The sequence below is a fragment of the Hemibagrus wyckioides genome, linkage group LG25 (assembly GCF_019097595.1).
Source record: "Hemibagrus wyckioides isolate EC202008001 linkage group LG25, SWU_Hwy_1.0, whole genome shotgun sequence".
Classification (NCBI taxonomy): domain Eukaryota; kingdom Metazoa; phylum Chordata; class Actinopteri; order Siluriformes; family Bagridae; genus Hemibagrus; species Hemibagrus wyckioides.
The window spans coordinates 17,833,392-17,889,727 of record NC_080734.1 but is presented as its reverse complement, the minus strand read 5'-3'; the positions used below and the strand labels follow the sequence as shown (position 1 = coordinate 17,889,727).

Genomic DNA, 56,336 nt, shown 5'->3' with positions numbered 1-56,336 from the left:
ACACACCCACATACACACACACACACACACACACGCACATACTCACTGTGAGTCTAAGCTAGTTTTTCCCAAGTTATCCAATCTGCTATTCTCTGCTTGGAGATTCCATGAACTAGTGATCACAAAGCTCTCCCCTGTTCTTCTTTTCCCAGGAAAGCTCGATTCTTCCTGGAGTAGGAGTTCAATTGTTCAATAATCGGTACCAGTGTTCAGATGGCTGTGTGTTTAGATACCAAGCCATTGTTGTTGTTACTAAACCTTACTGTTTTTGGTGCAGTATATTATCTTTAAATGATCTAAATATCGAAATCCATGATTTGTACTCAACATTGAACAATCTGTGTTAATAATTATTTTAATAAAATAATTCGTTTTACTGTGACTATGCATCATTATTTAGGAAATGGATATGACCACTGGCCATGATCATTCTAATAAAGAATAAATATTTACAGAACTCTGTGGGTTATCTATCTCTCTGGAAGGATAGAAATTACCATGAAACCACAGCGAGTAATGGAGGCAACAAAAAACTTCCTGCAACACCCTATGATTTGCATACATACACACACACACACACACACACACAAACCAAATGAGATCATATTTATAAATGGGGGCTGCAGCTAGGCTTTATTACTGAAGGGAGGCTACAAATCCCATTGAACTCATAAGAGTGTAGTGACGAGACTGATTAAAGCCCTGTGCTAATTGTTCTAACTCTCTGAGTAGAGCTGCAGATTATTTGGCAGCATAGCGTCTTTTATCTCATTCATTTCAAATGGAAATAACTGCTTTCTATAAAGCAGAATATATAGAAGTCGTACCATTTATATGGCGTATAATGATGTCTAGATATGAAGGTAACTGACTTTTACGACCATTACCACCTTTCAAGCATGTCAACTCTTGGGAATGAATTTAATGAGCGTTTTCTGATAAGAATAAAGTGCAAGGAGATTTGGTTTGGGACTCGCTCTGTTAAACATGCCCAGATCTGTAGATATTAAGATACATGCTGCATTTATATTTTTATGGTATTTGGCAGCCTCCACTGTCCAGAGAGACTCACAGGAGTGCTTTGAAATCACTATCAATGAATACATCAGTAATGTTTCACTAGAACTAAGATACTATCAGTATGGGAGGTTATATCTCAAGAAAAGCTACAGATTTTTTATAGTAAGAGTGATCACATATAAAGAGTGAGAAGGAGAGTAACAGGTTAATTCTCTTGGTGCATACAGAGGTTAGTTTAGTCAGGACTTAAAGTCAAGGGTGGACTTAACCAGTAAGCGAGGTAAGCAGCCGCTTAGGGCCCCGGGGAATTAGGGGGCCCTGACCAATACCAAGAAGCCTGTATAAATCATATAGTACTTATTACTTTTCTATTATATATTGTATGGTCTGTCTATAACCATTAAGATTTTAACGTCATTATTACATCTTGCGGGCCCACCCATGATTCATGAATAGTGGAACGTTCCTATCGTACTGCACATGCGCGAGATTCCCATACCTGGAATCGCTTAGGGCCCCTGCTTCTGAGCCTGGTTCCTCTCAAGGTTTCTTCCTCAAATCATCACAGGGAGTTTTTCCTCGCCACCATCACCTCAGGCTTCTCATAAGGGATAAAATTGGCAACTTTAAACTTTATCTGTACTTTTGTGAAGCTTCTTTGAGACAATGTCCATTGTTAAAAGCACTATACTAATAAATTGAATTGAATTGAATTGAATTGAAGACACATTAGCAACCTATTGATTTACTAAATAAATAATAGTGTAGATTAGATGTTCTAATCAAATACATTTTAATCAGGGGAAAGGATTGAAACCTATGGACTAAAAACAGTCAGTGTTTGCTCTAATTCTTCTGGCCATGATTGTCACTATGTGTGAGACAAGCACAGAGCAGGTAATATTACTAATTTACTGTCCTGTCTGTTGTCCCTCCCTATAGAGAGACCAGCACAGCTCAATGTAGTATGTTTTTTTTTAACCTTTATCCAACTGATTTAGTACTACAGCATATTCTGTGTGACTGTATTGTTATGTACTACAGCATATTCTGTGTGACTGTATTGTTATGTACTACAGCATATTCTGTGTGACTGTATTGTTATGTACTACAGCATATTCTGTGTGACTGTATTGTTATGTACTACAGCATATTCTGTGTGACTTTAGACCCAACCTCATCCTCCAATTCACACTTATACACTCCGTTTTACACAGAACTTTTCAATACACTGAGATTTGCACAGGACTCATAAACACGCAGTTTTTGCACATACCTGGTTTTTGCACATCACCTCACTAGGTCTGTACCTTTAAACTCTCGTTTTTTTGCACATTACTTATCTTATATTCCTTAAATCTCTGTATTTAGTATTTTTTGTTTAATTTTTTTGACTCTCTGTATGTAGTATTTTTGTTATATTTATTTTATTATAGGTTATTTGTCATATATTTCTTTTGTTATGTTTTGTTAAATTGTGTAGTATCTATCTATCTATCTATCTATCTATCTATCTATCTATCTATCTATCTATCTATCTATCCATCCATCCATCCATCCATCTATCTATCTATCTATCTATCTATCTATCTATCTATCTATCTATCTATCTATCTATCTATCTATCTATCTAATGATGTCAGAGAGAGAGAGAGAGAGAGAGAGAGAGAGAGAGAGAGAGAGAGAGAATGTTTTCACAATATTTTTCACTAGTGCAATAGTAGTGCAATATCTGCTCATAAAATGAAGAATTAAAACAGATTGGATTTACATGGATCTGTTTGGATATTTATTTTGCCGTGACTCAAAGTCTTGGAAGAAACACTGGCTTTTGTCAGGAAACAAAAACCAAAGTAAACAGTTTCAACACATTTTAACAAAAGATCTCAAGCCTCTCAGAGGAGCTCTGTCTAATCTCACTGTGACAGTCTCATCTCTCTGCGGTTAGAGTTCTCTGTATTTGTGAACCTCAGATCAGATTTACACCCGAGGACACTTTATTATTTATTCCTGCATGTACAGTAATTTGTGTTCAGGGCATGCATGTATAGTGTTTAAGCAATTAAAGATTTTGCCTGTGTATGGTATATGATGATAGGGGCAGATTTGCACTTCAGGTATATATATATATATATATATATATATATATATATATATATATATATATATATATATATATATAAAAAGTCTTTGAGTGGTTTTTCAGTTGTGTTTTTCAACTTTTATACCTTATATATGCAAATGATTCATGTCGTTTGTTACCAAGGAACTTTTACAGCTTTCTTCAGCTAAGAACACTTAAGCAACTGAATGAAATGAATAACTTTCTCCAAGGTACAGTGTTGATTATTATTTACTATAAACTTAAAGGCAGATTATATTCACTTTCTGTGCTGATGACTGCAAGATCACACAAGCATTAGACCCTTAAACACCTCAATGTTTCACTCCATGTCTTCCTGACTTTAAGCTTCTTAGAAGAAAAGCATCTGTAGTGTGAATCATACCACATTTCTGTGATAAAATTTTTGTAATGTAAACTGCTTACATTACACATATCACAAAGAATCATTATTCATATCTGTCATGTGCACTAGGTTCCTTGTTTTGGTGGCTGGAGCAGTTTTGTAGTGGACTGAAGCGCCTCCTGGTGCTCGCAGAGCCACGATTGAGCTTTGGATTAGATGTTTATGTGTGTCGTGTTTACGGCTTTTGTCGTTTTTTCATTTATAGACAAAGTCTACGAAATATCTAGAGTCTAGAAAGTCACGTTAAACTGAGAATGAACATTTACTTTACGCATAATGGGTAGAAGATGTGGTAAAAGATACAAATGAACAGAGAAGCTACATGAATATTGTGAGCATAAATTAAATTTAGTTTTCATTTAGGCAAGTAAGTATTACAATTATTGACAAATGTATGTATAATAATATAATGATAAACCTTGACATTATTCAGAATTGTTCAATTAATTAAATAAGCTTGTGATTAGCTGATAAATGTATGTAAAGTTTTTATTTTATTGGTTTGCATAAGTTTAGGTTCCTCAGTCAAAATCTTCCAATTCTAAGTTTGTAAGAAATAATATATTTTATTATAAACAATATTAATATATAGGGCTTCCTAGTTTTACAAATTAAAATAATTTTGCATGATAGTGGATTAAAAACATTCCTGGATATACAGAATTTAGTCATGTAGCTTTTCCCTTCAGGCTATTTCTTTTCACCTCAGAATGTCAGATCTCAGCTACAGAGCCTGGCATAAATCTTTTCCCATAGTTTGTAGTTACTATTTGGAACTAACACAGACTTAAATGGGCTTTGCGTTATGAATCTATACAGCGTAACCCATAATACTGTAGAAGGGTTGTTTCTTTTTTAAAAATAGGTTTTCAGAATTCAAAACAAATTTATTAATCTCCAGTAACTGCTTTATCCTGGTCAGGGTCACAGTAGATCCAGAGTCGACCCCAGAACCACCGGGCTCAGGATCAGCATACATTTACACATCCTCACACCCACTCACACCCAGGGGCCATGTAGAATAACTGGAAAGTGTAAGGAATCCCAGACGGAGACTTCACCGTCTCAAACCCGAGCTCAGGATTGAAGTGGTGACCCTGCAGTTGTGTGGAAGCAGCGTTATCCCCTGTGACACCATGCCACCGTTTATTCACAAATAAACAGCATAAAAAGGTGTGATACTTCTTCAGAACATTGCAGATCTTCATGATGCTGTTTGTGTACTGTGGCTTTCCAGGAAGAGGTGTATTTATATTGAGATAATATCACATTAACTGGACAAACATGGACTTCATAAAACTACATACATACATTTTTTTTTTACTTTTAATGGCAGCTTGTTGCACCAGAACTAATTTACAGGTTTCATAGCAACAGAGGTGAATTGTTATGCCTATAAATATATTATCATGTTTTTTCTTTTATGGGTCAATTTTTTATGGGTATTGTAAACTATATTTATTTTTATTTTATTTTATTTTATTTTATTTTTACATTTCATTTTGTTTTTATTTTTACCCTATTTTTTTATACCATGTATTGATTCAGTGCTACAGTGATTTATGTTACGACTACATTTCTAGTTTCTGCTTTATGCTTTTGTCTCTTGCCCAGGTATCTCTGTCTTACAGCACTTGACTTCTGCTGCTTTGTGGACTTCGACTCTGTTTCTCATTTTGTCTGCCATTGGAGAAATAAAGAAACTTAACCTAACACTAAACAAATACCTACCTACCTACCTACAAAAACCTGTGCATATTGTAGGTAAGTATTATATATAGAGCCTAAACTTTGCCTGGAAGGACATTTTATCACAAAAAAATGCCAAAGGCAGAGCAAAACACCCTGGTCGTAATATTCTGATCAGACTAAAACTACGTGAATTTCTAGTGATATATTAAGGATGTAATGATTCAGTGTGACACCTTCGCCTGCAGGCAGAAATTCATAAGATACTCATATGATAAGTATGTCTTGTTCCCAAAAACATGATTCTGTTATATGAGAAATATGTAATGTTCAGATGCTGAGATATCTGGTATTTCTGTCAGTTTCACCCTCAGGACATTTACTGTGAAAAATTCTCTTCACGTTTCTCGGAGCCTGAGGTTCCCAGTGATCTAAAGTTCATCATTAACACCAGCTAGGACAACAGAACTTTCCTAAAAATCTGCTCGATGATTGAACTGTAAGTGTTAATATATCTCTTTTCAGGACAATTCCTTTCAACTCAATAGTCTTCATGACCCTTTGTAGGCATTAAAACATCTTTGTAGCCTCATGATGGTGCTAGTGATCTCCAAACTGAACTCCTGAACGATCTCTGAACTTTTACACTCAAGTTTCCTTTCATCGCTTAAAACAAAATAGACTCCATGTTACTGAAGTGACGCAGAAAGGAAATGATTAATAATCTGGGTGATATCTACCCAGATAAAGATGGCTTCCCTTTTGAGTATGGTTCCTCTCAAGGTCTTTTTCCTCACCACCATCCATCACCTCTGACTTACACAATGGGGATAAATTAAAATCTATATCACTGAATTCAGGCGGCATGGTGGCTTTGCACATTCGCCTCCAGCGTCCTGGGTTCGAGTCTCACTGTGTGTGTGGAGTTTGCATGTTCTCCCCATGCTTGGTGGGTTTGCTCCGGTTTCCTCCCACAGTCCAAAGACGTGCTTCTAGGCTGACTGGAGTCTCTAAATTGCCCATAGTGTATGTGATTGAATAAGTGTGAGTGTGCCCTGTGATGGGTTGGCACTCTGTCCAGGGTGTATCCTGCCTTGATGCCCAGTGATGCCTGAGATCCTGAGGCCCCCTGCGACCTGAGGATAGATCAGATAAGCGGTACAGACAATGAAATGAAAGATCACTGAATTGATATTTGTTCTGTATTGTGATATTGTGTACAGAGTGTTTATTGTGTAAAAACATTGTAATGGCTGATTTGTGGTGCGATTCATTCATCACACCAGTCTCTCTCTGAGCAACAGGAAACAGCAGCAGCGTGTAAACCACAGCCCTGCTCCTGAACAATGTAGTTTTCATGAGAAGTCCACTGCTTTTTTAATATATGATGTAAGATCCAGTATGCTGTCATTCCAGCATGCGATTTATAATCTCTCACATTGTGTTCTCTCTGGAGCTGAAAGTTCAACACATGTTTCATTTCGAATCTGTCTGAACAAACCGTGCATGTATTTGATTCGCAGAATTCAACTCATTTGATTAATACATCCAACAACTTATGGGAAATTAGATATACGTACAATTCGTACACATCGACACTAACTACTGAAGAAGTGAATTTCATTAATAATTTGTTTCTAAATCTATAAATATAAGCAAACCAACATTCTTAAATGATTAGTACAGTTTAGAGCTGTAACAATGGCCCAAAGCAGGGCTAACAAATTAATTTATTAATTAATTAATTTATTTATTTATTTTATTTATTTAATTTTTTGTATAAAAATGAGATGAAGCACAACAAAATGTTTATTTATTTATTTATTTATTTATTTATATTAGGTTTATATTTTTTCTCTTTTTGTTGCCAGAGAAAAATACTGCTCGAAGAAGAAGAAGAAGAAGAAGAACTTACACTGAAAATGACTTCCTCTTCACTAACTCTTTACTAACGTTATCACTAAACTACAAATTGCTAGTTATGTAAATACCTGAATAAATAAATATATAAATAAATGCAGTTTAGCAATAAACAGAATCAAGAAAGACTGATTATTTGATTTATAGAGACCAGATAATCATATTGAACCATGTTAATAAGGAATATCCACTATTTAAGAGAGCGGATATAACGCAGCTGTGTGTGTGTGTGTGTGTGTGTGTGTGTGTGAAAGTCTATATTTATCCCGGAAAACAGTGTGATTTAGGAAACAAATCTATTTTAACTTGCAGCTATTTCCTCTTCTGCACAAAAATGAAGCTTCATTGTGACCTTGATTGAAGAAAAACTGCCAGATCTTCAGCAGACAGACAGACAGACAGACAGACAGACGGACACTTTCCAAATTTAGTTTCAGTTTCCAGTGAAGACTGATGTCAGAATAACAGAAAAGCTGTTGACTCAAGACTTACAGATGTCAGACTTGGCAAAGTAGACCATGTTAATTGTATTTAAATAGTTAAATAGGCCCAAATGATTTTATATTGAAATGCCAAAATTGCACAATGTATTGTAATGTAAAAGACTCCTCTTTTATTTCTGCTTTGTAAATGAATGAAAAAATGTTAATATTGTCACCAAACTGTACTACAGGTTCAACTTCAAAAATGCATCTGATCGAATAAACAAAAGCTCAAACCCGGAGAAAATAAACACTTAAAACTTAACAAGCTCCGACACATTTCAACCAGACATAGAGCTCCAAAGTAGCTTAAACTGGTCCTGTAACCTGTGGTCCTCTCCTTGCACTGGACCACACTCCTTCAGATCTACTAGCACTGATCGACTGGTCCACCATCTCTCAGGGTAAGAGGTAGGTATACATCAAGACTCTTCTCTGTTCTAGCACCGAGGTGGTGGAATGAACTTTCCCTAGATGTCTTTAAATGATGCGATCTCATCCTGAAATACCTAAAGTGGCACTTTGTCCCTGTTCATTTATATATATTTTTTTTAAAAAAAGAACTGTGCTTCATTTCCTTCCAAAGAAGTTTTAGACTCATGGAATGCTTAGTCTGTGACCTAATGAACCAGAATGGACGTCAAAGTACAAAGTCGCTCTGGAGAAGGGCGTGGGCCAATAAATGTAAATGTATACAACATGACTTATGTGGATAATATTGATCCAGAGATAATCTGGTCCAGTTCTGTTTGTTGTGATGTTATTTTAGATTAATTATAAGGTGCATATTTAGTAGAAGGCTGATGCTCACAATGCACAATTTAGTTACAGTCCAAAAGCTTTCTATGAACACATCCAGGTCACCATTACACCATGTAGACTTTTACTTTAATAGAATGCAGCAAATGCATCATTAAGGGGGCAGTTAACCAGATTTCGAGTTTATTCAAGATTACTTAAGCATAATGAAAAGTATACTGGCTCATAGAAATGTTTAGATCCCATATAATGCACCATTTAAAGACCCTCAGGAAAATTAACTCTGCTGTAGAAGTTGAGTCACAAATACAGAAAGGTCCAAGCTGGAGTAAAGAATCAGGATCATGATAGATTGTGGATTTTGGCAATGCCCAGTTTACTATAGCTGTCTGTTGTAGACTGACTTTGACTTTTTAAACTGCTTTGATTGTTTAGAGACGATCTTTAGTGAAAGGTGGAGTGCCCTACTCATGTAGTAGTGAGTCGAAAAATCCTCCTTTTATTTAATGCCAGTACACTGATATTAAATTGGCAACCCCTGTATATCTGTCCTCGGCTATTCTGGGTAGACATATTGAGCTGTGTACTTCTAAGAAAAAGTTCAAGGATGGAAGGATGTTATTTCCTACACACAGCCATACACATATCCACAGAAACAATGAAACAATGAGATGCACAAACCGCTGGTCTTATTTTCTCACACCCACCCAATACCATACACACATACACAGATATAGTTTATATTTTTATTATTGATTTCAACACACACACACACACACACACACACACTTTAGAAATTACTTTGAACACATTGTCTCCTCAAGGTTATAACAAAACAGATACAGGAAGAGAGGGGTCTCACATCCAGGATCACACTCCCACCCACTCATATTCACACACACACACACACACACACAATCACTGCAGATGACATTCAATGACACACAAATTCTGACAACTACAATTAGGTAGAAATATTTTTAATAAAAGTTTATTTTAGAAAACTAGTTATGTTTAGAAAAAGTTTCATAAAATATATTCTTCTTCTTGCGTGACCTACGTTAAGGTCTTCACTTAACAACCTGTACATTCAGGAAAAAAGAAAAGAAAAGAAAAGCAGAATGTAAAGAAGAACAAGAAGTAAGGAAAAAGAACATGCCTAAAAAAAAAAGTGGGTGTGTCTTTCTTTTTACAGGAAGTGGCAGTGGTCCCAATGAGCAGCTACTCTTGCTCTGCAGTCTGTGTAAACAACGAACAGGAATATATTTTCGGATGAAGCTGTTCGTTGTTTACACAGCACACCCTTTTATAAAAGGGTGTCCTTTTAATGAATTCGAGCACATTTACAGCAAAGCAAACACATACAGCTTATCCGCACCCACAGAATATATTACTTTTTTTTTTGTTATTTTGTTGTTGTTTTTTTTTATTCCAAAAAAGGAAGGAAAGAAAACAGGCATGCTTTTGATAAATTAGAACCCTGAATGCTTCAAATGCAAGATAAATAGAAACGAATTGTAGGTTTCAGATCAGATAAGGCACAGTGAATGTTATATACTGTTGATTGCTATATGTGTTTTATATTATACTCAGTGATATAATCTGAAATCTCGACATAGAGGCACGCAGCACTTTAATTTTAAGGAGACTTTAATAAATGTACCTGACTAAAATCATATTAAATAAACATTACAGAGAACCTTATAGCCATCGATCACCAGAATGTCAGGTTGCTCAGATCAGACCACCGCTGTATAGCGTGGCCTGGAATCCTGGAGTCTAAGCACCAACCTATCATAAGCAGAACTTCATCTGGTTTTTTGGCATGAATCTGCTGTTCCAGGCAAGTAAAAATACAAACCAGAAAATATGGACCAACACTTTGTATAATCATGCAGTTGTTGGGTTATGAGCGGTTCCTATTAAACAGGGGGAGTGCTATAGCGGACCTCAGTGTTAAACTTGTCGTTTCTCTTGGGGAACGGCGGCTTCTTCAAAGCGTCCCTCTTCAGGATCATCTCTTCGTTGGCATACACAGGAGCCTCTGTGTCATCCGAATGATAGCCAGACTGGTAGCCGCTGGTTTGATTGGATGATTCCGAGGCCACAGATTCCTTACTCTTACATCGCATCAGGGGGCTGAGGAGTTAGTTCAAGTTAGTTCACTTGTACCTCCAAAGGCATGGCATGTACAGTTACCGGAATGGGATCTCACCTAAAAGTGGCCAACCTCTGTGCCTGATGACTGAGCGCCTTCATCTCATCGTGTGATAATCCCACATCACAGTCCAACGGGCCATTCTACAGGTGAGGAAGAAATCGTTAATATATCATCAGAGCTAAATTAAATAAATTTATCATTTATCTGTGCACTTTACCATTATGGCGCTCTGTTCCAGTGGAACGTCCTCAAATTTATGCTGTGCATATCTGAAAGGACAGAGATATTGTAAGACAGGTTCAAATCCATGTGTGTGTGTGTGTGTGTGTGTGTGTGTGTACTAACCCCACTGTTGGAGCATTATCATAGTTGAGCTGAGTCTCTATACTTTTTGCTCTTGGGGCGTTGCTATATGCCGTCACTCTGAGCTGAGGGACTCCTGATCCCCCCTCCACGTCCCCCATTGTCAGTGGAATATAGTCTTTACCATCCTACATTGTAAAAAAATAAATAAATTCAGATGATAACTCCATCACTCATCAGCATACTGTCATTGTCACAGAAAATCCCTGTTTCTAATAAACCCATAAAATGAAAGACATCTGTAACCTGCTGAGCGCTGGCCAGTAGCAAGTTGCCCAGATGTTCCACTAGTTCTGTGAAAGTGGGTCTGTTCTTTGGATTATCAATCCAGCAGTCCAACATGGTCTGATAGCTGAAACATGACAGGAATTACATTTTAATCATCCAGGAAAGTCTTGATTAAGATGGCTTCACATAACAAAACCTAAACACAGGAATAATAGCAAAAGCAGAAAGACATAGATGCCATACCAGCAGTATCCATAACACATTTCACCACAGATCAAGAATGAAAATAAAACAGCAAAACAACTAAGTTACCTAAGTTAGTTGTGTACTTCACCGGGCACTTGTTAATATCTAGCTTCCGCTAATTTTTCAGTGTCGCGTGTTTCCCCCTCGCCATGACGCACACTTCCGTGATGTTCAGTGTTTTTGCTGCCTGATTCTATCTACCGATTTTGCTACATCCTGGTTTTCACAAGATATGAGGCACTGCTCGTTTTATGATTGTGCGTCTGTTGCTACGCCTCTAGCCATAACATTCTACCACCGCTCTGTATACAATTAGCATCTGTGAATCGCTGCTAGTCCTGCTTCAGAGCAGAGTTTCTTGACCACCAGGTAAAAAGCCGTGTTTCTAAATTACACGCGTGAAACGTTCCTCTAACCGTGGTTAAATACGCAGTGTGTTTATACCCTACTGTATAATTCATATATATTTAATATGTTTTGTGTTTATTTCAACGCTGTGAGCGCAAGGGAAGTGGAGTTACATCTCAGGGGTGGCGTAGTCAGGTGATCTCATCCTGGAACCATCTTTCAGCCTCCTGCAGAACGACTCGTCAATATTCACTCCTGGATATGGAGATGCACCTGCATTTCAGGTACAGTAAAGGATTATTACAGGATGTTACTCTGCAATGTATTCTAGAGTGTATAATAATTAATATGATGCTTATAATATGCTGTGATTATAATAGATGCAAGCAAAGGGAGTGGGCACTCTAGCTACAAAAAAGTGAATGAATTATTACAAGATAGCAAACTCCCTTACCCAAAGAGAAGATCTCCCAGAGTAGTACTCCAAAGGACCACACATCACTCTGTGTTGTATACACACGGTCGAAGATTGTTTCTGGAGCCATCCACTTCAGAGGGAGACGTGCCTAAGAGGGAGATCGGGTCTGATTACGAACGTCTCTTCAGCAGATCTGAACATTAAACTGTATATAGCAGTGAGAGCTCATGAGAAAAATCTGTGCGCTCACATCTCCTTTGCGGACATAATCCGGGTCTTTGTACACGTCTCTGGCCAGGCCGAAGTCACAGATCTTCACAATGTTATTCTCGGAAAGAAGAATGTTCCTAGCTGCCAAATCCCTGTGAATGCACTGACAGAGGAACAAAAGGGTTGTACATTTACACACACACACACACACACTCATACTACAAATACACACGGATACAATAATGTTTTTAAGAGTTACCTTTCGAGAGGAGAGGAACTCCATTCCCTTGGCCACTTGGAAGCTGTAGCTGATGAGATCCTCCATAGTCAGTTGATCCCAGTCTGAGCTTTCTGCAGCACACAGATTTATAACATGTAGTCAGATAACAGGAAGCAAAAAGAAGCATGCTACTGAAGTATTACTTCATTAAATAGAGGGAAAGCAAATCATCTCTTTTGACCTTTTCTAGAATTTCATCATGTTGAAAGGCAAAGAAATACTGAGGTCTACTTGATACTTGAGTCATGTGTCTATAATCAAATTATTAAAAAAAAAATAAAAAGATTATAAATAACATTTCTAGGAGAAATGCTTTCTTCATTTAGTTGGCATATAAAATTCTGAAATATTGATTTATATGTCAATTTAAAAAAAATGCATGAATAATAATAATAATAATAATAATAATAATAGATCTAGAAGTATAATATGCTCTTATGTATAGTATAATAAGCTCCACTCTTCTGAGAAAGCTCTCCACATAACTGATGTGGGTGCAGTCAGTGACCCAGTTGATGTTCTTTCAAAACAGCTTTGGCAAAACATGTCTTGGATCTCGTTTTGTGCCCAACGAATAGAAATGCTACTGCACACAAAGACATCCTTATATTTGCTTCTCCCTTTCTGGTAACAGTTTGGGAAGAACCCTGTATGGGCATGAAGTTCAGGCATCCTTATATTTCTGGCCATGTCGTATATACAGTATCTATATTCCTATGCTGTTTGCATGAGCTGCTGTGAAAATATAAGAGAAATGTCCCGGAAATCTGGGAGCAAAAGGGGTTGGACATAGCCATTTGGGGGTTGTTTTGTGTTTTTGTTTTCAAATTCATTCATCTTAGTGTCTATTTATGACTATAGACTATTATGGAAATACTAGCTTAGAAACCTTGATATTTTTGTATATTATTAGGATCTTCAATTTGTTTAGTAGTAGGAGGTTATGAGACTGGGTAGTACCTTGTTTATCCAGCTGAGCATTGGCGCTCCCCTCCCTTCTCAGTCCAGAACAGATGGCAGTGCCAGTACAGATGTCCAATCGAGCGGTAGTGCCCATCCCTAGATCCCCTTCTTTCAGTTCCTCCTCCATTCCACCAGCTCGATCCTGCATCAGCTGAGGCCTACGCTTCTGAAACACGTAGGAAAAGCTCCGGTGAACTTTTGTAACCAAATCCTTATGATTTTTATGCTTGTCACTTTGGCCATTTGACGTAGTAATAGTAAATAGAACCACATTAAAGAACCGGGGATCATTTACCTTGAAGGGGCTGTATTCTCCACGCTTACTCTTCAGATAACTGGAGAGGTTACCATGCTTACAGTATTCCACTATTACCATCAGCGGACCTGACAGAAAAGGAGAAGATAAAGAGCTTTTACTGGATTTCAAAGTAATGGCGGCTTTTTTATGGTTTGGAGAACTTACACTGTAACCATGGCTCCTTCACAAAAATAAACCCATTCTTGCACATTTTCTACAAAGTGATTTGTGTGTACTAGCAGTACTGTTATTAAAGACACTGGCAGGTCAGAAGTGGGGTTTTTAAACTTAATCTAAATTAAGTGTTTAGATATGATAAAGTGGACTCACCACCAGGTTTTGTGCAGGCACCTAGCAAATTAACCACATTGAGATGATGACCAATATGGATAAGAATCTTCAGCTCGGACATCAAGGCATGGTACTCACTGGAGGTAGCACCCTCTGTAGTTGGGCAGATGTTAGACATTACCATCTTTTAACAGCAACAGGACAGAGAGTTGTTTTGAGCCATGGGTTTTGAGGCGGCTTAACTGAAGGCCAACACTAGGTGTACAGAAATGACAAATCTCAACTTCTCCCAAAACCTCTGATGTATAATGTTCTATAAAATAAAACAACCCAAAAGGGTCACAAAGTTTACTTGGAATTGTGATGGTTTTTAAAATACTCAGAACTTACCTGTCTGTAAGCCAAAAAAGAAAGCAAGAAGGAGGAAGGAAAAGAAAGAGGAAGAAGAACTCTGGTAAGTGGTGGAGATTATCTACTGAAATGATTAATAAGGCATAATGACGACTGCACCCACAGCAACAAAGCCACGAATTAATGCAGCTCTATCCAAACAAGAAACTATAGCTAGGAGATATATTGAATAGTAATTATTTAGCAAGGCATTTTGGTAGAATTCATCATTTTGCTCAAATTGTATTGATCTTTTGAAGTATATAGTTCTTTGTCAGGGTGCATGGTTCTATGAAGAACCTTTAACATCCATGGAACACTTCCATTGCTCAAAAGGTTTTTTGGGGTGTTTCTCTAGATTATAAAAACGTTCTTCCTGCCACTAAGAAAAAAAGATTTATGTAGGAATTATTTACATAAAGGTTCTTTAGGGCATCACTGAAAAGAGTGTATAAAAGCCAACACTTTTCTAAAGCCTACATGATGGAATGCTTGATCTAATTAGGAAACTTTAAGCTCTACATCTAGCTTCCATAGTATAATGCTAACACTCCAGCTTACAATCTAAAATGCTTTTTTTGTGAATTTCTAATTCCTTATAAAAGCATAAAGGTATAATGGTTACCCAGATAAGAGGGCCAGGATGGGTGCTTGGGAAAGTTTAGTGTATAAATAAAAAATGTGTTACTTTGCTTAGTTTGCATGCAGCTGGATAGATCATCATTTAAGTTGGTTATTTTTAAGATATACCTCATCCAGAAATGCAAATTTTATTGTTATATTATTAAATACTAAAATCTGCCGGTCCCAAGCCCGGATAAAAATGGGAGGGTTGTGTCAGGAACGGCATCCGGCATAAAACCTGTGTCAAATTGTTGTGCGGACCCGTTGGTCGGCCCCTCCCACAGGTGGGGAGCAGCCGAAAGATCAACAGCAACATTAAGTACTAAAATCTAGAAAGGCCCAAAAAGTTTATTATATAAGAACAATCCACTTACCCTTTAGCATCTTCACGGCTACAGTCGTACAGGTGGTGGCCTTTTCAATGCCGAATGCTGCTGCCTCCAGAACCTGACCAAATGCTCCTCGTCCCAGTGGGTCACCTATAAATCCCCAATTTTAGTGTTACATTTTGCATTTGTTCATTATATATTATATATATTACAGTAAGCAATTTTTCAGAGAGTGCAAAAATTATGCAAAGTCGAGTACACTGGCCTTCAAGTGGAAGGAATATCGAATTATCAGACTTTTTCAATTAATAGAAACAAATGAATGATTTTCTGGCTGTGAGTCTGATATAAAATGAGTCAGGACTCTGTTGGCTTTCAGTGTGAGACGTGTGTTTTTCCCTCTGTTGGATTACCTTACACAGAAATTTACTGGTTGAAGAAACGGCTTCACATTTTAGATGCTTTTGAACAAACACTCAGAGCATCTCAGTGAGCAGACATGGGTTTGATATCAACATTTACTTTAAACATTTGTGTGATTTTTTTCTGGGAACTTTTCTATAAATATTTTACGCCATAGATAAAAACACATTCTTTGTTACAAGCTCACCTAGTTTGAGACGTTCACGGGGAAACTCCCACTTGCTGGCATCATAAGTGAGTCTCTCACAGTGTTCATCCATTGGCATGTCTTCTGCATCTAAGATGATTGAAAGGTAGCCCGTCTTCATATCTCTGTCAGTGGGCTGAGAGTGATAAGGACCAGAGGAAAATGAGAGACTGCATGAGGACAATTGTGTTATGAGTCAGTGAGCAGGAGTGATTAAAAAGACATGAATCTACACAAGCATTAATCCCTTTATGAACTCCAGTGGGTGACCCTCATTCCCTCATTAGTTAGGAGTTACAAAGAGGTACCAAGTCCCACCCAGGATGTTTCGCAGCATGAAATCATGCAGGGACACGGGGAGGAGGACCCAGAGTAGGGCATATAATCGTAGGAACTCACAAAGGAAAAAGGGAGCGGTGGCCTAGGCAGTCCTTTCGTATGTGTGGGTGAAGTGTGTGTGTGTGTGTGTGTGTAAAATGAAATATTACCCGCTTTCTATTGCGTATGACAAACACAATGAGCAGCCAGAAGAACATGGCGATAACCACAGCACCAATCGGCACAATCAGCTCCACGTTCATCTTCTCCTCTGCTCCTATATCATAAATAATATATAAACAAACCAATTAAACAGACTCCTAATGGAGTGGTCATTTATATGACCGTAAATAATTCACAGACTGAAACCAGTGATAAAATGTAAAAGACACTGAGGAATTAACTCATACTGGAATTGCTGTGCTGGTCATGGACGTTTCATGTTTCAACAAAAATCAGGAAAAGAAATGTCTTTATAATGAGCTGCTGATTTATTCCTATAAATATGATTCGCTTCACAAATACAGGCTTCATGCCTACATGTTGCTAGTGGGAAAGTTATAGTAGCTGCAAGTGTGTGTAAAGTTTTGAGCCAACATTTTATATAATCTAGATAAACTTGCACGGACCTCCTCTTATCGTACCATTAAAGAAAGCCACAGGCTCTCGTTATCGTTTATATTTTCTGCTAATCTGTTAATTGCTGACACACCTCTTCTCCTCCTGTTCGTCTGTATATCAAGTTTTCTTTCAGCTGGTGCTCTCTCTCTCTCTCTTTCTCTCTCTTTATTATGTAACATTCAAAAATTCCAAATGTTTGAATCTTTATAAAAATCTTGATATTTGAATGACTCCTAGATGGTTTTGATGATTCTAAATGAGATTTAGAACACTGTCCTTTCTAATAACCCTCGTTAATGAGCAAGCCGGAGCAGTTGGGACGGCTAGAGCCAACGCTGTCGAAAGACCAGTCACGTACGCTTAGTGTGTCTCTGTTAGCACTACTCACCCTGATTGTGTGCCTCCTTCTGATCTCTTTCTCTCTTGGGGCCTCTCGAGAGAGGAGGTGGGTGCTTCAGCTCTGTCGTTCTATTCTGGGACTATGTACTGCTGTTTTTTTTGTGTGTGTGTGTTCTCCACAAAGGATGTGCGTTCATACGGCCCTCTTCCTGGCTAAGTACAAAATAGTGCTATTTTTACCTCAAGACTTAAAAACAATTCCTCCATCTCAGACAAGAGCCAGGATCTGAAAGCTAACCTCAAGCCCATGGGCAGCGCTGAGAGAGTTACTGTAAGTCCGTCAATGCTGCTCTGTGGGATTGCCTTTTTTTCTTTCTTTTTTTTACTATTTTTGGCTCCTACTCAGTTACAAACCCTAGTCCATTACCTGTTTATTAGATAATAGCATTCCTGGGTTACAGAAAATGTCCACAAATTGAGGAATATGCCATATTTTGTCATCAATTATTAAGCTTCCTCCAACAACATACCAAAAGACGAGAATCAAGGTTACTCCATGACTTTGTAAACCTATCAGCAAACACCAGAAAACATACACAGTAGCTAAATCCTACATTTCAGCCATTTTCAACTCTCATGCATATTCACTAGGGCCTTATTTACAGATAAGCTTATAAATTTACATTCTGAACATAGAAAATCTGCAAAATGTTAATATTTTTCTCTTAAATAAGAAGGATTATAAAAATTGCATTTGTGTTTTTTTTTTAGATAAATCTGCCCTGAATAAGCTATATAATAATAACTAAATAATAACTACATTGTCCTAATCACTACACTGATATTACACAATAACTGAGTAACTGAATTTACACAAATAAACCGGTTCGGATGTTTACACACACCTCATTCTTAGCCCTGTGTTTTACCTGGATGATAAACAACAGTTTTTTTTATTTTCTGTGCTCGTTCCTCATGAGTCCCATCCCACGGATTATCAAAAATAAAAAAAAAATTCTCCACCTCCTTCGCATCTTCTGCATATCTGATCCCTTTTCAACAGCAGCTATATGATCTGGGGATCTGCCTTTTCACACTGAGGACGACTGAGTGGACGACTGAGTGACTTTTAAGCTAAATAATGAATTACACCAATCATCCTCTTTGTTAAAAATGTTACACCCTGTAAATGCTCGCATATCGGTAATGCTGAGCATGTTATTACTGGTACTTTGTACAAACAGTCAGATTTTCTTCATGTCTGATCCCTTCTACTGAATCGTGTGATCAGAACATTCTGAGGGGTTTGATCTAAAATGGATCATACGGTTTTGCACAAAATGGTGGCGTCCATGGAAGCTCTAGTGCACACCAAATACTAACGCTGAAACCATGTAGATATTTATAAGAGTCTACTTTTCACATGATGAGATATTGATGATCATAGATAGATAGATAGATAGATAGATAGATAGATAGATAGATAGATAGATAGATAGATAGATAGATAGATAGATAGATAGATAGATAGATAGATGAAAACCTGGGTGAAAAGTTGAAACAGACTCCAGCAGAAATCTTAACTCTACACCATATACAACAGAACATTTACCCTCCACTGTAAGCTGGGACTGGACGGAGGTACAGCCCTGTTTGTTGCAGGCTGTGCATGTGTACAGACCACTGTCCTCTTTCTTTACTCTCTGGATGGTCAGAAGGCGATTTGATTGAGCCAGAATGACACCTAGAAAAAATGACACAAACCACAGGCCACCAAACATAATCAGGATGATTGTGACGACATAAATTAGACCACTGATTAAAATGGTGTAGAAAACAGCAGTACTAGTAAGTGTCAAGTGCCAGCAGTACCATTAAAAGTCAAACTTTTTATAAGAAGTCTGATATATTCCTGACCAAAATTCTCTCACCAGATCCTTTAACGACAGTCTGGTTGTCTTTGGTCCAGGTAATGTCGGGGGTCGGTGTGCCCCTTGCTTCACACACCAGCATGGTGGAATCGCTCACATTCACCCTCTGGTCACTCAAGTTGTTCACAATCGAGGGCGCTTCCAGAGCTGAGAGAGAAATTATAAGCAGAAACGTTTTAATCAGGTTCAACTTCACTTAAAGATTTTCTCTTAGAAAAGTCCTCACCTCGGAGACGCAGGTTGTGTAGCAGACATGTTCTCTCACTGTTGTCAGCATTCTCCATGCGGCAGGCGTACCAGCCCTCGTCTTGCCAGTTCACCCTGGGTAAAGACAGGTCCAGGGTGACGTTAGGACCCTGCTGGCCTGAGACAGTGGCGTTGGGCTGGCTGAGAGGAGACAGAGTGAGACTGGCACAAGGCACGGTGGTAAGCAGTTCAGTCGGGTTGGACACGTTCAGCACCCGATACCAGCTCAGGCTGGAGTACAGCATGCGGTCAGCTACACAGCGCAGCAGCACATCCTCCTCCTCAATGGGGATACTGGAGGGGAACACACTCAGGTTGAGGAAACCTGGAGAGGAAGATACAGACTCTGTGAATGTTCAATTCAGTTCAATTTATTTGTATAGTTGTGGTCATTGTCACAAAGCAGCTTTGAAGCAATATGAAAAATCAGGATAGAAATACATTTTCAGTTTATCCCTTCTGTAGCATAAAATTAATTTTACTATTTTTTATTTTAGGTCTTTTAAACATTTTTAAAGAAATTTTATTTGTATAGCGCTTTTAACAATGAACAGGAATTACAGAAAAACAAAAAATGTTGAACTTTAAAATTTTTATTTTATTTTTCCTAATGATCAAGCCAGAGGAGTTTTTTATTATCTTGTTTTGTGGCTTGCTTACTTGGATATTTATTTATTTATTTATTTATTTATTTATACATTTTATTCTGCTCAAGGAAGCACATGCTCTCTTGCTGTCTTTTAACCATCAAACCATTATTTTGACTTTAACCCTTTTTTTTATCTGAAAAACTTTGCTTGTCCTACATAAACACTGGACACACAAAAGTGGACACACTTTTAAACTGACCATATTAATCACTAAATTACCAGTAATAGAGTTATTAGCTATTAGTGATTAATATTGTCAGTCTAAACGTGAGCACACTTGAAAATTATTTTATAATGCAGTAGTTCCCTTTTAACTGATCATCATGGTCTTATAATAAATCCAGCTGCAGTAGCATCCCCAATATAATGTATAAATTTCACACATGGAGGTTATCCAAAAAGGTCACAAAATTTTAAAGTTCATTTAAAAATACTAGCTAAAATTTCTGAATAGTGTAAAAGATGTCATCTTTGGAATAATAGGCTATGTATTTTTCGACTAACAAGAAGTGGCTAGGTTCTCGAGTTGCATTGTGAACAAAAATCTCCAAAAATGACTCCACGCTGATCACTGATCTGGATTAGAACAATGAAAGCGAGCAACATGGTGAGACAGAAGCACCTGATGTGCCATGACTGTGAAACAATCACAAACACATGTCATGGAAGGCAGTAAAAGGACCATTTACTTACAACAGCCATCTGTTTGGCATGGTTGGCTGTTTTACTGCCCTGATTCTTAAACTGGCTGCTGATTATATAACTGAGGTACACAATAGACTACACACTGATTTTTTCACATCAAGCTATCAACATTCACTTGATTAAAATTCAATCCAATTTTATTTCTATCGCACTTTTAACAATGGAAATTAAAATATAAACATTTAGAATAGTAATAACAAGGTTTAAAATTTAATTGATATTTATCTCCGATGAGACGAAACCATGAGAGGTCTGGGTGACACCAGAGTGTGTGTTTATTAATGATGTCCTTTCTACAACTGTGTAAAGTCAGGTGAGGTTGTGTAACCAGGAACTTTTGAGCACCGTATAAATCAGCATAATTTCTAAGTAAATTCAACACCCTTCCTGCCAGAGCCATCAAATGACCTGAACACAAAATGCTCATGGAGGGATTAGGAATAAACCATTGATACTAAGCGTTCTCCAATGTTTTCACACGCTCTCTGGTTCCTTGGTGAAATGAACATGAAATGAATTTACTATCAACAACTAAAATCAGTGCGTTATTAGACGCAGACATCATACACTTCCCTGGATCCTGTAGCTTTCTTGTGCATTTATATTTAAAACTGTTTATTTCTTTGAGTATTCCTTTCCATGAGTAATTGCGCTTGAATAAATAACCTGGGTACTTTTACTACCTCCGGAGATGACTTACGTGCCACCTGAAGTATAATGACTCTTTCCTCCACTCCGACTTTGTTGGAGGCAATGCATCGAAACAGTGCATGAGCCACAGCTTTCTGGATCTTCAGCGTGCTGATAGTCTGCAGGAAACCACACACCAGACAAGAAAAAAAATCAAGGCACATAAAAGTAGCTGGATCTCTTTTGTACAATCATAAAAAAAAAACTGGATCACAGCATCAAAAAGTACTTGTTTCTCTGATTATTGATATGTGTGATGTTTCACTCGTAACCTGAAAATGGATAAGTCACCTAACAGGAAGTGAAGGGATATCTCAGCAAATGCTTTACACCTACTGAGACACCTATTCAGCAACATGACGTACAGACGATAAGTAGGACCTGAAGTTATTCACAACTTGAAAGCTTTGTTACTCTAAACACGGTGTGAGGCGGCATCTCAGCAAGAGCTTGAAGACATCTCTACAAGTATTGATGGTTAAGTATTTGACTTCTGATCCAGGGACAGAAAACTGACCCCTTTAATTGCTGCAGCTTAGTATTATTATTATACACCCATCCATTTTCTGTAATGATTATCTTTCACAGGGAACCTGAAGGGTCCCAAGGGACTCAGGGCACAAGGTGGGACGGGGTGGCAAACTTATCAGAGGGAACAGTCACACTACGGTCAATTTAGAGATCCCAATCAGCCACAGCACATGTGTTTAGACTGGGGAGGAAACCAGGGAACCCTGAGGAAACCCCCAAAGCACAGGGAGAACATGCAGACTTAGTGCACACTATTATTATTATTAGTAGTAGTAGTAGGAAGCATGATGAACTCTGCATTAGACAATGTTTATAGTGTATAAATGTTGTGGTTCTTTTGGTTCAGAATACTTTGTCTATACCACCACGCTTCACCTCTAACTACCATCACAGGAAACATGGGAGTTTTTATATAGTTTTATAGTGTCTCTGGTCACTGTGGTTACCTTAAGTGAGCTGTCGATGAAGCTGGTGGGCTGCCCAATGTGGTTTTTCCCTGTGTTGTTCGCAATTTCCCTCCATTTCTCTTCACACTTCGCACTGTGATCTGACCTGGGTCTGAGAAAGACATACAATAACATGAGTATACCATTACTCACACACACACACACACACATTCCTACAATGTGAGACAAAAAAACTGGATGCACATCTGCACAAATACCCCACCAGAGCCACAAAAAACACTGAATCATAAATCTGTTATCATCGGTGTTTTAAAAAAAATACGCCAGTTTCAGATCCCCTTAGACAAGCGGAGAATGTGATAGGAAATGTCAGTAAACAGACTAATCAAGTTTAACAAGGCGAGAGGAAAACAACAGAAAAACAAAACAAAAAGGTTAATCAAGACAGTGTGAACAATGAAAAACTGGAAATGTTTAAAGGCTTACTTATTGACATCCAGGTCACACAACATAGTACAAAAATATCCCTCACTTCAGATGCGGTCATTGTGACACGGCTGTTTTTTGATCAGGGATACAAGGATGTTTTACATTTGAAGAAACCTGTTTTTAGAACAACAGGAAGTTGTCATGAAGAGGGAGGAAGCGGCCGAAGGTGAAGTCTGAAGATAAGGCTTGCGTGATGTCCGAATGAAAATGTTCGGTACGCAGTCACGAGATGGCCGGAGTAGCTTTATTGCAATCGTGACACGTCGAGCAATGTACTGAGTGACTCGACACTCATACAGCCTCATTGTGTAATTATTGTAGAGTTTTCTTAGTACTTTATAGATCACAAAAATTTGCACGCACACATACCATTCACCAAGAAAGTTTTCCCACTTACAGCATGACTGTTACACAAAACTGGACAGGATTTTAAAACCACTGAGAAAAACAGAGTATGTGAACACTGTTATTTTAACCACTGCAATGCATTGTGTAGTGTCTGAATCACATCCTCTTATCTTCTAGAGGCTGGAGGTCACACCCATTGTCCCAAATCTGTTTTTCATCAGCACTCTATGTACCTCAGTGTAACACTTTAACACTTCAGCTAGTACACGCTTTTGTATAGAAACAAAAACATCTATATCTATGTATAAAACACACATAATAAATAAGTGGCACTGCACCACTAGGATAGAAGACTTTTCCCAGCACAATTCAATCATGTGAACTATATTTGAGCTCTGATCTGTCGAGACGGGGTCTACCCAAGACCTCTGAAGGTGTGCTGTGCTACCTGACATCAAACAATAGCAGCAGTCCTTTAAATCTGGAGGCCAACAAAGTCAACACTGTGATCAACTCTTTGTCATGTTCCTCAAAGCATTCCTCAACAGGTTCTGCAGTGTGGCTGGAATCATCAGGGAATACTCTTGCCAGGAAGGGGTGTAGATGGTCAGTAACAATGTTTAGGTAGGTAGGTGGAACATATTAAAATAACATCCACATGAATGCCAGGCTTTCCCCGGGTTTCCCAGCAGAGCATTACATAGTCAGAGCATCACATCTCGTCTCCATTTTTCCTGCTTCCATCACACAAATTTAAGAACTGACTGTTCACTAATATATCCCACCCCTTGATAGGTGCCTCTTTAAAGATAACCTCTTTAAGAATTCATTAGTGTCCAATTGGACATTGAGAAAGACTGTGGAGTATTAATTCAACACTGGGGATTTTGCTATGTACACAGAAGTTAGGGTTAAACCGCGTTAGTGCAAATTCATCTAAAGTGTCTTGTTATCATTCATTTATTCATGAGATTGGGTTATCCAAGCAGATGACATGTAGACTTACTGATATTTAGTTGGACAGTCCTCAATGGGCATCCACTGCCAGTGGATAGAGACAGGACTGGAGCCACCAAAACCAGTGCAGGTGAGAGTGGGGCTGCTGCCATACATGTGAACATTTCGATCGATGGGCACCTCCTTCTCAAAGATCTTAGGATGAGCTGTGGGCAAAGATACAGAGAATATGAGAAAAGAAAAGAAAAGAAAAGAAAAGAAAAGTCTTATGATAGAAACATTACCATTGACCAGTAGCTGAAATGTGCGGCTGTGCACTTCTCGGGTGATTTTATTAGTCATGACCACAGTGTAATTCCCAGCATCTTTTTCTGTGACTTCATATATAGTGAGAGAATCTCTGGATGGTTTTATCCTGTATTCTTCACTGGTGATGGATCGGCCATTTTTCAACCTGTTCCAACAAGAGTGTTGTTTATTTTAATACAGCATTCTAATCAATTATGATCAAAGGTCCTTAAAAAATAGCCGTAGTAGGAAAATTTTTCAAAGTCATGCTATTGCTTTTTACATTTTCTAAACTTTATAAGCCAAAATAAACACAAATTACACAGATTTTTTTTTAACCACTGAGCTACGAAAACCACACAAGACACACATGACTCTCAAGTATACATTTCTGTATGAGTAACGATTTATAATCACACTATCTTGAGTTTCCTTTTGAGTCTAGATCCCCTCAAGGTTTCTTTCTCATGTTGTTTTAGGGAGTTTTTCCTTTCCATCGTCACCTCTCGGCCTTCTCATACGGACAAACTTAAGTCTATGTCTGGATTTCTGCAAAAACTGCTTTCTGACAATGTCCATTGTTTAAAGTGCTAAAAAATCAAACTGAATTGAATTGTCCCTACTCTGAGCCCTAACAGCCCTAACACACACACACACACACACAATGCATAAGATCTTGTAACTCACCACTTTGCATTAGGTTCTGGATAAGCATAGTATTTAACAGGGATTTTTGTTTCTCGTTGACCTTTTTTTACATCCAGAGTTTGAAATGACTGATCATGGAGCACTAGGAAAGGCTTTTCTGCAATACAGGAATAAGATGTATCAATCATATGACAAGAAAACTGAACAATAAATAGTCAACACTTCGCATCCGACCTCGAAAGGAAAGAAAAGCATTAAATTAAGCTGCACTGTGTGGTTGTGCCAGAAGATCACCAGAAAATACCTTCATGGGTTGTTTTTCATTTTCATTCCATATTAATCATATCCATTTCAGCCTGCTTTATATACTATAATAGAACAACAATATGGTTTACCAGCTTGTTACCAGATCATAAAACCTGGTTACTCCAGGGCTAACCAGAGATTACAACCTAATCCTGACCTTAATCCTGATCCTGAAACAGTGTGTAGATATTCTTTTAGATTAGATTAGCATGTTTGATTAAATCCTTTGGAGAAAGAAGGAGGCCTGAAGTCATTTATTTATAATGTATTTATTAATGTATTATTTATTTGTAATGTAATAATTATTTATGAATGTATATGTATTCATTTATAATGTACTACAGTTATTTTATATATATATATATATATATATATAATACAGCTGTCAGAATGTGTAAAACACACACACACACACACACTGCAGTAAACTTTAACATCTTTAAAATACCTCTAACATATTGTTATTTCTTTTCAAATCTCACAGAAGCTTTGAGGACAAGAGATTTTCTGCTTTGTCCTGTTAAGAGACAAACTTCATGATTTCAAGTTAGATCTTGAAGAGGAAGCTGAGTTGGCTCACCAAAAACTATAAGGGTTGTATGGCTACTTTTGACCATCTTACTGCTGGACGCTGTGCACACATACTCCCCCGTGTCATTGATTGTCACATTCTCCAAAATCAGTGTGTTTGTCAGTTCCAGGGAGTCAAACAACTTCCTTTTGTGGGGCTTAGTCTCATAAGGTCTTCGTGTGGCTTGGTTGGGATTTCTCTATCAGGAGAGAAAATGGAAAAAAATTTAACAGTTTTATCTATCATGACTTAAGATTAGTGGTTGTGTTATTGAGAATCTATATACAGGCTTGTATGTTTACTGACCTCCACTAGACACAATCCCTACACACTCACCTTGTCCTGAGGGAAAGTCCACTGGAAGTCCAGGGCGACATTAAGTTCTGTGACTGCAGTGCAGTTGAACTCCACCTTCTCCCCAACCGCCCGCTTCTCTTGCACAGGATTCACTCTAAGGTCATAGATTTTAGTTCCTGAGGAAGAGAAGGGAGGGAGGTATTGTTCTTGTGTGAGTAAACCTTTAACAGTGACTTCTCAACGGAGCAGGATTTCTATACGTACCAGTTCCCAAACATTTTAGGGATTTACCAGCAAGCTTTCTGTTCCGGCGTTTTGTTAAATTATTATTGAATCACTTAAGTATATGATGATGAGATATGTATATTATGTACTCTTATCGGGGCGGACTTAACCAATAAGCGAGATAAGCAGCCGCTTAGGGCCCCGGGGAATTAGGGGGCCCCGACCAATACCAAGAAGCCTGTATAAATCATATAGTACTTATTACTTTTCTATCATATATTGTTTGGTCTGTCTATAACCATTAAGATTTTAACGTTATTATTACATCTTTTCAAATGCGGGCCCCCCCCATGACTCATGAATAGTGGAACGTTCCTATCGTACTGCACATGCGCAAGATTCCCATACCTGGAATCGCTTAGGGCCCCCAAATCACTAAGTCCGCCCCTGACTCTTATAGTGTACATTATCCAGTAAAATGTGTAATATATGGTAGTGTTATTTTAAGTAGTTACAGGTAGGTTTACATGGTAAACAGCAGAAGGGCATTGTGGACCAGCGGCATTTTATTTACGTGGCATAAAGATAAAAACTGTGTGCATGAGTGGACACAATTTAACTGGTCAGTTTGTCATTTTACAGTAAGGTTGTAAGGCAATGCCACCGTAATACAATGACTTTATCTGTATCTGTTTAATGCTCCAAATATTTGTAGCTATAATCTAGATTTCAACTGGAAGTGGGCGTGGTCTATACCAGCAATTATGAGGGTTTTTTATGAACCCTATATATCTAGGAACATTGGAAATTCACTGAAAAAACAACAAGAGGTTTTGCGTTCTGAAATGTGAAACATCAATGAATTCAACTTCACTGAAGTTTCTCAACTTCAGCTTCATTTAATTCACCCCAAACAAATGTGAACCAAATTAGATTTTTACTAAATTCTTCAGAATTAACAGTAGCCACCTAATAATTATTTTTTTATTAGATTTACTAGTCTTAGGTTCACTGGTGGCTCAGTGGTAGGTTTGTTGCCTACTATGCAGAAGGCCCGGGTTCGATACCCACACCCCAGCCACTGGATGCAGTGCCAGTCCCAAGCCTGGATAAAATAGGAGGGTTGTGTCAGGAAGGGCATCCTGCATAAAACCTGTGCCAAGTTGTTGGGAGGACCAGTTGGTCTGCTGTGGCGACCCCCTCACACATGTAGGGAGCAGCCGAAAGATCAACATCAACTAGTTTTAGGTTGGTTTCATTCTGGAAATATTGAATCTACTATAAAGATCATATCAGAATCTACAACAAAGCTGGGACGCAGTGCTGCTGTGAGTCAAAGTGAGGTTTCTTATATATATAATGTAATGCATTATAATTTAAATAATATATATATATATATATATAGGAGACAGATATCTTGCCCTGCGTACAGCATTGTGAATTTTCAGACCAGTTTACACAGAAATATTATTATTAAGGCAATGTTTCAGGCTACTGGGTCCGAAACAAAAAGAAAAAAATTCCTATTTGTATCCGTAAGCCTATTTGTATCTGCTTAGAATTCTTTATCTGTTCAATCCAGATGTTTTCATATTCAGTTGCATCCCTAAGAGGTTGAAATGCACTGCTGGCTTTCTAAAGAAAAAATAAATATATAAGCATAAATCTCGTAGATCATCTGTTCAATCTGAATTATTTATTCATTCGATTGCATCCCTGTTTTACGCAGACATAAGAACATTTTAGAGATTACAAGAGTCAGAGTCAAGAGTCAGAGTCAGCTCAGGTGATCTTGCATGTTTCCAGTCTGAGATTTTAGAGGAACAGGCTACCAGAGTTTATGTCAGGTAAAAGCGAAGGATTTTAACAGTAATGTTTCGTAACTGATGTCAGCTTTGGGAAACCAGGGCAGAATTTGAGCAGTTAATCTGAGCAGGACTTGTCACGGCAAATTCAGACTGGATTACACCACTGGTAACCAGGAAGTCTTTATTATTGTTGGTAAACTCATGCATTAATAACTGGAAGAGTAAAATTGAAAGTGACTTTTGATGGCACGGGAGACCTTAGAGAGCTTTTTGGAAATCCACCAGAAATTAAATTCTGCTGGTAACATGTGACAAAATAAATACATGACATAAATAAATGTTTTGCTTTTACAAAGATATGTTGTCAGTGTATTCGTCCTTACCTATGACAGCCAGAACGTAGGCCATGGACTGGAAGGTTTCATTCTGGATGTGAGTTTGGCAGTAGCCTACACCGGCGTAGCTAATCACATGACTCGGGAGCACGAAACCTCTTCTGCTGTCCCAGAACACGTCCTTTCCATCAGGTACTACTTCCTTCATTGGATATTTCTGTTAAAATCAAAACACCAAGAGATTTACTTTCTATCTTATGTCCAGGTAATGTCCATAGACCACAGGCTGGGATCAGTTTGTGTCCAGAAAACAAAGTATGAAATCATTTGATATCTCTGTAAAAACACCAGGTTTTTGTGATTCAACCAAAATAAATCATATGTCCAACATATACAAATTAAGTAAAAAACATTTTAGGGAAAAATTAAGAACAAATATGATAACCTAGTTCCATAAGTATTCACACCCCCTAAACTAATAGTTTGTTGAGACACCTATTGATTTTATTACACCACTGTTTTTCGGTAAGAGTCTAACAGCATGGCACGTCCTGATTTAACAATATTTTACAACATATGCTTGAAAAATCATTCTAGATCCATCAAACTAAGCGCATCTTCTGTGCACTTCAGCTCACTTCACAGGATTTTAGGTCTTGGGTCTGGCTCGGTCATTCATAAACAACGATCTTCTCATTTTATAGTCATTCCTTTGTTGATATGGATGGATGTATGCTTTTGGGTCATTGTCAACACCAGACCCATGATGCAGCATGGTGGTGGTAGCATCATGCTTTAGAGCTGATTATCTTCAGCCAGAACTGGGGCTGTTTTCAAGGCGGAGGGAATCATGAATGTTTACATATATCAGTCGATGCTAGCGGTGTCTGCTAATAAGCTAAAGATGAAGGAATTTCTCATATTTTGGTGATGGTGTTTACTTTCTTTGAATTATGGAATTATTATACCTTTTGGAATTGGTCTCATCAGATCATAACACATTTTGAACCATGACTGGAGTGATATGGTTGAGCTAGGATGTTTGTTGTTGTTTTTTTTTTGTGAGAAATTGCTTTCGTCTAGCCGTGCAACCCCGAAGCCCAGACATGTGAAGTGTATGAGAGATTGTTGTCACAAGAAGAGAGTAATCAGCATTTGTCAGATATTCCTGCAGATCTCTTGGTAGCCTCCCTGGTAATGAATTTTTAAGGGATGTCTTGTTCTTGGTAATGTTACTGTGACGCTCCATTTTCTCTATTTGTTTCACGATACATCATCATGTTTTAGAAATTCCTTTATACCCGTCTTCTGGTCAAAAAGTGACTTCATGGACAATAGCTTCAGTGGTCAGATAAATATATGTGAGTAAAATCGTACAGAAACAGCTGCCTTTTATTTGGAGTTCATCAAAATAATTTCATGAGATTAAATGTGATTGGTTTATTTTGAACCCAATTTAAAAAGGCGGGGTGCACAAACTTTTTGCAACCAGGTTATTTTAAGTTTTTATTTTTCTTATTTTTCCCTTAAATGTTTCTGTTGTAATTTCACAGTGAGAGTGGAAACCTGAATTATCTTGCTTGCATTTTTTTTTGTAAAACCAGCCAGGTTTAATCAAGGGTGTGTAGACTTGGTATTATTAATGTTCTGGGGCAGATTGGTTATTATTGATAATGTGGAAAAGTGTTTCTGTGCTCACTGCAGTGTGTCGAGTCTTCTATCTGACATGGCAGACACAATTCAATTAAGTATTTGAAAACGAAATCTATTCTCAAAATATAAACACACAAAACTCCTACCATGTACAGAGTGACGTTGAGGTCCTCCATGGAGCCCAGGCAGGGAATGACCACTTGCTCTTCTTCTCGAATGAACACCACGTCAAATTCTTGTGTTAACCGGAGAAAAGGCATGCGGTAGTCTGGAGACAGGAAAGCATTTATTTATTTATTCATGTGATTTTACTACTGTGGTCTGTTTTCAATTGTCTTGTCTAGGTTTTAATGAACTTAGAGAAATGTCTCATTTCTCTCTGTCAACTAGGTTAAAGGCAACAGGATGTGGGAGCATGGAATTGCATGCCTCTCAGAGGAAGAAGGACATAGAGGTAACAGAGGACATGCATGTACAGAGGTCACACTAGAGAATCAGACAGGAAGTGTGCTAAGGCTTGATACTTCTCTCTCTCTCTCTCTCTCTCTCTCTCTTAGTCCTTCTTGCAGCTTTATATGTATCAATCCTTAAACTTATCATCAGACCTAGTCATTACTTTGTAAAGAAATCATTTCAGTCAGCCCAACTCTAACAGAAACCACCACCAGAATAAAACAATATGATCAAATTTCAGAAATGCTACTCACCTTGCACAAAGACGTACACTGACACAGAGGTCTTCCCTTCCTCCATAGACAGGTTTCTGTAGTAACAGCGATACTCTCCGGTCTCATTTCCCATTGCCTTAGTGAGTGTGATGGTGCTACAGAACAGTCCATCTCCACTACAGTCTGTCGTTACAATCCTGCTTTCAGAGCCGCTCCGGTTGTAAGGAGTATACCATTCCAAAATCTGACGTCCTCTGTAAGACAGAATTACAAAAACACTTCCTCAGTTCTGGCATTTTTGTTTGTTTAATTGACCTCATTAATCTAGCTCACTAAAGAAGTTTGGAATATTTGGACATGTCTAAAGGAATGCTAAAGGATTTCAGATTTAATTTGTCCCAAATGCAATTTATTTAACACTCTGATATAAATGATGTCACTTCCACTTTATTATCTTACTTTAATAGCACCATCACATCTACCTCCTGCATTACTCTAGTGTTTTCTTACCTGCAGGTAATCTCCAGCGTATCAGATGTGTTGATTTTGTACGTCTTGTCTGTAATGTTCAGCACCGGAGGGTCAGGTACAAACCTGTGCTCCCTCGCTGGGAACAGAAAATATTACAAAAGTTTTATTTATGACAGAAACATAACTCAGTTGTTAGATTAATGATGGAGTTTAACACTGGATTACTGTTGGGCTTTAGGATTTTTAGATTCATTGTGCAAGAAAATAAATCTGATCTCTAATTCGTTATCACAGCGGCAAACAAAAACTATCCTAGAAAACCCAAAACATACTGTATATGAACGTAACTGGCTATTAATTCTCCTAACAGAAAATGATCAGCATTAATTTACTTAGTCAATCGAGACCAAATGCCATCGTATTACTACTATTACTACTACTAATAATAATAGTAATAATAATAGTAATAATGACCCGGCTGATTTGAGATCGGCACACTTTGAGTAAGTCAGGAACATAGAGTACAAGTTCTGAGGCTATTTTTCCACTGGAACAGCAGCACAGCGGTCTGTGTCAAAACAGGAAACTCGGGCAGATGGGCCTGAATGGCCCCACACTCCAAGCCCTGAGGTGGGGTTCCTGCTCCAGAGGAACCAGGGCAAGAGACACACACACACTAACAGAGGCCCAGAGTTATAATGTACACACCCTGTTGAGTTGTGCTAACGCAATTTGATTTGAGATCTGATCTCTGCAATGCTGGGAACTAATATTTTAAATGTAAAACAATGGCATCACACTGACCATACCCAGGCAATACAGGATAAGCTGGGTGGGGTGGATGAAAGTCAACTAATAAACACAGGGTATAATAAATAGACGTATACACATAAATAAGTCTAAAGGGGGAAAATCTTGTGATGTCATAACAATTTAGGCCCCAATAGGCTGACTACTGATTACTATACATGATTGAAGGATACCAAAGAGACATTTATCAGAGTGTATTTCTGAGATATAAAATGTAAAATCATTAATCAAAGGTTTGTGATTGAACACACTTCAGAGTACAAGGCTGACCGTCGCGCCTTTCCTGGGGTGATTGCAATTAGAATAACAGGAAAGAGAGAAGAACAGAGATATTTAGAAGACCAAAATGTCCATTTTAGTAGATTACAAAACAAAACCTACAACACAACATAATAAAAACACATAACTTTTATTAATAATAATAATAATAATAATAATAAGGAGCATATAATTGTTGAGCTAAAAATAATTATTTCCGTTTATTTTTTAAGATAGATGTAACACCAAAGAGAAGTATATGTTTAAGTCTATTTTTATTTTTAGGAATAAGTTTACCTGTCACCCAGCAGACTCCAGAAATAAAGCCGATGAGAGAAAGAAGTGGAAAGGTCTTCGCCATGGTGCGACAGTAAAGACGGACTGTCCCCACATCAAACCAAACGCTCCCACGGGACAGCAACACCTCAGCTGTGCATCACTGCCTTGTAGAGTCCCTCGGTGTAATCCAGAAAATTCATAAACAGGACGAAAAGATTCGAAGCACGGTTTATCCACTGAGGGAAACCTGCGGGAAAACTGTCTCAGGCAGAATGAAAGCGGCGGCGGTGAACAGGACCAACTGAGAGGCAGGAGGAAAGAGGACAAAATGGGAGGAAGACAAACTGGGAGACTGAGGGAGGGGCACGAGGGAGACCATGCCACTCACTCAAACCTGAGGACAGCAGGCATGGAGCAAACGTGTAATAAAACAACAAGGAGTCCCAAACCTCGAACCTTACTAATATTCTCAATTTTTGTACAAACGCAAACCTTAAAAAAAAAACAGTTCGCCTCAATGCGAATTAAACATCATAAAATTCGATCAGAAATGCACCGCTTGCGACCAGACATGACTGGCTGATTGAGTAATTGCAGCAGTACAGGTGTTCCTATTAAAGTGGCCGGAGAGAGCGTTAGGTTTTTAATATGGTACTCATATAATGCAATGCATGCATGCCTTATTACACATCATTATTATTTCTATACGTCCCAGTAATTCCAAGCAAATGAAACACGTGTTATTAATTAAAGATAAAACGTAAAAGAAATGACAAGACATTGTACTCATATATTGAATACTGTGTGAGAACATAACGTTTCCTTCACTTTCAGGGGAACTTCAGGGGCTTCAAAACAAATTGAAGTGTAAATTTGTTTCACAGGTTGAAAGGGTTAAAAACTGGTCATCTGAAGTCCATTTCCTCTCACAATGCATCTAATGTAAACTCATTACTTTGATTGAATCATTATAATACCAAGGCTGATGGGTTTTTTAAAAATTAATGCAAAGACTTTATACCAAAAAGGTGATAACAGAGCCATATATTCATAAAATATGAAGAGGTAGCTCGAGCGGTTAAGGATCTGAGTTGGTGACGGGAAAATCAGGGTTCAAGCCCCATCACTGCCAAGATGCTGGTGTTGGGCCCCTGAGCATGGCCTTTAACCCTCCTTGCTTTAGGGGTGCTGTATCCTGTCCTCTGATTCCAACTTCCTCAGCTGGTGTATGTGAAGAAAAGAATTCCACTGTGCTGTAATGTGTGTGTGTGGTGTTAATAAAGGCTTTTCTTCTTCTTTAAAATAGAACCATGTAAGTATAGTCCATCTATCTATCCATTTTTGTAGCACTTTTCCTACACAGGGTCGCAGAGAACCTGGAGCTTATTCCAAGGCACTCTGGGCAGGGGGCACCCTGGATGGGGTGATGTAAGTGTAGCTTTTCTAAATATTCATAGTTTCTCGTTCATTTAGTGCCACAGATGCTCATACCGTGTATTGCAAAAGTATTCAGTTGAAATGGATTGCTGTCTTACAGTGAATTACAGTGAGGGCAAAGTTAATTATTGGTCAGCGGATAGAAAGAAAAACAAAAAGCTGCTGTTTGCAGAAGCGCTCAATGCTCCAATTTTCCGAACAGAGGTGAAAATGAGGACTAGGGAGCGTTCTACGGAAGTTAAAGATAAGGTTGAATAAATAGAGAGGATGAAGAAGGTGCATCACACCACCTTGAGGGCCATTCCTCAAACTCTGAGCATAAAAAAGATAGATTGATGAGGGAAGTCAGGATGAGGCCAACAATCACTCTGAAGGAGTTGCAGAGATTAGAGGCTGAGAGCTCTGCGTAACTGAAGACGGTACAGGAGGGCGGCTAGAAAGGAACCATCGCACAAGAAGAGCCAAATGAAAGCATGAGACTGACTCAGTAAAGATGTGTTGGGTTTTATAATCTCACCTTTCAACAAAACTATGGTCCTTAACACTCGGCTAAGGAAATGCAGGATTGGTTGAAAACAAAAAAAAGGTGAATGTTCTACAGTAGTAAAGTTAAAGCCTATTGAGAATCGGCTTTGAAAACTTCAGCCAACAAACAACAGCCAACCAATCTGAAGAACCTGGAGCAATTCTACCAGTGAGTGAAAATCCCACACAGTGTACAGAGCTGTCAGGAATTTACCCCCAAACAGATTTAAAGCTTTTATTGCAGCAAAAACGCGATTATACCATGTACTAGTCTACAGGGGTTGAATATTAATACAAGCAACATTTTCATTTTTATTTGTTCTGCTTTTATTTGATTGTTCGGCTGATAAATCATGGGCAAAATGTACTTTAAGAGCATGTTGGTTTGTAATAAAAAATACTGGTAATCTATTAATAATCCAACCAATCTGATAACCTTTAGGAGAGTTGAGTGCTTTTGCATTAGTAATTCAGGGTAAATGGCTTTAAAAGGTTGTGTAGAAACAGATTAGAGGAAAAAAATGTTCCACAAGTAGGAAAATGACACAGTAAACTGTTATATAAAACTTTATATCTTGTTATATCTTGACTCTTATACTTTCAACATTTTTGCTAGTTTTCAATGTGTATTATTGTTCTCCATCAAGGACAACAACAGCATACAGTCTTGGTGTGCCATGTTACTGCACATACTGGCCCATGTCCTATGTCGGGGTGTGTTTGTGGGGCTGTGTGTGGGGGGAGTACAATCATTCTACCTCCACATGTTTCCTGTCCTGGTCACTTCTACTGGGAGCCATAGCACCTGCACCTCCTCCCTTACACACTAGAAGAAAAGGGAAAAAAGGGGAGCATGCTTCCTATTGCTCTGCTCCCGTCCCTGTGGTGAATATGGAAAAGGTCCCGACAGGAACATTTTTCATTTCTAACTGTTGTTTTCTCCTTTCTTTGTGTGTTTTATACTGTGTGGGGATCATGACTTGTCCTGAATTTAGACCAAAACAAAGAGTGATGTTGATTCCCTGGCAAGCTGGGAGATCCATTGAAGGATGGGTAATGGGACAAAGAAGAACCAGGCACAAGAACGAGGGATAAAGAGAGGAAAGGGAAGAGAGAGCGTGAGCGAGATAGGAAATAAAATAAAATGATGGGATATATTTGAAGTGAGGTTAAGAGATAAAACAAAGGAATAATAGGCATCTCTGTGTGAGGAAAGGGAAGCAGGATGTTTTTATGTTATGAACTGACTTGCGTACTTCTCATGGATAAATGCATACAATTTATTTCTAATTTTGAAACAAATAAAAAGGTCGAAAATATTAGTTTAAGTCATCAAGTCCGAGTGCCACCAAGAGCAATTCCCCCCAAGGCCACCAGAGGGCCCCTTACCCATCGTTTGAACCTTGTTTTCTGTTGTTTGCTCCATTTCCCTGTTTGATCACTTGTCTTCTTTTGTTTCATTATTCACCCTATGTAAGTTCCTGTGTTTCATTGTTTTCATTGTCTACCTTCAACTGATGTCACTTTTTGTTTATTGATTCTCATCCATAGCCTCGTCCCTAATGTGTTTTTCTGTTTGATTTTTTTTGCTACTTCGGTTTGTTTTTCATGTTCAGTTTATTCCTTTCACCCTGTGGAAATAAATATCTGCATCTTGAATCTGCCTTCACTTCCGTAACCTGATAGCGACGCTTCATCTAATACTCAGGAGGTGCGGTTAGCAGGGCTTGAAGGTGTAAAAGAGCTTCCTAAAACTTTTATGAAAAGTTCAATGAATTTGATGTGAACAAATGGTATGAAGTGGATTTTTTTGTGGCATCAAGAACAAAACAGCAGAAAAATACATGAATAAAACAGAGGCTGGGGCTGATTTCTTGCTAGCCCAGACTGTAGATTCATACAATGAGTGCCAGTCATTTCAAGTGACTGCACATGATGAGTGTTAGGTTTTTAACCATCAGTGAGACACCACATAGTGTCTCACTGATGGTTAATACCCGAAAACGTGGGTATCAATATGGACTTGAACCCACTCATCACCTTTGCAGCTCAATATAACAGCCTTCACTTTTCTGGGAAAACTTGCTACAAGATTTTGAAGTGTGTCTACTGGAATTTTGCCCATTCCAGTAAGGCAATAAAATGTCTTCGTATGCAACCTTGTATGCCTTTATCCTTAACTAAGGGGTCGAGCAAAAACCCTGAAAAAATCAGCCCCAGACAGTTATTGCCTCCTTCACCAAACTTTTTCTGTTGATACCCTTTATTCCAATAGGCAGCTGAACTCAATAATTAGGCGTGGTGTCCACATACTTTTGACCATATAGTGTAATTTAATGAATAATTCAGTAAATGACCCATAGACTGACGGTAATTCGTTTTTATTGTCAGTGATACGTTCATCATCATGATGAGTACGATGATAAGGCGATAAAGAGGGCAGTGAATCCATATATTTGATCATAGGTGTGTCAGTTCCTGTTCTGTCACCAGAAGAGCGCACTGGAAAGGAAAACAGAAAAAAATATGATGGAAAAGTTCTTTAGAGCCAGACAGACATTTTAAAATGTTCCAGTTATGTGATGGAACACTGTGCCCTGTCTAGTGAACCTTACACCACTGTGTAATGGACTGTCCGGTTAAACGTCTCCGGGTCAGTAGGGTGTGTTTTCAGTGATGTTGAGCACATTCTGTTGTGTTCCATACACCCTGGAACTGAAATGGACTTAACTGTGATTATATTTCACAGATCTACACAAAATAGCTTCTCATATTGGGGCATTTAATAATAAATGATTTACACATAACATTAAATCCTGTTTAGACTCATCAAACATTTTAGCCTCAGAGCAAAGTGTTGCGTTTTGTTTGGAGGAAACACCATGTCCATGGTGGTGGTAGCATCATGCTGAGGATTATATTTAGGCCTGTTAGTTGCTCTTCTTTACAGAGTTACTGTTAGCCTCCTTTAGGTAGAGTCATACCTTTTAATAACTGAGGTTCTCTGTGGGATGCTCAAAATTTCAGATTTTAATAGCCACACTACTTGTCTAGAACTTGACAGCTTTTGGTTGTCATATATATATATATATGATCACATGAAACTTAAATTGGATGGTTAAAGGGTTAAAGGAGTATGATGAATACTTGTAAGACATTAAATGCACCAAAGCCTCTTACCCAGCTCAAATAAACAACACTGTACAGTCTCTCAGATCCCTATCATGTTTTAATTCCCATTTGCGGTGTGTCTTACTTTTTACAAGCTCATAAGCTTAAGATTCAATGCTCTCAGTTATTTTTGCAATGTCCAGTTCAATTAGCATGAGGTTTAGCAAAACGTAAACACACATCTGAAGCTCGACACTAAAATGAATGTTCCCCTTTCAACAAGATATCCCTCGTACTTGAACGAGACGAGAAAGAGCCTAAATCATGAGGGTGAGAATATCATGCAGCCGAGTAGCTGCTTTTATACTGAATATGTTGTAATGAGGACTGACAAGGCCTGAGGAATTTTTTCTTAAAAGTTTCTATTGCTTTTCATTAGGCTGCTCAGCGTTATTTACACTATAGATGATTATAGGTTGCCCTAAATAAAACTAAAGTGTTTTCCGTTTGATGCCTTGGGGGTTAATAGTAGCTGCACAGCTGAAAAAACAATTTGCAGGGATGCTGAAGATTGGGCAGAGTGCTTAGGTTTCAAAAGGATTTGACCACTGTTGTTTCTGGAGAGACAGAAAGAGGACAAACAAACAGAGAGGAAATGAGAAGTGATGTGTAAAATGCTGATGTGTAAAGATTTTAACCAAAAAATAAAAATCCTAGATGCTACATTAGCAGATGCAGAAATTGTTTATAAGCCAAATCTATGGAGACATGCAGCTCTGGTCCAATACAAATAGCTGTAATTTGATGCAATTGATTTTCATTTCAATTTCATTTTGTGTGAACATGGCCAATAATTTAACAGCTGACTGCTGAAAACTGAAAACAGTAAGAAAGCTAATATGAATGCATAGTGGGTCTTTTACTGCTATGGATACTTTAAAATCAACAACACACTATGGCACAATAACCAAATAATAAATCAGTGCAAAGAGATCCCAAGTGTTATAGTAATAAGAGCAAGAACTTAAAATCACAAGGAATGGAGTTTTTAATAAAGAAATGACAGTGGATCTCTTTGAGGCTCTAGTCAAGAATCATGGATATCTCCAAATCTATTTCGGCACAAAACCTGTAGGCGTCTTTCAGACAGCTGAAGACAAAGAAAAATTTCACCTTCCAGCACGATAACAACCCAAAGCACAAATCCAAGTCAATAAAGAAACGGTCTTAGAAGAAGAAGAAGAAGATCAACGTTTAGGAATGTCGCAGTCAGAGTCCAGATCTAAATCCTATCACAAACCTGTGGACTGACTTGAAGAGGACTAGGTACAGGAGCTCAACTCACAATTTTATAGATCTGGGGTGCAAGGAAGAGAGAAAGAAATTTGCCAAATCCAGATGTCTCCTGTTCTACATCATCACAAAGGAGCTCTACTGGATTCAGACCTGGAAAGACTGGGAGGCGAGCGAAGAACCATGAACTCATCATGATACTTATCATGCTGGAAATTAACCATTAGAAGATGGGAAACTGTGGTCTTGAAGGCATGCACATGATCAGAAACAATATTCAAATACGCCGTGGCATTTGAGTAATGATTGACTGGTATAAACAGAAGAATACAACAATAAATAAAATAAATCAGTAAAACAAATAAGAGGTCCATCTCTCACTGTAACTAGCTTAAGCTTAACCTTTTATCACATAAGTATTTTCTCTGCTCTGTATTCAGCACTGTCAAGCTGCTCTTGTACTTCAGCACCTTAGTGTATCTGGAGCTTGAATACACACGTCTGTCAATAATAGATTAATGGGTAACCATTTTCTTTACACCAACTACTGGGAGGAAATGTGTTAAAAGAGAAAAAAGTGCAGGGTTAAATCAGCCATTTTAATGAGCTAGAGCCAGGATTAAGCTTCACACCTTATATTTGCACATGCCACAATATCATAACCATAGTTTTTAATATTGTAAATAAATTCTTTACCATAACAAAGACATTCATTACACCTGACAACACCAGGCGTGAAATATTTTATTATATTTTATTTATAGCTGTCTATGCTGTTCCAATAGTGTTAGGAGAGCATGTGCAGGTTGAGTACTTGAACTGATCAGGGAAACTTTTATTGTTTAAATGGGATGTGTTATATAAAAACAATACTCCTATATTCTCGAACAAAAACGACAAAATATTTGATATTAAAAACGAGAGAGGAGAGATTTTACTCATGAAATACATTGTCGATTTTGTCTTGTTGTTGTAAATAATAGAACTTTGTTTGTCTGTTTGTTTTGTATTGTTTTTTTTTATCTGAATAATATAAAATCTATTCTAGGAACAGGATTTCATACATTTGATAAGGAAGTGTGAATGTAATCTTTAATGTCTACTAAAGAACGTAGTGATGGTGTAATAATGTATTTTGTCCAGCAGATGTCACTATAGAGCTGAGTGTCAAATTCTTTGATACTCTAAATCGCAGAATTTTTTAATTCTTGTCCTGGAATTATCCCTGTCCTAAATATTAGTGTTTAACCTTGCTGTAAAACACCCACGTCGACCCAGGATTGTTAATTAGCTCATTAGTTAAAACTAGTCAGTGTGATTTATGGGTGATTATTGTGCGCATGCGTAGTTCTCAGGTGAGTTTTTTGGGCGTTGGGGTGGGGGGGGGCAATTGATAATTTAATTATTACATTGAAATTCAATTAAAATTAAATTATTAATTTAAAAAAAGTTAATAAAGCAGATTGTCAAGTCTTCTCGACAAAAAAGTGTCTTTTTTTTGGAATGGATTTCTTTTCCCTCCACACATCCGGTTTAGAATCCGGAAGTCAATCGAATCACGGCAAACAGTACAGTAAAGTCTCGTGTTATTCTGACGTGTTCAGTCCCCAAAAGCAAGTAAATAGTATTTATGTTGAGTTAGTTTCTCTTTAACCTGTTTATTTGGTTCTAAGGGGAACTTAATTCCGGCTAAACCAAACCGGAAATGCGTCATCGAACCGGTCCATTTTCCCCCCACCTTTGCAGCCGGTGACGACTCGATTGTTCTGCGCATGCGCAAATATTGCTGCCAACACATAACGTTATATTATTAGTAATATTCTAACAACCGTATTATGAATACCCAGACAAATCGATTCGTCGTGCACATGCGCAGTACAAATCGTGTTTCCGGTACGGATCGAGTAGTGATAGTGATATTGAAGCGCTTCAAGTTGAGCAGTCAGCGTGTAAAACTATAGGGTTGGGATTTTCCGTCTGTATAAATGAACATGAAAAGTGACAGGTTCGGAGTTATCCGACAAAATTATAAAATAAATTACGAATGACAGGTTTTGTTAGCTCATGCGGAAATTTTTTAGGTTATTATAGCTTTGACCCAATTTGTGTAGTGTTTATGACATATCGAATGCCGTGCCTGATTGACACACTTCTTAGCCAATCGCCGTCTTAGGTTTCCATGACGTGTCATAGTGCAGACCAATGAGATCGGGACAACCGCTAGCAAGTTTGTTTTAGCGGCGGCTTCGGTGAACATGAACACAGCTAGCGAGTTAGCCGGTTCGATGTTTTACCTGAAGTGAACGCACAACTTCTACGCTTTTATGAATTCGCTTTCTGTCACGTAACTGGTCAGTTTTTGTAAAAAAAAAAAAAAAATAAATAAAAAAATGCCTCCCCGGGCCGTTTCTCGGCCTGCTGAGGCGAAGTTGTTGTTTGTGATTCTGGTGGTCAGTGTGCTGAGTGCACGAAGAGTCTCCGGCATTCAGGAGGAGAACAAACTAGCTGAAGTGCAGCAGCCCGCTGAGGTAACTCTCACTCTTTAACACCAAATACACCTCTATAAACCTGCTCACTTTAATGTCCTGACTACTTCAGCTTACAATACACAGAGTAGACTTTGTTTTTGTTTGTTTTTTATTATTTAAAATAATTGAGCCGGCTAGCTCTTTAACTACATTCAGACAGGCCGAGTTTCTCCATCGCCTTCTGTTCGCTTGTCTTCTTGTGCTCCTTTCAGCATATTTTTTTTTTATAAACATTATCTCTCTCTTTCTGGACAACTAGACACGTCATTTATTTTCTAAAGCCTTTTTATTTATTTCTATATCATCCACAAACACTAAAATGTTGATACGAGTGTGTTTTTAACAGTAAGTGTGTTGGATGGAGATTTGACTGAAACCCACACAAATGTCATTTTCACTGACCAGTCAGAAATATAGTTGTTGTCAGTTGTATTATCATCAATAACAACAGGATCTTTTTATTACTTTGTCATCCCACTTTCTTTAAAGATCTGAAACGCAGCAGGACGTGGCACGTCGGAAAAGGACAAACACAACACACTCCCTTTATCTCCTTTATGTTTAATCTCTAGTCCAGTGATAACGAGATCTACTAATATTCCAGCAGGACACTTTTATTGTGGCCTGCGTACACACTGATTTGTAGCGAAACACACTGATTTTTGATGATGTAACAACTTTGTCTGTACAGAAAGCTCCGACCAGCCAGCCCGCAGCTCCGGCCGTCAGTCCAGATGAGCCGAGTAAAGGCAACCTGGGATTTATCCATGCGTTTGTGGCGGCAATTTCGGTCATCATCGTCTCCGAGCTGGGAGATAAGACCTTCTTCATCGCTGCCATTATGGCCATGCGCTATAACCGTCTCACTGTCTTGGCAGGAGCCATGCTGGCTTTGGGTCTCATGACCTGCCTGTCAGGTATCATATCATCAAGCATTTCTTTGTTCTTATGTGACTTTGAGTTTGAGCAGAAGGTTTGTGGAGTCCGTACTGCTGTCTCTTTTTACTGTAAATATATTCCAGCTATGGCACAAACGTTCCTGATTTGTAGGAAATGAAATTGGTTGAACGGGTATCTAGTGAGTGAGGGCAGGATTTGGGCAAGCTTGTGACATTTCACTGAGCCACATCATTCACAAGGGCATGTCACATTTCAATTCAACTTATTTGTATAGCACTTGGAAAAAGTTAAGATACTATTTTATCCTTAATGAGCAAGCCTGAGGTGACGGTGGCGAGGAAAAGAGGAAGAAACCTTGAGAGGAATCGGACTCAGAAGGGAACCTCATCCTCATTTGTGTGACGCCGGATGTCCTTTCTACAACAGCAACCAAGAGCTCTTGAGGAACTATTAGGTTTCTGAGTTCATTATAGACACTAAGTCCTTGCTGTCCACAGCAGTCCCCTGGTCACAGGCTGTCCACACAGATCTATCCACATCATGTGGTGTTTTTGGAATAGTCCCGCTTTCATTTTAAACTAGATTTTGTCCAATGCAGCTCGATATTTAGCTGCAGGAAAAAATCCTTGAACAGCCTGTTTACCTAAAGTCTGGCTTGTAATACATACCAATGATGGACACCACGTGAAATGAGAAAGCAATAACAGCATTGTTTATTATTTACAGAGCACTGTTTCCCAAATTTACAATCACTCTGCAAATTCAGTCCTCATGATAAGCAAGTGACATGCACAGTACTCACTAACAGCAACCAAATAACTCTGTACAGGCTCTGCAGAATAAAGGAATAATAAATCTAATGCAAATAATGTAAAACAAGAGACTGCTGATGGATGCAACGAGTAGATTAGACAGCAGCGGAGAGAATGTGAGCGAAGAAGTAGTTTGTAGGCTATATTAGAGGTTTGTTAAGTTTTGGTACAGGTGAGGTGTTGTATAAAAGGGTAGTGGTTCCTGACTATTCGGACACGCTGCGGAATAATTCATTTGTATAATAAAGGCAGTCTCAATTTACGTCCGTTTTTAGTTGATGGACTGGAATAGTTGTGCTACAGGTTTTCAGTGAAAGCAGCACTGGATACTTGTTTTCCTGCCTGCTGTAGAACTCCTACAGGTGCCATAAAACTTTATTTTTCCTCTAAAAACCAAATCGCTGCTGAATTCTCAAATCTGATTGGTCAGAAGGTGTTGATCAGTTGTCTCTAACATCATGATGGAAGTGCTGACCGCAATTGATTGACGTGCTGTGTGTCACATGAGAACATGAGGCTTTTGGGTTTTTTTGAGACATGATGAATTTCTTAAACTTGTAAAGAAAGTCATAACAGGAACTAGTCTTCCGTTTGAAAAACTGCCAACGTTAGCTTCAGGTCAGGCCTTGTCAAACCACTTCGGTCTAGACTGTTTTCCTCTATCAGCACACCATGCCCTTTTTTTTGTGTGTAAGAATTGAAAATTGAATCGTTGCTTATATAATTACTTAAAGTGTACAGTGCATGTAATTACCTGATGGAGCATGTGCAGTATGTTTACAGTGGCTGCAGACTGAAATAACGATACAACAGCAGTACTATCTAACATAAACGTTTTATCTGCATCTTCTGCACCCATCAGTCCTCTTTGGTTACGCCACCACCATTATCCCACGGATCTACACCTACTACATCTCCACAGCGCTGTTTGCCATCTTCGGCATAAGGATGCTGAGAGAGGGGCTGAGGATGAGCGCTGATGAAGGCCAGGAGGAGCTTGAAGAGGTGCAGGCTGAGATTAAGAAGAAAGATGAGGAGGTGAGTTCCCCGGCTGAACAAAATCATGTTCTTGATGTGAACAGAAATTGATCTTTTAATCACCTCACCCGGTGTGTTGACTTCCAGCTTCAGCGTTATAAACTGGCCAACGGGGCTCCTGATATAGAGACAGGGACAGCGGCGGCCATGTCGCCTCCAAGGAAGTGGCACAATTTTATCTCGCCCATCTTCATCCAGGCACTCACACTCACTTTCCTCGCTGAGTGGGGGGACCGCTCTCAGCTCGCTACCATCGTCCTGGCTGCACGAGAGGTCAGCAATCTCACACACACACACACAAGCTCAGCTTTACTGTGTAGCAGCATAAAGGCAATTAATGAAAAAATTATAACAGTATTTAAGAGATGTCTTCAATATACTTTTTTTTCTCCTTCAGTTACAAATCAAAGGGAAAATGGTTGAGTGTTTTCATATGAACTTCTTATTTTAACTCATCGTATGAATATGCCGTTTTTACTCAACAGTATGCAATAAAAAAGTCATGATGAGCCAACTGATGTGACTAAGGAGTGATTGCCACTTGTGCAGGTGTTTCGAAACTTTCCTGGTGTTAACGTGTGTGTGTGTGTGTGTGTGTACACTATGGCCAAATGTTTTGGCTCGTCTGCCTTTACATGCACATTAACTTTAATGACCCCCCAATTTTTAATCCGGAGGGTTTAATATGGAGTTAGCCCACCCTTTGCATCTATAACAGCTTTAACTCTTCTGGGTAGGCTTTCCACAAGGTTTAGGAGTGTGTTTATGGGAATTTTTGACCATTCCTCTAGAAGCGCAATTCATCCCAAAGGTGTTCTATGGGCTTGAGGTCAGTGCAGGCCAGTCAAGTTCCTCCACACCAAACTCACTCATCCATGTCTTTAAGGACCTTGCTTTGTAGACTGGTGCCCAAGTCATGTTGGAACAGGAAGGGGTCATCCCCAAACTGTTCTCACAAATTTGGGACAATAACCTGACTTACCACCCTCATTTTCTGTCGAAAGTTTTAACGTCATATAGCAAAGCAATATATTCTAATTGGTCTGATTCATCATGTCAGAGCAGTTCCAGTCTGGATCCAGCTGCATAGGAGCAATTCTGGTAGCTTTAGGTGGTTGATAATTTTCTTTAATTTGTCGCCCATGTGTAGTTACAGTCAAGTTTAGTGCACGGATGTTACCTGTTCCAGTACTGTTTTTCATACCCTACAGCTGAAAAGGAACATGTTTCCTGTTCTGTCTTGTTATCTGGTGCTTAAAGCATACTGGATCATATGACAATCTTATGCAAACCACATTCACATTAAGCATAAATGAGCTAATGCAGCTTTCACATGTGACGACTAAATATAGAATTCCATATTAGATTTGAGTCTCGTACTGGATAATGATTCGGATTCAGTTTTATGGAAACCATATTTACACCAATGTAAGTGCCCTGATCTGTTCATCAGCAGTAGTTTAACGGTATTTTAACCATGAATCTATAATTCATTAACAACGACTTATTTTTGTAGTTTTGCGTTGCCAGTGCAGTGGTTAAAGAGAACACACTCGGTTTATTATTACTAAAATGATAGATGTCAGGATTTCTTCATTAAAGCTTTGTCCCTGTTGCTTTTAGCAGTCCGAACCCTGCAGCACACACATTCCTGTAAATACAGGTCTCTGCCTGTGGAAGCAGTGCACCTGTGATTTGGAGAAGTAAATGAATGTCTATATCTACCTGAGTGATGTTCCTCAATACCGACTTGTTTGCTGCAGGATCCGTTTGGCGTGGCGGTGGGTGGAACTCTGGGGCATTGCCTCTGCACAGGCCTGGCTGTGGTTGGTGGAAGGATGGTGGCTCAGAAGATATCTGTCAGGACTGGTGAGATTAGCTGTACACTGTGAATGAATCCATTCAGTGTTGATTTAAAGTAAAAGAGCACTACAAAACTTCATGTCTGTGTTTCTTCATCTTTCACAGTTACCATCATCGGTGGAATCGTGTTTCTCGCCTTCGCTTTCTCAGCCCTCTTCATCAAGCCGGATACCGGATTCTGATGAGAGGACATGTATTCTGGGCTCAGTCTGTAAATACCAGCTCTGAAGTGCTGTATACACAAAGGCGGACTGTACACAGAGGCCACTGTTGAGTGGTGGTTTGTGTGTGTGTGTGTGTGTGTGTGTGTGTGTGAGAGAGGGAAAGCTAAGTGTTACTGTTCAGACCCAGTCACAAAATGCTGCATTGGTTTTTATTTCGGTTAGTTTTTTTTTTCCATAAGCATGTGAAGGGTGTCCTTTAAATAACTGTAATTTCCTCTACTTCTGTCCTCTATCCTGTTCATTGTATCTTCTTCCATATGGTTTTCTTCTCTTTTTCCCCCCTACCATGACACTAAACCCTGCAGTCAGTGTGCAAGCTCTGACTCAATCAGGGAACAGCCTCACGGCACAAATCAGTAATGAGCACATGTAAGGAGCAAGTCCCCAGTTTTAGATCACTAATTGTGTGTGTCCTTTCACTCCCGGGGTGATGCCTGTTTGAAGCAAAATGCAGTGAGTAAACTCACAAACCAGATCACTAAGATTTCTCACAGGCAGTTCGGCAATAAATGCAGCCAAGAACCACCTACCTTTTGATGACGAAGTGCATCAAGCAAAAGTTTAATAACTTTCAGACTATTCCGTTATTAGATCTTGGTCTGGAAACCTCAGGGTTGTGGTGTTCGAGAGTTTTTCTATTCCTACTAGAGCACAAATGTGGTGTGGGGAAAGATCAGAAAGTTGGTATACAACTTCTAAGATCCTGATTGACGTGGCTGGAAAAGCGCATGAAAGATATCCGTCATGAACGTCTTACTTGTTGATTGCGTCAGTGTTGCAGCTACAGTGCAAATCTAAAGAGGTAAAATTCATTCAGGAAATACATCACAGCTCCATTTGGGCGTGAAATGAACATTTACATCTGAAGAATTTCTTTTAACGATTTAAGTAAGTCACCTGATCCTGTACTCGAGCTGCATCCATTTAAAAATAATAATCTCCCATCAATTAAGCTCTTAAGACTTTTTATTAATTCACTTTTATTTGATTTAATTCATTATTAGAGCATTGATGGGGTTTTTTTCCTGGTGTCTCAGTACTGTAGGAGCGTCGGAGCGACACTTCTGATTTCTGTACAGTTTAAGGTGACTTATTTCTTTGTCAATATTTGACTGGATTTATTCATCTGTGAAGGGCAAGTGAGTTCACTATTCAACGTGCAGAAGAGCTGACTGTATAAATTCCTGTAAATAATAAATTAAACTCTGTTGGTATGGCTTTTTATGTTTGCAGATGTCTCGATAGTGGACGTAATGTAAGTGGAATAAGTTGCTCAGGGGCTTTAAATGAAGCTGTGTTTTGTAATGACTTCATTTTCACTACAAGGTGAGGTCTAGCATGTTTTAGTGGACACAGGTTTCCTCCATTGTGCCTACAGAAGTGAACAAATCAGACAAATTAAAAAAAGGCAAATGTCAGGGAATTTGAAACAAATCCAAGCGAAATAAACAAAATCGGCACTCTTGATTGAAACACATTTTAGAATTCATCACACATCGGATATCAAGTGTTTTTATTTACCAAAAATAGCATGGAACACATTTAGAGAACACATGTTGGTGTGAGATATACCTCTTTTTTTTCTTTTTTTAATATATGTTTTATTGTCAAAATTGAGTAAAGGAGAGCAAACTGCACCATTCGCTTCAAAAGCCTCCGTTATGGTTCTGTTAGCGTGGCCCATCAAATAAACCTCAATGCAGCACATACACTGATATTACAGCACCTTTAACACAGCACACAGCCTTCATCCTCCCCACTAGCCCTGCTCAGGTCATGCTGTGGACCGTAATCAAATGCACAAAAACGTTCAAACATAATAGATTTCATTAAGCTTCTCCCAACCCCCTTTTAAACCATGTACTGACCAGGGTGATTTCATGAGCCAACCACAAGTGTTCTGCAAAACTAAAACAAGACACAAACAAGTAAAAACACTGAGGGACATCTAGTGTGCATGGTGAAACTACAGAACATTAATTCATTAACCAGCTCCTTTTCTGTTAGAGTTTCAAGTACTTCAAGGACTAGTTTTAAAAATAATAATAAGTGTTCTTTATTTTTACTTGCAGCTCTTTGGATACACTAACAAATGACTTCACACCATTTGAAATTATAGTGAGTGCCAGGAAAAGGTTATGGGACGCCCAGTTTTACAGAAAGGTGGCTGACTTGTGAAAGGTGCGTAGAGATCATATTTCAAGTGTTCATTTAGAGATAGAGAGAGAGATAAAGAGAGATAAATCTCGCGCACACACTGCCTCCTGTTCATGCCAGACATTAACTTATCACTGTCCTTGATAACTAGTGTTCAGATTCCTAGGACACCAGTTTGGATGTTTTACTCTTTTTTTTTTTAAATGTTGGATAAAGGAAAATGTCTACAAAAGGAGTGATTGGATGCCAATGTTGTATAATTAGTGTTGCTGGGTAATAACAGGAATACTAATAACAATATACAGCGTCCATCCTCCCTGACTGGTGTGAAGCTTATTCTAGAATAAAGATAGTGTTAAATCAGCAGGATGTGGGCTGTAGTCGGACGCCTCTGGATTTACTAGTAATTTAGAACAGAAGGATATGTATATGCTCCGAGAGTTATTCCCAACTGAAGCCACAGTAGACGTGTCCCCGTGAGACACCTTTAACCGAGATTTCACCAGTCATTCTAGTCGTGAGCCGTTACGTCACGTTATTCGATCTTGTTCAGAAAGCCGAGTGTGGGCGAGTGAACGTTTTCATTCCAGTTGAACAGGAGCCACACCCGGGTCTATTGAACAGAAAAGTTCAGCTGGTTAAGCAGGTGGGATCAGGTGCAACTTCTACTGAATAGGAATGAAATCCAGCGCTCACCACGAACCTTTCCGGATTAGATCAGACACTGGTTGTTCCGGATTAGGGCTGGTTGTTACGATTCCCCAATTGTGTTGTTTTTTTGCTTCAAATCAGGAATAAAATAAATGTACTAAAAGCAAAAAAATGACTTTTTTGGGGTGGGGGCAGCGACTACGTTAATTACTGACATGTTAAAGAATAAACGTCCATAGACTACATTGCCAAAAGTTTTGGTACACCCCTCCAAATCGTTGTTTATCAGCGGTTGGGCTCGGCCCCTTAGTTCCAGTGAAAGGAACTCTTTCCCAAGGTCCATAAAGACATGGATGAGCAAGTCTGGTGTCTCCACTCTTAACTCATCCAAAAGGTGTTCTATAGAGTTGAGGTCAGAACTGTGCCTCAAGTTCCTCCACACCAAACTCGCTCATCCATGTCTTTATAGACCTTGCTTTGTGCACTGGTGTGCAGTCATGTTGGAACAGGAAGGACTCATCCCCAAACTGTTCCCACAAAGTTGGGAGCATAAAATTGTCTTAGTATGAAGCCGAAGCATTAAGAGTTCCTTTCACTGGAACTAAGGGGTCGAGCCCAAACCCTGAATTCAATGATTTGGAGGAGTGTCCCAAAACTTTTGGCAATATATTGTGTATGTTAAAGGCCATAGCTTAAAAATCCTTTCCTTCAGCAGTATATTGAATGAAGTGTGGAATATAATAACTCTCACATCTCACTCGTTCATGACAGACAGAGAGGAACAGCTCGGCCCGAGCCTCGACTGCATCGTGACAAAAATATCCACTCTGGTTCTCCGGTGTGTCAAAGTTTGTTTAAAATCATACATAAACTCAGCTATAATTTACTGTTCCCATTCTTAACAACTGCATACTTACAGATTTAGATATATATATAATGTGTGTGTGTATATGTATGTACGTCAAAGTCATATACTCTTTCTCTTCAAACTCTCTCCAGTGGTCTGGTCTGGCTTTAGAAAAATATCATCTACTTCAACAGGTTATACGCTGCTCTAAAATAATATCAGTTTATGATAAGTTAAAGATTAAGCTTATGTATGTGGATCATACATTCATTCTGTGAAAGCACTGCCACTCAGGTCATCTCTCTTTCTCTAAATGCTATAAATGTAAATATCTCTCTGAACTGGTGGAAAGAAAAAGAGGACAAAATCCTGCCAACACGTTGGGTCGAATCTAGTCCACACCAAACATTTACCGCTGCTGGTGTACTGTAATGCTTTAAAAATCTGAGACGGCAAACTGATTTCACCTTTAATCCAAAATACATTCTTTTCAGCTTATACCTATTCTGATGAAAGGATGAAATCCAGCTGATATTCGTTATGTACTGCATTTTAGAGATAAGGTACAGTCTTTGTCGCTGGACTCGGACGATCCAGTCCAACAAATTCGTTTTCGTTCGCAGAAAACCAACAGCTTATTAGACGTCATCGGAGAGACCGCGACATTCAGACGACGAGCGCTACGAGAGCCGTGCTACCGGATGGATACTGCAACGTGAACGTGTGATTGGACCAGCACTCTTCTGAACAGCTAGAGGAAGAAAGATCCTGAGAAAGTGATGAACATGAGACCAGGTCTGTGCTGCCATGCTATGCTGAGGTCTCATGTGAAGTACAAATGAATTATTATTGCAACCCGTTTCTACTTGAACTACCCTGAAAAGATCATCCATTGTTTGTTTGTTGGTTTTTTAATATTATTTTTGTTATAGATAAGATAAAGTCATGCATGCTTGGAAAAGGTAAACATTGTCATTTATATAAAAGAGATTTGTCACACAGGACATCAAATAAGATCACTTCACTTCAAGACAAGACAAGACTATACACACCAAACGTTCGTGCACCCCTGACCATCACACTCACGCGTGCTTACTGAACATCTCATTCCAGATGTATTCTCCACTCCACTGTGGAGGTTTTCCACTAGCTGTTGGAGCATGTCTGTGGGGATTAGTGGTCATTCAGCTACAAGAGCATTAGTGAGATCAGACACTGATGATGTCAGAGTGAGGAGGTCTGGGGTTCAGTCGGTGTTCCAGTTCATCCCAGTGGGGTTGAGTCAGAGTCAGGGCTCAGTGCAGGACACTCCAGTTCTTCCACTCCAACATTAACACACCATACTGGTTGCCATAGTAACGTTTATCACTGGGTGCTACACCTAGCAAATCAGTTTTCTCACTGCTAAAATGAATCATTCTGGAGGGAGATTTTGGTGTTTGTGTAGAAAATTCAGCAGTGTTTATATATACTGCATTATATAATATGAGATGAAGGAGAAGCAGTGTGTGCTCTGTCACAGATCATGTGACCTCTACTGTCTTCACTCCCATTGGTAGTCAAAGCAGTGTTTTGCATACGTTCCGCTTTCCTCAACTTTGAGACAGGCCCACATCTAATCACCAACGTTCTCTGACGCTCATGTTGCAGAAGGTCACTCTGAGCTCTCACTGAAATGACTGACCCTCCTGTTGATTTGCTGCATGTCAGAACATAGCATTAGCTCCACTGAAGGGAAAATTGTAACAGTACGGCGTCAAAAACGTCCAAGAACCACATATGGGCGAGATGGTCAAGGGATGCACATACTTTTGGCTGTATAGTGTAACTAAGTGCTATCATTTCTTCAAAGAAATCTAGGGTTGAACAACGTTTTAGGAATAAGTGCGTGATTGTCCAAGTTTTCAATTCGACCCTAAGCTAGGTCCCCCTCCTGACCTTCGTAACATGATAGTCATGATAGTCAAACCTGCGAGCAGAAGAAAAAGAAACAGCAGAACCTTCACTCCACAATCCAACTCTATTCACAAAGGGCTGATTTCCTAGCACTCCATTTATTCGTTCATCTTCAGTAAACTATTTATCCTGTTTTGGCTCACTGTGGATCCGGAGCTTATCCCAAGAACACTGGGAATGGGAAGTGCTCTCACACACACTCACACACACCCACACACACACCCACACACACCAAGGGGTAATTTACAGAATCCAGTCTACCTGCTGGCGGCTTTTCTGCAGGTCAGAGGAATCTGGGTTAACTCAAATCAACCCTGCACGAATACAGGGAGAACATTAACCTCCACACACACACACACACACACACACACACACACACAGTAACCCAAGCTCAGGATGGATCCGGGGAGTGGTGAGGTAGCAACACTAACAACTTTTTCTTCTATTAGTTTACAAAAATGTTACATAATGGTGTCCATAACAATCCAACAACAATTTATTCATTTATTTTATTTCACGAGGAACACCTCAACTAATTAAAACCTAGGTTTACCTTTCCACCGAGGCCTAAATGTAAAGTGCTATTCAAACATAAGTGCTAACGTTGTCTTTTTGGGGCATTTATCATCACAGTCATCATCACCGAGGTCCACCGTGCGTTCCTGATTTCTCTCTCTGTGTGCAGCTATATTGTGGTAGCTGACTGACCGTTTTGCTTTCAAGCTCTCAGAAACAATAAAACAAAAACCTGTTCAACCCGTGCAAATAGAAGATCGTGTGCTAAGCTTTACTAGCGACTATGAGGTTTGGTTTGGTAAAGGCTATAATTCATATTGGTTAAAATTGTGACAGTGATATATTTATTTATTTACTCTATCATAGCTTACATATTACTGTAAAATGAATATAGCTTCATTTATGGCTTGGCACTGTGTGTGTGTGTGTTTTGTTTAAATATATATTAATATGTATTTATAATATTATACAGTATGTGGCCATGAAGGGTTAATACGTGCTTACGCACTCGTCACTCATCGTGTATAAGCATCTATAACTGCCGTCTGACACCTGAGTATGTCATGGTCAACTTTCCTGAAAGCTCCTGATGAACCCTGCATTAAAGCGTTTAATACTCCACGTTTATCAGAATATATTACGAATCTCTTTCGGGAAGCCGCAGCCTGCTCTCTCGGATATATATATATATACACACAAGTGGAAACTATTCTGTACAGTTTATAGAGGTTAATAATAATAAATGCATCTTGGATACGTGTAAAAACAGGAAAGTTATCGCTAGCGGTGTTAGGAAAATATGTCCGTTTTTTTAAACAAACTGTGACACACGAAGCAGAACCAGCACTGCCCGCTATGCAGACACACACACTCGCATACACACACACACACACACACACACACTCGCATACACACACACACACACCCCCCACGGCAAAGAGGAAGTCCGTGAAGGCATCAGCCATTAAGTGTTTTCTTTCTTTTTTTCCTTTGAATACTAGAAAAAAAGTATATTCAAAGCTACAAATAACAGACTACACTCTTTTTTTTTGTGTCATGCATCAATATAAAATATTAGTTTCTCTTTGTTTTGTCCGTATATTTACATATTAATTTACAGGTGTACTATACAATAAAAGCTGAATCCACATGACAAATCTTAAAAATATTTTCTGACCCATAATTACTCTTTTCTTTCTTTCATATATATATTTCTTTTTACATGGAAAACACAGAGATGAAAAGAAGAGGTGTGTGTGACGGCAGGGAAAGGGAGGAGGAGGAGGAGGACAGGCGGATGCGTGCCGTCTGTCCTACGGGACTTCTCTGAAGCCTCGGACTTTGTCACCTCCAGCCTTCGAACTGGAGCGTCCTGTATAAATTAACACGTGAACGTGTGAACGAAAGACGGCCCACCTCACTTCTTGAGGTGAGGGGTGGTGAGAAAAAAAATAAGCCGAGGGTTCCTATGCTAGCCGCTCAGCAAGTGTGCTCTATGCAAGCATCCAGAACCTGGTGAGGGATGAGACGTGGGGCGCAGAGGCACCAGGCAACAGCACCTTGTTTGCGCCGAATAACAGGTAGAGTTGAAATACTGCTGAAACTCCTCCTTCGTCGTCCCGCGCAACAGAGGTGAGATTCCTGCGTCCTCGCCACACAGCTGGATGTTGCCGGGTTACTGGGGCTGGACGTTGGAGCGGTCCGTCATGCCGTCTGGCCTATGAGAAGCCAGCTGCTGCTGCTGTAACTGTTGGTGTTGAACCTGCTGTTGTTGCTGATGTTGCTGCTGGAGTTGCTGCTGCTGCACCTGCTGCTGTTGCTGCTGCTGTTGAGTGGTTGTTGCGAAGGCGTTCTGCTGCTGGAGAGGAAACGCTGCCTGGAGGATCAGCTGCGCCGACTGATTCCCGTGGAGAAGACGAGGTGCCTAAACGGGACGGGTTGTAACAGAAAAGAAAGCACAGCAAATTAAGAATTCATCATACTTTCAGTGCTTCTCAAGGTTTCCATTAATTCCAGTTGCCTTGTTCCTGAGGTCCATTTAACTCAATTCATCTGTGTTCAGGTTACTTTCAGAATAATCAGTGCTAGTGTGTAAAGATATTTTGTTCCATTTATCATCCACTCTATTTTTTTTTGTAACGCTCTCACCTGGAGGAACTGAGTCTGGCTAAGTGGAGTCTGGTTTTGACTCTGTGGTTGTGCGCCGGCCGACGTCTGGCCCTGCTGCTCCTGTGAGGGTGTGGGCGCTTGCTGTCCGATGCTGATGGTCTGAGTTTGACTCTGCTGAGGGGCAAACGGTGTCACCACCTGACCCATGAACATTGTGGTGGGCACCATGACGGCTCCACATGCCATGGGTCCCGTCACCAGCTTGGTTAGGAGCTGAGGGGCTGCCGGGAATCTGGAGGGAAGAGAAGAGGGTGAGGGGAGATTTTATACACAAAGTAGTACACCTGAACCTGACTGCAGCATTGCCAAAAGTTTTGGGACACCCCTCCAAATCATTCAGTTCAGGGGTTGGACTCCACCCCTTAGATCCAGTGAAAAGAACTCAATGCTTCAGCTTCATACCAAGACATTTTGCACAATTTCATGCTCGCAACTTTGTGTGAACAGTTTGAGGATGACCCTGTCCTGTTCCAACATGACTGTACACCAGTGCACAAAGCAAGGTCCATAAAAACATGGATGGTTTGCAGAATGGTTTAGAAATAGTGCAAATTCATCCAGGTGTTTTATGGGGTTGAGGCCAGTCAAGTTCCTCCACACCAAACTCGCTCATCCGTGTCTTTATGGACCTTGCTTTGTGCACTGGTGTGCAGTCATGTTGGAACAGGAAGGGGTCCTCCCCAAACTGTTCCCACAAAGTTGGGACTGAGTCCAAAACAACACCTGAATTCAGTATACTATAAAGTACTATACACAGTAAAATGTGTTTAAAGTAGTCGCATATCTCTGCAGCGGAATAAAGAGGTACCGTATCTGGCGGTCCTGAGAGAAGGTGGCGACGGCGGTTCCACTCGGGCTGTTCTGGGTTAAACTGGTGGAGATCTGCACTACGTTGGCTTGACCAGGCTGCGAAATCATCATGGTGTTGTAGAGAGACGCAGGCAGGGCTCCTTGAGGAGACTGCAGCGTGTGGGACGACCTCTGGGACTGGTGCAGAGATGAAGAAACAGACTCAGCACACACAGATCCAGCAGGATACACACGTACACCAGAGTGTGTATTATTATCTTCTCGGTAATAATACAGTTTCATAAAGTTACAGCATATACTGATTTGCCTTCTTTGGTTTGCTGTTTATATATGATGCTTGTCTAACCTGTGTGTGTGTGTGTGTGGTATCTCACCTGTGTGTGTGCGCCAGTCTGCTCTCGGAGAATGTTCTGCTGCTGAGGCTGAGCCGGTTGTGTCTGCTGAGTGACAGAGTGCTGCTGTGTGGTTGTCAGGTTGCCTTGTAAGATTCCTG

General features: G+C 39.2%; 3 protein-coding genes across 7 annotated transcripts in view; 1 reads left to right on the top strand and 2 right to left on the bottom strand.

Annotated features, from left to right (window-relative positions):
- Positions 1-9,362: 9,362 nt before the first annotated feature.
- Positions 9,363-33,327, bottom strand: kdr (kinase insert domain receptor (a type III receptor tyrosine kinase)). The gene is made up of 30 exons (XM_058379294.1): positions 33,025-33,327; positions 31,699-31,795; positions 31,228-31,442; positions 30,667-30,788; positions 28,916-29,084; positions 26,539-26,675; positions 26,212-26,401; positions 25,365-25,482; positions 24,674-24,843; positions 24,439-24,595; positions 22,635-22,746; positions 21,668-21,776; positions 19,593-19,937; positions 19,367-19,513; positions 19,048-19,179; positions 16,646-16,752; positions 16,158-16,293; positions 15,593-15,697; positions 14,244-14,357; positions 13,911-13,999; positions 13,613-13,781; positions 12,632-12,723; positions 12,413-12,535; positions 12,199-12,310; positions 11,918-12,017; positions 11,169-11,274; positions 10,905-11,050; positions 10,777-10,828; positions 10,614-10,699; positions 9,363-10,537 (listed from the first exon to the last, which is right to left on the bottom strand). The coding sequence occupies exons 1-30, from the start codon at positions 33,086-33,088 to the stop codon at positions 10,321-10,323; spliced, it is 4,038 nt and encodes a 1,345-aa protein (XP_058235277.1). The 5' UTR covers positions 33,089-33,327; the 3' UTR covers positions 9,363-10,320.
- Positions 33,328-41,168: 7,841 nt separating this feature from the next.
- On the top strand, positions 41,169-48,054 carry tmem165 (transmembrane protein 165). Its single transcript, XM_058378636.1, has 6 exons — positions 41,169-41,900; positions 42,592-42,817; positions 44,475-44,650; positions 44,738-44,923; positions 46,414-46,519; positions 46,619-48,054. Exons 1-6 carry the CDS (start codon positions 41,763-41,765, stop codon positions 46,693-46,695), a joined length of 909 nt encoding a protein of 302 aa, XP_058234619.1. The 5' UTR covers positions 41,169-41,762; the 3' UTR covers positions 46,696-48,054.
- Positions 48,055-52,531: 4,477 nt separating this feature from the next.
- Positions 52,532-56,336, bottom strand: part of clocka (clock circadian regulator a) — a 58,197-nt gene continuing 54,392 nt past the window's right edge. For all 5 annotated transcript variants that reach the window (XM_058378631.1, XM_058378634.1, XM_058378633.1 and 2 more), the window contains 4 exons: positions 56,218-56,336; positions 55,842-56,020; positions 55,013-55,265; positions 52,532-54,788 (listed from right to left, as the gene is read on the bottom strand). The exon at positions 56,218-56,336 is cut by the window's right edge and continues 112 nt beyond it. In XM_058378631.1, coding sequence (XP_058234614.1) covers positions 54,540-54,788; positions 55,013-55,265; positions 55,842-56,020; positions 56,218-56,336 — 800 coding nt within the window. In that variant the 3' untranslated portion in view covers positions 52,532-54,539. The remainder of the gene's footprint in view (positions 54,789-55,012; positions 55,266-55,841; positions 56,021-56,217) is intronic.

Excerpts from the sequence above, each read along its gene's own strand:
- kdr (XM_058379294.1), bottom strand. The coding sequence starts at position 33,088 with ATGGCGAAGACCTTTCCACTTCTTTCTCTCATCGGCTTTATTTCTGGA. Across the intron at positions 14,000-14,243 it reads TGCCTGCACAAAACCTGGTG|GTCCGCTGATGGTAATAGTG; the intron begins GTGAGTCCACTT and ends CTTTTCTGTCAG. Across the intron at positions 11,051-11,168 it reads TACTGGCCAGCGCTCAGCAG|GATGGTAAAGACTATATTCC; the intron begins GTTACAGATGTC and ends TTTACAATGTAG.
- tmem165 (XM_058378636.1), top strand. The coding sequence starts at position 41,763 with ATGCCTCCCCGGGCCGTTTCTCGGCCTGCTGAGGCGAAGTTGTTGTTT. Across the intron at positions 42,818-44,474 it reads TCTCATGACCTGCCTGTCAG|TCCTCTTTGGTTACGCCACC; the intron begins GTATCATATCAT and ends TGCACCCATCAG. Across the intron at positions 44,924-46,413 it reads TCGTCCTGGCTGCACGAGAG|GATCCGTTTGGCGTGGCGGT; the intron begins GTCAGCAATCTC and ends TGTTTGCTGCAG.